Source organism: Polyodon spathula, chromosome 24 (assembly GCF_017654505.1).
Source record: "Polyodon spathula isolate WHYD16114869_AA chromosome 24, ASM1765450v1, whole genome shotgun sequence".
Taxonomy (NCBI): Eukaryota; Metazoa; Chordata; class Actinopteri; order Acipenseriformes; family Polyodontidae; genus Polyodon; species Polyodon spathula.
In genome coordinates, this window is record NC_054557.1 from 15,091,253 (window position 1) to 15,162,119 (window position 70,867).

Genomic DNA, 70,867 nt, shown 5'->3' on the forward strand with positions numbered 1-70,867 from the left:
TGTAAAGACATGGCACTCACTACCAGACTTTTGGATTATGGAACTCTTTATCTCTGGAAATACAGTAGCATTGTGTGTTTGTGTTTGTATGTTGATCATTGATGGGATTGTCTGGCCCTTATAGAAACCTATGTCTTAAAAGTGAAGGGCAAGGTTTCCGGAACACTAAGCTTTTGATTCTGTCCAGAACGATTGTAGACAGTATTTCAAAACTAACAGCGAACATGGAAGCATGCTAATATCCAATTAACTGGGTAATAACTAGGGGTATGCCAGTTAAATATTTAAAACAAGTATCCATAACTAGTATGGGATTTTTACATTAGGCCTAATACAAAAGCACTTGTTTGCTGCTTTTCTGGATCTATCCCTGCACACATCTGCTGGTAAAAATTATACTATAAAAATAATGTTACAGTACTGTTTGATCACTTTCTAAGTGCCAGAAATGCTATTTTTCAACACATTCATATTTGACTCTGCCCACACTACCTGCATGATCAGAGTAAGAGTAGATTAATACCAGCAATGACTCCTCTGCACATCTCTAGTAATAGCCAAGGGTTAATAGCCAACATATTCTTAACAATTCTCTTGAAACAACATCTGAAGAAATCCTTTCCCCCTGTACTGCAAAACTTCATTGAAGTGAAGCTCAAGTATCCAGGTACACCACTGTAGAGAGGGTACAATGACCTCCCCGGAACCTGATCGCACATTGCAGGAGAGGTCAGGTAGGACCCAAATCTCTGCTGCACAGGAAGTGAACTTGAACAGGAAACACAGGGTTTATCCTCAGACTTTAGAGCTTTTTATGACCCATCACTAACCTCCCCTTTTTTTTTTTTATTTCATGCATGGAATCTGAGCTCCGTCTCTGAAAATACATTGCGCAGTTTAAAATGTGTGTATTGAAATGATTGGGACAGTTTGAGAACAACAGCTACATAGATATATTGGTTATGGCATTCTTATTTAATTATGATGCAACTTATGTTTACCTTACAATTTGGTCTTTTAATAAATGGGTTTTTTTGCATTATTACAGATGCTGTTGATTAATAATGAGGTTATGTTTCTTTTAAGATACCCTAACAATTGCATCATTGCATGGATTGTTTTATTGGCCTAACCCAAGACAACTTTATCCAAAAATTGCAAAACCTTTGCTCCAACTACTGTTAATTGTCCAGGCAGTTTAGAAAGAGGAAGAACAGTCTCAGCAAGTAGCAATCACCTGCTGAATTGCAGCTTTCATATTCTGCTTTTTTTTTTCTTTTTGCAGAGCTGACAAACAGACCCAGATAGAGTGCTGCTTGTTTTAGATTGTTGTTTTTCTTTTTTTACAGTAGGTGCTAAGAGCTGCCTGCTTGGGAAAGTGTCTGAGAAAAACAGAAAGACTTGGTGATTGGTGCATCACAGTTTGTTGTGCAGAATTTAAAAAGATTATTGTGTTAAATAGATTGTACTTTATTTCTTTAGGGAGATTTGAGAAAATATTTGATCTGGCTCACCTGTCCAGGTGAACCAAACATGGCACCTGTGCAAAACGTTGAGGTGAATAGCTCAAAATGACTGTGAACTTGCTACTCTCACCCAACTCCTGTGAGTAGCAAGCCGGGACTGCAATGTGCCAGGCTGTAGCCACCATCCACTGAACTCACTAAACCCATTGACCGATCCACCTGACAGTAGTTCATCATGAACTGTGTATTCCACTACGGGGGCAGGATCAGTGATAAAGAGCCACTATTGACATTGTAAGTGATTCTCTTGGCCTGCCTGACTGCTGTAGGGAACTAAAGTCAATTAGTGCTCCACTGTAATTAGATCAAGAGCACAAAGATTTTAGTTTAATTTTATCCATTAATAAAATGGGTCCCAGGGTCAGCCTTATCTGGCAATAAATACAATGCCCAAATAAATAACTGCCAAATAACTCAGGGCATAGGAATTAGCAGAATCAGCCATTAATATTAACTGCAATGTGCTCAAAAAAACCCTGACCTTAGCACTTTCTGCTTTTGGCTGTAGATGCTGATGTAACAGACTATGCTACCATAGCACAAAAGTGCCTCAAACACCCCACAAACTCTAAAGAAATGGAAACATCGATTAACCTTTTATGTGATTTCAAGTTGCGTCTCTAGGCCTCAAAAAATACATTTGTTCTAGGACTCCTGCTTTAATTGCATCTGCTGTGACCCCTGTCTTTAGGCTTGGGAAACCCTGTTACTCTTTTCCCCCCGTTGCCAAAGTGGCTAAGGGCAGCAGGGGCTTTTCTCAGCCACATAGTGCATTGAACAAGGTTGGCGGCAAGGCTACGATGTGCAGGATCGTTTTGCGGTGCACCATAAATTCTTTAACGCAAACTCTATAAAACTTCTGGATGAATATTTATAGATGCCTGTGGTTCCCTTGGGTGCTGTTTGCTGTCAGTGGCTCATGCACCAGTAACTTATCTGGAAGGAATCCAGAAGTCTTATCTGTGGCTTATGGTGGAGAGCCATTTACAGGATACGTGGTGGTCTTTCCTTAAATACAAACTGCAAAGCAAAGGTGCTTCATTATTAATAGTTTCAGTGTCAAAAGCATCTTAAAAAGAAAAGGAAAAAACAGAGCACCATGCTGCTGTCACATCTTTCTTTCAGGCAGCAGAAAAAAAGATTCTCTGAACTCCACACAAACGCAGTTAAGTGGGTACAGTTGTTTTAAGATAAACACACAGCATGTTCGTCGCAAAACATGATGTTTGCATGCCAGGGAATTTTAAAGCAAAGTGAGGGAAGAAACCTGCCACAGTCTTTTTAGGGATGCTTTATTAAAAAGGCCCAGGGGATATTCCCGTCTCCAGCTGCTTCATCCTCTTCAGTACAGAATAAACTGACATTTCATTGTGACATCTCATATAAGTGTCCCACCAACGCCCCTGCCGCTTTCGGCATCTCAGTTCTGCAGACTTCCAGTTGCAGTGTGTATAGACACAATACAATTAAATATCTATTAGTGTGGATCTATTTGTGTGATTTTGATCTAACTGCCTAAGGGCCAATTTAGATCCATGGAAATCTGCCACAATTCAACAAGAGACCTGCTTTGCCAAGGATAAGGAAAGCATACGGTGCCTTCCCACAGCAGTATTGTTGTATAAAGTATTAAAGACAATGGACATGTATTTGTATTTGTGCATACAATTACAAGGATTAGATTGCAATGCATTGCTATTTTTGCAGCTCACGGGCTATTTTACGAAGCTTCCATGACCCTGGGATTGGTGGTCCTTTTTTTGTTTCTCCTTTTTTGATTTCCTAAGTAATGTGTTTCTACGCGCTTCTCTTTAGAGTTGCTGCTGCTGCTGCTGCCCTTTGCTTGTGAAACAGGGTGACATTTAGAGAAGTAAGATGGTTGTCTAATTCACTGCTATCTCAGTGGTTTTCAAAGGAAGCCTATTTGTTATAAAATCTGGACTTTGGGTTCATTCGTGCTAGCTATCTGTTTTATAATAAAGTGAAGCTATGATAAACCCCATTTCATATCAGCAAGTGGTAGATTCAAACAAATTAGTTGCTTTACAATGTGCATGTGTGTCTGTTCTATAACAGCAATTATACTTAGAAACACAAGACGCCCCGCCTCCCAGCAGACCCCAGTGCAAAACACACGTGTCAATAGCCGCTAAGTTGAATACAGAATATTAAAACATCTTCTGTGGAAGAAAAGTGGGAGCAGTGATGGTACTGCTAGTGCTAATAGGAGGTAAGAACATGGATTTTAAACCTCTGTGAACACTGCTTTAAAACGGCTGTTACAGTGACAGGCCAAATTGGTGTCTTTTGTTAAATGTGCAGAATAACAGCTATGCCTTCATGTTCTGAATATGGAACAACAGCTGACAGTCTGACAGATTCATGAATATGTAAAACTTAAGAGAAAATAAGAAGCAGTCTTGTGCCGGAGTTTGTTCAGCCATGTGCCGAGGAGCCGAGGAACTCGAACACGAAAGACTCTACACTAGGTGTCGGTGGTAGGATAGCAGTAGCTGACAATGCTGGGATCAAGGGCACAGACGCCTGCATTGTGGTGTTTTATCAGGCTGGTATTGCTCTAACACACTTCAGATTAAAGGATCAAGTCTAGAAATGTGGCTCAGATCACTCTTAAAAACAGATATCCCGATATCTTTCAAAGTGGATATTAAGCAACATATCTTGAGATCTGGGGGTTTCACTAAGTTACAGAATTTGAAGCTTGTTTACAGTGCGAGTTATTCAGTGAACAAATAAATCCACCTAGCAGGAGACCATAAACTTACTGAGGGTACTGGACCAGGCTGAGCCAGTGGTACCAGTATTTCTATTCAGAACCGGACCCTATAACACAGCACCCCTGAAACCAACGTCTGGTCGCATTTTGGGGTTTTATGGAAGATGTCTTAAAAGCTGTTCCTAGCATTTCTGCAACCAGTCAGTATCTCTCTTTTGTGAATGTCGTTTCCAGGCTTCTTTGAAGTCCTGCTACTATGGATGAATCTCTTATGCTGTAACCCTTAGAGGTTTGAATTTCTTTGAACATTGGTGCATGTATCAAAGTGTAAAATGCATAATTAATACACACCCGGTATGCACTCTCACTCCGTAAAGGTGGCACCACAGGTAACATTACTTAAATATAAAGTGAGAAAACTGGTTTTCTTTCAAATACTTATTTCAGGGAGAGCGTTATGCAAGCAGCAGGAGAATACATTTAGTCTGCATTCTTTTCATTTGCATTCAAACTCAGTTCAGACGCCAGATCCAGGAATGACTCTAAGAATATAGAGGGGCCAAGGCTGTTAACCTCTCTGGCATTTGTAATGTTGCACCACAGTTCCTATATTATTAGAGAGAAATCATTTCTACCAAAGTGGTTGAGGTGATGACAGGCTAGATTAATGGCCTTTGTAAAACAGCCAGAATAACAACTGTTCCTGCATGCCTTGTGAAAGCTAATAAGTTCAGAAAAAGCTGGCAATTCTGCTAATTCGTGAATACTTAGGCCTGTTAACATCTGCCAGCCTCTGATAATTAATGCTGGGTGTTTCCAGCGAAGGGGCACAGGGTCCCTTTCTGAAAGTCTGTTCCAATTGCTGAGAGGACAGTTTCGCTTCCCTGTGGCCGAAGCTTTTTTTCTGCCTTATTAGACCTGCTGGTGCCAGGCTGGGAAACAGTGTGGTAGACCACCCCCTCACAGACTGGCACTGGCAAGCCGTGTGGAGGTGATACAGTCCGGGCCTTACTCATACCTGCCGGAGCAGCAGTGCCGTTTTAAAACCAGCATTCCAGGGGCTAACTGTTAATATATTCACATTCTCTGGCATGTAAGGAAAAGGTGTCTGAAATGGTTTCCATTCCATTTTCATAAATTCTAAGACTAGGGGCAAAATGTTTATCCCATTTATTTTTTTGTACTGCTATTTTTAATTATTACGTCTCACAGGTCTCTCATAAGCACTCTCAAGTTGTTTGTGATATTAGCAAGGATCTTTGAAAATGTGATCCTGGAAGACAGACAGCTGTTTCTGTGGAGAATGCATTATGTATTTTTGAACATTGCCATTATTCTTGGTAAAATGAAACTCTGTTTGATTGTTTGGGGAAATTCATTTTTCATGAAGATTTAAGAGCAAGAAGTACAAAATGACACTGATGCATTTTCAACAGTTTGTGGAGAACTGTCAGAGATATTTAGCACAGTGACAAATCCATCAGTGCCTCTTCCTCTTTAATGGACTGTCCCATTGATGAAATCATAATGCATGGTTAGGGACTGCACCTTCCCTGTGATAAGGCAAGGACTGCGCAGTACCACACTGGCAGGAGTAGCAACAACCTCCAGTTCAGCTAATATGCCTCGCCGCTTCTCGCCCACGTGATTCTCATTCGTGTCAAAACGAAAAAAAAGGAGGTTAGAAAAGTGAATAGGGCCCACGTTCTCAGAGCCCACACTAACAAAAAAAACAGTCCTATTTGAGGCAACACTCTGTCAAAAAGGTTAGTAATTGTTTTTTCTGGGATTTTTTGCGGCCTGCAGTTGGTAGAAATTAATCAGACTTACAGAGAAGAAACCTCAAGAGTCAGCCACATTGCAGATCAGACCGAGCACTGTCATCATCCTCCTCAAACCACTTCCTCTCGGCTTACTGGCAGGAGGTCAAGAGCCCAAGAGTGCAAGGAGATGCCTTGAATCAGAGCCTCTGTGTATCTGGAAACTGTTTCACAACCCAAGGTGTGATTTTAGTTGTTCTGTTTTCTTCTGAATGCCTTCCTTTAGTGAATAACAACAAGATCAAGTTGAAGATTGACTTTGCTTTCCGTTGGGTCCCGTGTTGTGCTGTTGGAGTTTTGAGAGCCATTGTCAGCCGAGGTCTATCGAACCGTACAGTACATTTATTTCAGACGCTTCAAGCTGCAAAGATTAAAATATTGATTTAGATACCAATTCGGGACTGGAGATATTTCAGTCAGTATCATACTTAAGCAGAATTCATGACTCAGAATTCATGGGAAAAGAAATTGGTCACATCCTATTTCCAAGAACTACAAATGCCATGCATCGTTTGAGTGTAAAAAGTCATTCTAGAGCCCATTGCACAAGTCATGAACATCCTGCAAAACAGGTATACAAGAAGAACAACCTTTTAAAACTGAAAAATGAGAATACCCACTCTACAAATGTGTCAAAGAACAATACAAAGAATAATAATAATAAAAAAAATAACAATAATGAATAACGAACTTTGAAAATAAGAGTGCAATTACAATAACCATCCACCAGGTGGCTATCAGTTTACGTTTGACTGGTAGATGTTTACGTTACATTGTTTGCCAATGTTTACCTTTATTTTTTTCCATATTTAATAATGCAAAGCAAAAAGGAAACGTTTACACACAACGATAACATCTTGTAGCAGGATTGTACTCTCGTGCTGTAAAAAAAAAAAAAAAGTCAAACACTTTGAAGCTGCAAACTCCTCCCTTGCTTTTCAATCGCTCAGTTTCCAGCATATATACTGTAATTTACACTGGCAATGAACATCCATATTTACTGGAACCCAGATAGAGAGTGCTTGTTACTAACTTGAGTTTCCACTGTATTTCACAGAAATGGCAGGAAATCATAAGTTTGCTGGCCCACAGCACTTGCACTTGCTAAACTCGAGCCAAAGTCATTTCACGTGTTCTCAGCCACACTGCTGAACACCAGCGACTCTGCAATCGAAACATTAAGAGAGCTGCCTTTTCTGAAAACCTCCACAGCCACGTCACTCTCTGCGGTGGTGAGAGCTGTAACCCTTACAGTCACGACAACCCAAATACAAGCCTGCCCTCTGCAGCTTCATTACAGACAGCAAACATTCTCTGAAAAGCATTACGTTTAACAATAAACAACATCGAACGACATCTTTCTTGATGTACATATCTAGCTTCTTATCATGCCACATGAAGATGCTGATAAAGGCTTCTCATAGAAACATTTGCCTACTTACTGCTTTTCTTTTTGGTTCTTCAATACAATTAAACCTTTAGTTAATAAAATTGAGTTGTTCTGGATGCCATTTATTCATGTAGAATTGTTATATAATTTCCCTAATCAAGAAACGACAAAATAGCTACATACATAAGAATAACCTATTGAAATGTATGTCAAAGTGATATGGAGGTGATAATTAGACAGAGAAGAGTCTTTTTCAGGGTCTGTTGAAATGGCATTGAAAAGAAATGAAGAAACATGTTGAGAAGATCTTATGATTGGGTGTTTTAATAATAGCTCAAAGCTTTGAGTACCCTGTGATCACGTGATACTGCAGTTAACATTGCCAGGTTCGTTACAGACTGGAGTTTAATTGTTTAATTAACTGGCTACCTCTGTTAATGGCAGTGTAATATGACCCCACATTTCTGCCTGAGTTGTCTATTTTACTTTTAGGATTTGGATTCAGTTTGTGGTAGGTGTTAGTAATGTGAGTATTGAGGGGATAGAAATGAATTATTATATGAATGTTATTTTATGCTGGCAATGAGGGGATCTTAAACTTGGAATGTACTCTTAGTATCTTAGTTGAAACAAATCCTGGATTGGGTTTCAGTGTGTTTGATTTAGATGGCCTTTATCTGAATATGGAAACATTGAACTTCTGAGCCGTGAAGAGAACGATAGTGTTTAAGTTACCTGGTGGTAATCACAGCGGCCTCTGTAAGGAAATCTGATCCACATTGTCTCTGCCATGAAAATGTACCACTCATCCCTGCAATAACAAATAAAAACAACGCAAAATGAAATTCCAAACCAAAATTAATAACTAAATGATGAAAATAATTTCTCCAGACAGCAGGATGAGAACCTGGTGTAATGTTCTTTTGGCTGCACAGACATGATCACGTGGACCAGAAATGAGATGCAGAGACCTCTCCTCTTACCGTTATCGGCAAACAAGAAGCCTGTTTGTATGCCACACATACCCCCCCCCCCCCCCGTTCCGATGCTCGCTCTGAAACACGTTTGATTCTCAGTCATTGTGCGGGTACTTTCCTGTTAAAAATACCCCTGAGTGATGTGCACACCTCCATCCTGCCTTCGTTTTCACTTACACTTCAGTGCACTCCCACACGCCGCCCAGCAGGATCAGCAGTAACAGAGCCAATACTTTTCAAATCGCTCTGCACGAGATGAAAAGCAGGTCTTTAATAGCATTGATCTGCGAGGGAGCACACTCAGAGAGAGCACTCCTCATTCAGATGAGCTCTTACCACTGTCAAAAGCCAATGCAACTTCCAATGGGTCCCTACCTCAGTGAATAAAAACTTTCAGTGGAGATGCTGCAACTATTATAGAAAGAAACATACCCCATAAAAAATGCCATCGCACCGTCTGAAAACACTGTAGCTTCTCATAGTGTAGTGCAGAAGATACTAGAATAGATTAGAGGAAACTTGTAGTTCTTCAGCTCTTGATATACTGTAATCGAATCAGTGAGGGTCTGCTCCGATTGCAGAATCACTTTAATCTCTTGTGTTTATACTAAGACTGAGAAATGATCAAGACTGGGAAGGGTCTGTTATGACTCTGTTAGTGGGCAGGTGGTACTGCACAGACACCAAAAACAAATATTTTCAGCCTAAAGGAGCAATTCTTTTTTTAAATTTTCTGGTTATGAGTAACACCTACTCGCTAGTTCCTCATTAATGTAACTTGACAGGTCAGTGTTAGTTTCACTGTTAATCAGTGCCTGAGACACACTTCCTTTTCTCCCTGCTGTTACAGCTCTTTCAGGGTAGAGTTGTATCTAAAGACTGCCGCTCCACAGCCGGCGATGCTTCATGGCAGCAAGCCTGGGGGCGGCGATGAAAGCCTTGGCAGCTAAATGATGGCTGCGATGGGTACCTAATGACACCGCTCCACGTATTCCTCACATGTGTTTCAGCAGTTCAGAACCACTCTCTCTATTTCACTCTTTCTCTCTCTATCTGTCTTCCCATCTCCTGTGATCTGGCACCCTGCCAAAACACAGAAATAAACAGCCCAGCTTTCTCAGGGCCAGATTTCAATCACTTGGTATGCTGCTCTGAAGCAGTCACTGCACATCAGCAAGTAGCAACCAAGGATGGAACAACACATGGTTTGGATTTTGCATGTTCATTTTATTTTAATTTCTCTCTTTGGCTAGTGCAGTTGTGTGTCCTAACCTTACACTGAATAAGGTGGACTGTGATAACACTGGAGAGCAGCATATTAAAAATACCATATCTAAATATATAGGTCAGCAAAGAACAGCTTTGTGAAGAACATTTCCCATGAATAAGGTGTGTTATCAGATGTCATAGTAGAGCCTGGGGTCATCTCTATTAATTCCCTGCTGTACACGACCCCAAGCCTGTCCAACTGACCTTCTTTTGATAGGTCAATCCTACATCTGAAAGTGCAAAGCTGCTGACCCGGATGATGTATCGAATATCGACACAGCTGTTTGCTCCATTATCTCCGGTGGCTCTGGGGGGGTAAGCTTGGTCTTATGGTTAACACTGGAAAGAGAAACACAGTTCCTGCAGATATTTGTTGCCAGCATTGCAGACCTCTGATATCATGTCACATTAGCAGCTTGCCTTCTCTCCTTCTTGTAATCTATGGGGAGTTATTAAGAGGGTCTCTGCCAGTATTATATCCCATCCTCCCTGCGCTATGTACCAGATAGTGTAAACTCCTGCTCTTATCCCTTGCTGCTCAGAGAGGATAGAATAATATACTCTGGCCAGGACCTTATAACACCTCCAGGTCAGCAGGGCTCTCTGATAAATGTAGGTCTCTTTGGAGTCCCAATTCAGTACACAATGCTCAGGTTGACTGGCGAGTAAAGGAGAGCTCTTTTACAGCAGCTTTACTCGTCTTCCAGGTCCAGCGTTCTCTCTGCTTTATTTAAAGGTCTGGAAATCCACTCCACGTTTACCCTATTAACATCAACCTAAGTTCTGAAGCACCAGTCACTGAAACCTGCTACAGAATTTCTTTAGAAAGTCTAAAATGGGTTTGAATGATTATAAACCCTACATCAGGTATTATCCAAAGCTGGCCCTTCCACTCCTAGTCTTTGTTCCAACCCAGTTTTAAATTGTTTAATTGAATCAATTAAAACTCCATCCAGACCCTGAGAAAGTTAAAGAGCGTTTTACCTAGTGGGTGGAATGGCTCTCCAGGACTGTGATTGGATACCCCTGCCCTACAGTAATGAAATCCTACAGCTCATCTCCTCCTGTGAGAAGGGTGCTGTAAACTATTTTATAGATGGATCTGGTGTAAACATAATCTGAACTTCTCAAACCACCCCCCCACCCCCCCGAGCAGAAATGTGGTTGTGTGGAAGAACAAAGCATGAAGAAGCTTTGTGAGTGATTAATGCACAAATCTACTAGCAGTTAAACTATTTCACATTTGCACAACAGATGTTTTTATAAATATGAACATTTCTTTTATGCGAGAGTAGATGTTGAAAGATTCAACCCTCTCTCCCCCCACCCCTTTTCAGAAACAGCAGACAGAAGCCGCGCTTCGTGTTCTCAAAGTATTTTTTGATCTGTCTGCTAAATAAAAATCGGATAATATGGCTGCTATAGGAGCAGCCTGGGAAGCACCGGGCTGGATGAGAAAGTCGCCAATCAAGAAATTTGCATTTTAATTCAAGGACAAATTTAAACACAAAGGTGCAAATCAAAGAAAAGACAGAAGATCAAAGTAAAATGATGAGACAGGCGTGATGAAAGAGGAGAGAAAAAACACATTTTTAAAGAGAAATTAAAAGGTGTTTACACAGCACCTTGACTAATGAGGGAGAAAAGGAGGTTATTTAATTACATTTCAGCTGAGAGCCTTTTACACCTCAGCTCATACATCAAAGGATGAACGTTGGGTTTTATTAAAGGATAATGCAGAATATTTTGAGAGACAGTCTCACTAGGTATGATTGAACAGATCTAATTCATTCTTGTACTTGTTTTTCTGGCAGTAATTAGAATGCACCGAACACATTGTAATCAAGAGATGCAGAAGGGAGTTTTAATTTATTTATTTTTTGACTGGCACATTCTTTGAAGTGTTTTACAATTTAGAAATGGTAGGAGCCCGTTTTGACATTGTGTTTGCAATAGGTAAGGTGTTGATTGACAAATATCCTAATGATTTTTTTTTGTAATTGTTCTTTAGTAGAGGTAAAGGCACAGATTATGTGGCCGGTGCTCTTATTTCCATACCATATGTTGCAAGCTCGGCCCGCTTGCACAGCGTCCTGTTTCAGTGGCTCTCTTCCCGCGACCGGTTCAATTTCATGTCATCGTACTGTTATTGTTATTGATACAAAACCACATGTTCTTTGGGGAAGTTACAGACCGAAAGATAAATCAAACATCACGCTTGTATGGAGCTGGTGTAGAAAGCGTAATAGTTTTAGTACAAATGTAGCCATTATTAGCACAATGATATTTTATTGATCACACCACTGACATGAGAAACTTCCCAGTACCCGGTTATTTATAGTTTTATGGATCGCATGCACACATAGGGATGACATAAGCACAGTTGGTTAATATAATACTCCTGGATGCATGCAGTACTGACTTAACAAAAGGATCATGTAAAGCCCAGTAAAGACATCACACAATTAAGGGCAAAGCAACATTCCATACATAGTAGCAGTGCGATTAATAATGTATAACCAAATCATTTAGACAGGCTTTACTCACTTTCCTAATATGAGCATTAGCAGTGAGGAAAGTCATGTATTAACCTAATGTGCTCAGTTTGCTTGTTCAAAGAAAGACGGAGAGGTTGACAGTCAGGCTGTCGATTTCAATGGCAGGGCTGAGGCTTGTACCTTTGTGTTAGAACAACCCGGAGCTAGATTTTTACAGCATTGCCCAGTGACTGCTTCAAGAGTAAGGATAATATTTGGAGTGACCCTGCTCCTTTCCTATGCTGCTTTGTTCTTCCAGGCAGGAGGATTACGTTAGTGCCCTGCTAGACCTCTGTTTCCTCACTCGCAGGGAAAGCATTTCTCTCTGCTGAGCCTGGTCAGGATGGAATCCTCTCGCTTCTCCTTAAGAGTCAGAACTGCAAGTCTCCTCTGACCAAAGCACAGCACAGCCTGCTGTTTTAGAAGAAAGCTTTTTAAATCACATCTGAAAGAAACTGATTTATTTACTTTTCAAATCATTACAGCAGCCAGGCCCTTCCTTGCACATCACCATTTCAGACACAGATATATAGAAGAGACCTGCATGCACTTGGCACACAAAAGGGCCCCATTAAATAGATTGAAATGACGGCAGGATTTCTAAAGATTCACCACGGTTCAGATCAATAACACAGGCTATGATGGCTTGTCTATTGTATCGGCACAGTGTCACAGAACTCTGAGATGATACATGAATGAGTGGCGTAGACAATTATGAGCTCAATGTGTCAAAGGCTGTACCATAATGTTTCGAAGTTTAAATCCAACCCTGACTAAGTAAAATGAGTAATGGGTGTGCTCGTAGAAAATCCACGTAGTTGTCTTAATTATATTACTACCAAGCCCTAACATGGAAGCTGCTTCTTGTCACATCTCTTTGTTCAGCTTTCAGTTTTAATATTGTTGCGTAACATCAATAAATGAAGACCTCCACGCTAATTGGCTAATCTCTTTTCGCACTACTGCAGATCAGATAATTGATTACAAGCAACATCTTAAACTGATGAAGCTGTCAATTAGATAGAGAGGAGAAAGCCCCCCCACAAACCACATCCTTGCACAATCTGTATCCAATAGCAGCGACAACATTTAAACTTAAACAAACCCTAACCATGAAAAAAAACAAATGAAAGGAGTTTTCCAATTACACCATCTTACAAGAAATTGAAAACAGATGCTTTGAAAGTTTACAAAAATAAAAAAGGAGAGCGAGAGAGAGAGATAGATCTTGATTATTTAGAAGATTTTTCCCTGAAGATTACCAAATGTGGTGGGTTTTAAAACTGAGCCCAGATGTACTTCTCCATTTTACAGCCTGTTTATGTCTTGTAAATTCTTTCCCGAGACTAGAAAGAAAACACATTTATGTTTTTAATTGGACTATGGAGTACAGGCTGTTATTACAAATGAATTTTCCAATACTAATGATCAGCAGTTCCTGTAGATTGATTCAGTGCCACAGGCTCCATGACCATTATTTAATTGGGCTAACCTATTTCTTTTCGGGGGATAGATTCACTACAGCAATACTATACGGCATCTTCCTTATTTCTCTCCAACAGGAAAGTCAAACTGACCCAGTATATTAATTTCCAGGGATTGAAGTTTACTTCATAGTCACACAGGGTCTGACAAGCTGTATTTTCTAATCTAGTAAAAAGGTTCCCCAGACAGTCTTATTATGCACACAGCAATATGCAGTACAATGAGATGAACCACCCCTTATAAAAGTTTACCAGGGTTTTTTAGCAGTTTTCTCATGCTTTTCCTATGGGTATGCTGCTGGGATTTTCCATAGTATAACCTGGTTTTCCATTTTTAATAATATTCCTTACAACACTTGCCTGTGCTTTCCCATGCTTTTGCTAGGGTAGACTTTTACAAGGGATGGCACAGTGTTTAAGTCTCTGCACTTGGATTCAGACACCAATTCCCTTGGTTCCTACACCACAGAGGTCATGCTGAAATTTCAATTTGCAAACATTTTCATACGGGTAAGATTTCATACCCCGCTTGGTTTTGATCATCCCTTTTCAAGACTACCATCCAAACCTACAGCTCTGCTGAGAGAGATGCCATATTTTCTTACTGGTAGCCAAACCCTTACCTTCCTAACAAATTGAAACTTAAATAAAGCAATCTTAAAAAAGAACCATTGTGTCTTTACTTCTAAACAAATGCATCTGTTACGGTCTTCAATACCCCTCAAATGTTAGTGCCTAAGCTCTATACTACGGCTCATTTATTAACGAGCAGCTCCTAATTAATCTGTATTTCTCCTCATGATTGGAGGTGCAATTACAGTAAAACCCAGGAGGTTGTGAGGAAGTGGTGAAGCAACAAGTATGAGTGTTCAGCACCCGAAATGAGTGACATCTACATCTATCCGTCTGTCTGTCTGTCTGTATGGAGAAATGCGCACTGTCAACAGTTGTAAGAAAGTTCAAAACAAAGGATGTACTTATTTATACAGATTTGTTTTGCATCAATGAAAACCAATCACTTTGTGCCATGAAGACTAGAGTAGTAATTGAAAAGTGTTCCAGATCCTCAGGACATTGCGGCCAGTGCAGAGTCAACATTTCGGGTGTTCGTTTCATAACTAGATGAATGAATAAAGAGGTAGGAATAAGAAACCTGTGCGCTGATGAATGAACACTTGCATGTATAAATCGATTCAAAAACAACCTCAAGAAATCAAATAAATGGTCAAAAGAACACTGGACTTGGGTGTCAAGAGGACTGGCCCTAGCAGAGCCTGGGCAATATAACTGTCTCACCTGCGGTCCTGAAGAAGTGATAACCTACAGCCTTCATGTCAGCTCTTCAGTGTGAACCTAAGAACAAAGAACCACTGAGTGATTGGTTGTTTTTTTTTTTTTTACTACAATACAATTACCCCACCTAGTGGAACTGTGTGGTACAGGTTGAGGTTGGTGTGCAGCACAGTAACTAAGGCTGGGATTGGATTTCCCTCCTTCCCTTGCTCCTGGCCCTGGTTACCTCAGGGCAGTTAACAAATCCCATGGCTTTTATTGCCACTCTCCACAGCGAGCTGCTGCGGTGAACCCTGTAGCTAATTCGCCTCCCTCAGAGCGTGCTGCCTTTCTGCAAGCAGAACCAATTGGGCCAGTGTGGCCTGCAGGGCGGGTCTGTGTTTTTGAACAGCCTCCAGATCGCCTGGTGCAAATCATTACTGGAAAAAAAAACAAAAAAAAACATGTTGCAGCAGCCAAACACTCTGTAAATGGACACATTATAAAAGATGAAGGGGATGAAAGGCTGTGAAGAAAAACCAAGAAAAAAGGAGTTAGTTAAAAACACCCCCGTTTCACTTTTCATTCTGGTGGTAGCTTTTAAATGAGGCTTTAGAACAACCTGGTGCCGGGACACTGCAATTTATTACTTAAAAAAAGTATTTTAAAAAGTTTCTTTTTAAAGTCAAATGCCCGCTGTATTTGCAATATACAGCAATTGCACACTTAACACACTGAGCACTTTCAAACTCTCTTCCATCACCCCCCTTCGCACTAGCTACATTTCAACCCTGACCATTAGGGAGCAGGCAGAGGAGTTTGCTGAAACTCATTCATATATATTTAAGAATAGCAGCTGCTCATATTGAGCTACTGAATTACAACTCCATCACGCTTTAAGAGAAGCATGAAGCCTCAGAGTGAAAGCCACCACAGAGAGAGAGAGGGAGGGAGGGGAGGGGGACATTATGGTTAGGAAGTCTGCACACAGATTGTGGTCGTAACTCACCGTAGACACAGGGTCAGCTCAGGTCTCCAGGGATCAGCGTGTATCTGTTTGATAGGCTTCATGCGCTAAGCAGGTCTCCAGGGATCAGTGTGTATCTGTTTGATAGGTTTCATGTGCCAATCCAGCAGCGGGGTCATGACCCGTCACAGCACTGCCAGTGCTAATTTACACAGGGTGATGAAAAACTGTGTTGGGTTCAGCTGCAGTAAATTACTCCAGGGCAAAAATAGGCGACTAAAGACCTTCATAACGCTGGAGTCACAGTTAAGAGGCCATGCTATTAGTGTTCCGCCCCATAACGAGAATGGAATAGCAGTGGAATGGCATCATGGGTATTGGGAGCCACCACCATACAGACTTGTTAGATCTGATCCCATGGTATAAAGGGACGAGGGAGCACTGTGCCGCTCACAAAGAATGGTTTCTTTCTGTTGTATTTTACAATAAACAGCAATGTAAATATGAGCAGCATTATTAAATTTCTACTGTAATTCATCTGAATATTCAGGAATGTTGCACAGTATTAGCCACAGTGCCTGCCTCTTGAAGTAAGGGAGCCACAGTCTTCATATACCACCTGGGGAAATTTAAAAAGATGGCTAGCTCAGCTCTCCAGATCTCGCTGAAAAAACAGCATCTGGTTTTCACTAGGAGTATCTGACAGAAAATGGATTCAAAGGCTGTATTAGCGGCTAACCAAAAGCTAATGAGGGGGGGTAAAAAAAAAAAAAAACACTGCTAAGAAAAAAATCAATAAAAGAAAGAAAGCGTGGTGTATAATACTGGTTCAGCTCGGGCCCTGGTCGGATCCACAGCCAAAACCACAGACCAAAGAGCACGGGTGTGTTTCTTTTTAGTTTAGCGCTACAGCCAGCACTTTCTTGTAAGGTGGTTTCCATTCAGTGCCAAAGGGTTTAAACTGAACACAGACCCTGCAGTGCTCTATGCAAAGCAGCCCAGAGCTGGTTTTCCTTCTTGTTTTGAGCTCTGCTTTGTCCAGCCAGTAATCACACTGTAAATTCAGAGGAGATGAAAGTGAGGGCCTGCCTCCTTTCCCACGTGCCAGAGATCCCAGGTCAGATCTGAACCCAATAAAATCACGGCAAAGCCATCCAGTCCAAATTAACAACAGGACCAGCGTGTTGTTAATACAAATGAACTGAACCTTTATTGAGGCTGCAAAGTTTCTGCCCCACAAACATGAAAGAGTTACTGAAGCTCTGAACACCCCCCTCCCCCGGGTGTAAGAAGAGACCAGAAGTCATGTTCACTAATGGCCTGTTACTCATAAGAAAAAAAACAAAACACCGGGGTCTTAAAACAGAAGCAACAGCCATCTTTAAACTGACCAAACCAAGAGGAAAAATAATAATTAAAAAAAAAAAAAAAAAAAAAAAAAAAAAAAAAAAAAAAAACACTCAATAAGGAGAGCTATGAGTGAGCACACAATTTATATCGCTTGTCAAAGACACTGAAGCCACAGTGTGTGTAATAAAGTGCAGTCCTCTGTGATCAGAGCCAGGGAGGACTCAGACGCAATGTGGCCTGCTACCGAGGAAGGAAGAGGAGGAGAGTGTGGATTAGAGGCACTTCTTCGGGGAGGGGGGGTGTTGAATGACTTTACAAATCGGTACTGTTCTTAAAGAACATGATTAATGTTTTGTGAAAAACCAGAAAAGCATCTGTTCCCAGTTAGAGCGCTGGGAATTAGATTAAAGGAAGCACACAGACTGAATTGAATCGCATAGGCCATAATTGCTGGGAACAGTTTATACAGAACAAACCGCAAATAATACAGCAATAAAACAACAACTTGAACTTCATGGCTTTTGAACTGCTTTCCAATTAAATAGGAGGCAGGAGTATGTGTGTTTGTGTGTGTGTGTGTTGAGAAGGGAGGGAAGTAGAAGTAAAAAAAAAAAAAAAAAAAAAAAAAAGGAAAGTTGTAAATGTAGTATTAATATTTCCTTTATTTAATAAGCAAGTTTAAATGGTCACAATTAAATCACACTTTCTCAGCGAAGTCAGTGGGGAAGCATTACTTGGTGCCACACGGATAGAAGCAGTCTCTGTACTACAGCACATGTTTTTAAAGTCTTTTAAAGTTGAATAAAAATAGAAATCACACAGCGCTCTGCCCTAGACGGGATGGACTGGGCAGGCTTACACCCTGATGCTTTGATATGAGCATGTAACATGATATTGCAAGCAAGATACTATTCTGTTGCCAATCAGACCTACTTAGATCTCACTCCTTTCTTTACTTTTTAAATGCATGAAGTCTTAAGGAATGCTTTTCACTGACTGTTTTCTAAACTTGATAACCTTGGAGCGCAAGTAGAGATGCACAGCTAGTGACATTCTGTACCGCACACACCAAACCTTAATGCACAATCTGAAGGGAGTGGTAGCTTTCAACTAGTTCTCTTGTGTTTCCAACCCAAGTACCAACACCTCCCTCTTACTAGCATCCCTAAATACAACAGCGGCACAATGCAAAGAGGACTGTGAATGGTTACTTGGGAGACATTTAGACCCACACTGTTAAATCAATGAAAATGGGTCGCCATTTCAGACGCAGGAGGGAGGATGATTGGGGGTGAAGGTGCAAATATGCCAGAGGGAGGGAGGGAGGGAGGGTGTGAGCAATTATCCTTCTTTTCCCCTGTTTTGACTAAAGTAAAGCCATGTGGAATCGCTCAGCAACCTCCTTTATTTGACAAGCCAGTTCAGTTATACAGCAGGAGGATCACAGTCAGTTTAAAGACAGGAACTCAATACCCTCCTGCAGTAAGCAATGGGGTTGCCCCACTGACCCTAGGGCGCGCTCTAATGTCACCTTTTTCATTGTGATATTGTGCTGATAATAACTGACCCTTGGAAACCCCTAATAACCTTTTCTATGGATTCCAGATGTGTCTGGGGCAGGCAGCTCGAGTTACTGAGACACTAGCATGCCGGCAGTCAGGCACATGCTAACACACTTAAGGAACATTCACAGCCTGATTATTCCAAAGGGCAGAATGCACAATTGTCTGAGATTTCAATAACCTACATTATTAACCTTTTCTCTGCTATGGTAAATGAAAACACATCCTAATAATTTTATAGCAAAATTACATTGCAAGAAAGACAACTTTGTGAGTGTGTGTTTTTATATATATATATATATATATATATATATATATATATATATATATATATATATATATATATATATATATATAAGATTTCTATCTATCCCTCCCCATTTGTCTGTAAAAATAAAAATGTAATGCAGAGTCAGCCACTGGCAGGCGCTGTAGCCTAGGCTGACTTTAGGCATCACAAGTTAAAACACAAAAGACATCTACACTTGTTGCTGAAACGTGTAACTAAAGTTTCATGGTAACATGTTAATAATAAAGCATACCCATGCTGTGAGTTTTGTGCAGAAGCATACAGTATTGAATAGAATGTACAAACCTGCGCTCTATGAATAGCATGTATCAAAGTAAACACTGTGTTCTGAGAAGCATTTGATTTATGACCCTATATAGCTTCGAGAGGAATGCTTTCCACCACATTGCCCTGGCATAGATACTTGACCTCTGAAAGGTACTGGTGTTCCAGCCAAGCAATCTCCAACAACTGCAAACTTCCCCCAGTGTGAAAACACTGTGCAAATACCAGAAGCATTTCTTTCATGCCATTCAATTCTTTATAGAGAAGGCAAACATACACAATGTCCTGCCAAGCCCTGGGGCATGAACTAATATATAGGTCTTGGCTTGAACCATCTCTCCAGAAGAAAAAGATGTCGTTTGCCAAAAGAAAATCAACAGCAGCAGCCCAGCACACTGGAGCCCATCTCAGCTGTGCACTGCAGATCAGCAGCCCAGCAGACTGGAGCCCGTCTCAGCTGTGCACTTGCAGATCAGCAGCCCAGCACACCGGAGCCCATCTCAGCTGTGCACTGCAGATCAACAGCCCAGAACACCGGAGCCCATCTCAGCTGTGCACTGCAGATCAGCAGCCCAGCAGACTGGAGCCCATCTCAGCTGTGCACTGCAGATCAGCAGCCCAGCACACCGGAGCCCATCTCAGCTGTGCACTGCAGATCAGCAGCCCAGCACACCGGAGCCCATCTCAGCTGTGCACTGCAGATCAGCAGCCCAGCACACCGGAGCCCATCTCAGCTGTGCACTTGCAGATCAGCAGCCCAGCAGACTGAAGGCCCCAGCAGCTTAAAACCCTGATAAAAGGATCTGAATTAGTTACAAATGTATCACTGAAAACGATTAGGTTCTAGAGAGCCCTGCCTTCCTTACATCTCCAGACACACAGCCAGTCATAAGGAAGAGCTGTTTTCAGTTAAACCTCTCCCACCCCCCCCCCCATTTCTGCATACATGTGCAACTGATGTTGACCGTCATACAGTATGCTATTAAGAAATACATACTCTAACATCCCATCAACCACTCCCTAAAAGTGATTTTGTCCAAATTAATTTATACATTTATTACTGATAAATTATTGAAGGGGGTTGGGTGGGGTGCAGTCAATATTATTTATTTCCAGTTGCAAAATACATGCAAACAGAAGTCTTTCCTTCTTATTTGTATGTATGTGCGTGTTTATATAAATACACAAATGCTAATTGCAGTGGCGTTGCGGTTATTGCTTCTAGATAACTGATCCAATCACTTACCTTGCACAGCTGTCATGAGCAACTGTCTAGCAGTTACAGGATCTCTATTTTGGGCAGTATTGCAGAAATGCCCCATTTAATTTCAACAGACGCACCAATGCAAGATCTCCAGAAGGTGGCACCCAAGAGACACTCCAGCGATCGACAACCTTTTAAAATAATCAAATCCAGGGTTTCAGAGGACCCAAGATGAACCCAACTTCACACAACCGCTACTGGCAAAAGAACAGCTTAGCTTTCATCTTTTTACTGTTCTAACAGGAAAACGAGCTTTGATTCACACTTGGAAAGCATCCCTGTTTCAGCATGGACTTAATATCACAGCTTGTTGCTGGACACAGGGCAGGCTGCAATGCTGTCTCTGAAACATGAGCAAGCGATACCTGTCTCACAATGACACTGGTTTGGAGGGGTCAAGTGAAATGCAATTCAGATGGAAGACGTGTTAAATAAGGTTTTAACTAATTGTTAATATAGTATGTAATTACAGTGTAAACTCATTGCCAATACAGCGGTAGAACAAACACACATAAGAATCTTCTAAAATAGGTACTTTTATTAATGCTGGTACAGCTAATTATTAAGATGGAAACATTTCAAAACAAAGTATCTGTACTATAACCATCAGTACCAGTACCACAGGGACTGGTGACAAATACAGACTGGGGGTCTTTTTAAAAAAAACAATAAAATTATTATTATTATTATTATTATTACTATAAAAACTACTTGCCTTTTTATATAAATTGACTATTAAAACAAGTGTTTGGCTATTCTGTTTTTCTTTAAACATCCTGACAAAGGGTTATTAGATACATATTTCACACACAGTAGTTCATGGGGGTAATCTATACCTTATTAAGAACAGTACCAACCTGGAGAAATACACGGGGTGGGGGGTGGGGTCCCCAGGGTCAGTGCCCCCCCCTCCCCGACATTAGAAATGTTAACAAGAACAATCATTATCCTATTCCATTCCAGTCCTGCTGAATAATATTCTCATATAGTGTTTAAATCAAAGTATAACAAAGCCATTCTTGAAAAAATATATCTGTAAAAGGCACAAGGTTAGTCTAGTTAAAAACTAAATTCCTATTTTTACCTGCAAGGCAAAGCCGCGGTATTTTAGCTAGCTCCGTTAAATTACAAGGCAACTTGGCCAGCCAAGCCACAACCCTGGGCAGTGGTTTAATCCCAGTAAGGTTAGTGCTTACCCAGTACTGTGTAACAGTATCTGTAGGCATACTAACCTAACTGAGATGAGAACTGAGCCCTATCAGAAACAGCTAATGTTGTAGTCGTGCTGTATTTAAAGTGAAAGGAAAATGAAAATGACACTTTTTTGTGTATATATAATTGTGCTAACATTTGCTTTATAGATATTATCATAACAAGTATTTTTTGACAATATACTGGTGAAACAATAGGCTTGGCAACAATGTAATGTCTGGAAAATAAGATAGAAGATATATAAAAACAAAGAACCTTCCCGACAGACCGAAAATGTCCCAAATAAGACACAGGGCCGTAACCCAATGATATCACTGCTTGGTTTTGTGAGCGTTAAACAGCATTGCTTGCTATTGCTATGTACAGTGAGTACAGTGTTGCGTTACTCTTGGGAGTCAGTTAAAGTAAATATAGTGTTATAACTTACTCCCACATATAGCCAATTGTAAAACATGAAAAAGAACTCGCAATGTCCTTATTCTGCAGGAAATTTAACTGTCTCGGCAATCAGACAATTCAAAACGCTCCACATGTCTTCAATTTGAGAAAAAAAAAAAAAAAGGGTTACTGAATTTACCATCCAGAGAAGCTTATAAAAATATTTGAAATCAGCTTCATTAAAATAAGTAAAACTTGCTGCGATTTAGAGGGAAAAAGGTCAAACTAGGCATCATTTCTTTTTCATTTTTTTCTCAAACCATTAAACAATCCACCGTGGACCTCTCTGTCACAGGCGATGCTTGGTTGCATATTCTTCAGTTTGCTATGTAGTGCATCGTGAAGTGAGGGATTTAGGTCACAATGGCTGTACAGCACTCAGTGTGGTTCTGTTCCTAGCATACAAATTCTTGCCTCATCCGAATGATCTGGAGCAAGGCAGCCTGCACATCTTCATCCATGTGCCCCTACAAGCAGAACACAATACAATACAATACAATACAGCACAGCACAGCACAGCACAGCACAGCACTCGCACCTCCATCAACAAGCCACACAATGCACTGAACAGAGATCAGACAAGAGCAGGAGATACTGGGCTGCACAAACAGGCTGTCCAGTGCTTTGAAGAGCTGCAGTGAATCAGATCTGAAGTCAGGGCGCTACATTATCTGGCTGCGCTTATATAGGAGCAGACAACATAAAAGGTTTCGATTACAAAAACAGATACTAAAATCTAAATGTATAACGATGCAAACTGTGCAAGCTGAAAAGGGGATAAGTAAAATTGATAGCGGATATATATATATATATATATATATATATATATATATATATATATATATATATATATATATATATATGCACACACACACACACACATCGCTAAAAAGCTCATATAACCATCAATTAAAGCCAAATGCCCCAAACAAATGCCAACTTGTGATTAGCAATGCCACAACCATGTTACATGATTACTCATGTTACTCTAGATATATGGTAAGGACTGCGAGCATTTTCAAGCCAATCAGACGTGCAATTTGCCTGCCAATGCAGCACTGAACAGCAATCGTTTCCATTGAATGGCAACGATAGCCAGTCATTATCACCGATTCACCGAGTCTCTGTACCTGTGCAGCACTGAGGAGGTGCGTTCGATAAACTGAAACCACTTCTATGTGTCGCCTTTCAGCATCCTGTGAGGGGACAAATAAAGAGACACACACACATACATGCAATCAACTGTAAAACTCTCATCTGTCAGAAGAAACAAATACACTTGAAGGTTATTTTCCCAGTACCGGTTCTTGCATTAGCAGCTCTCCACAGTCACACTTAGTGAACACAGCTTTGTATTGCGTGACAGTCCCAGCAGTCTCTCTTTTCTACCTTCTCTTTTGTGTTAATGTCATCCAAAAGGTGAAAGAAGTACCTTGCCTGTACACAACAAGAATAACGCTTCCTGCACAATTTTGTTAATAAAATTGTCTCTCTCTTGCTCGCTCTCTCTGAGGATACATTTCTCAATTCGCTGCACACGCTGAAATATATTTTGTGTGAAATCACTAACGCTTGACTTTTTGGTTGCATTAGCAGATTGCAAATTGAGTTTGACACGAGTAAGACATAAACGCACAAGATATATTTTATTAACTCTTTCAAAACGCAGGCCTAGGAAGGATAACTTCCCTACAGAAAGTGAAGTCGTCTATATAGGTGTGCCTATACTAGGAACCTCCAACCCTGGTCCTGGAGAGCCACAATCCTGCAGGATTTCTGGGTCTCTTTAAATGATCAATAGCTAAATACCTGGACAAGGTGTAGTGTTGACCAATCAAGAGAATAACCAGTTCAAATCACCTCTTAAACTTGAGGTGGCATTGTCCTCTAGAGTTGTGACTGGACACCCCTGGTCTAAGGGTTATCTAAGGGTTATCTTGCATTAACAGTTTCCAAATAATCTTTCCTTTTCATCAATATTATATTTGTTTCATTAGAATTCTTTTTCAGCATGCGCTTTAGAACAGAGGGTGTCATTTTACATTGCTGTAGCTTTTACAGAGCAAGAGCATCAGAGCTCACCAGAAGAACACTGTTAAATATTCAGCACATGTTCTTTCTATCTGCAGCATGCGATGATATAGGAAGATTGATTAATGTATTGAAATTATTTTTCCATGTAACCTGACAGAAAACACAACAATTTGCCATGAGTCAGTGTGTCACTTGATATGTGTACTCCACAGTGAGGGGAGGCATCGTGCAGAGATCCCTGTCTGTTTGTACAGACCAGAAGGTCTAATGACAGAGCAGTTTACTGAAGCATCGCCCCTAACAAAATGAACAGAAATCATCAAGTGCTAGAACAGATGGTTAATTCAAATATATAGAAGTGAAAAAAGAATATAAATACTATATATAATATAATATAAATTATTCATATTAGTCATCACAATAATAAGAAGACAAATAGATACAGATTAATACATTATAATTTACTTTTCAGTATTCACACATTTTCCTGCAGGTCTGAAGACCCAAAGGGTAACGAGTTTCAAATGTTTGTTTATTTGTATTTATTTCCTATGCTGTTTATTGACGTTAACAATAATTTGAGTGCTTTCTCCAATACTGAATTTGAATAAATCTCTCTCTGTATCAGAATCCACCTGGCACTATCTGTGCCAGTGGAATCCTGGCTGCCTGCTCATTCCGAATGCTTCCCAGGAAATCACACTCTCCAACCTGCGCCTGATCGAGTCCCCATACTCACAGCCAGCTGCTGCTGCAGGCTCTTGATCTGGGTTTGGAGGGTCTCCACCTGCTGGTTCTGTCTCTTTGTCGGAGTGTTGCTGGCGTGTGCCAACTTAAGGGCTTGCTTCAACCTCTCCATGTCATTCAGGAGCTCCGTGATCTGAACAGAAAGAAACAAATCAAGTACACTTCGAGTAAACAGGTCACTATGTGCTGTTGTTGCAGGACTTCTGGATAATGAAACCTGGCTTTTGGTGGGGGGTGGGGGGTGCTGTAACATACCTCTACCCTTTAAGTGCGCTATACAAGACTTCTAAAATGAATTTTTTTCTTACCAATAGCACAAGTCTCCCCCTTTTTCTTGTATTGAATATCTTGCGGTCTGAGATACAGCAAAGGAGACAGGAGCTGCAGCAACTTTGACCTCTATGGTGTTAGTGTTTTATTTTTGGCTAGCACACCTGTTCACTTTTCAGTATAGCTTCCTCCAATCAGTTTAGCCTAATGCTGTCTCTTGAACCGCTTACTAAAACAGGCAGCGGCGCACATTCTAGAACTCTACAGGATGGCCACCCTCAGGCATCACAGCTCACTTTTCCCTCATTTCACATTTATATAACATTTCTCTTGTAGATGAATTAACGACTTGGTACTCCATGTACCAGATGGGATCTCTTTTCATATTCAAAGATTAACTTTGTCCTTGTAACACATATGTAGGGAAAGCCAAGGCTCAGATCAGTTCGACACATTGCAATAGCACACAGAATGTCTTCGTCCCACTGAAGGACGTCGATGGATTGTGTGCATGTGGGCATGCGTATCGCTCACACATGGAAACCCCAGAGGGCATGACTTAAAAGTAAAAAGGAAAACAGGAAAATACAGCATTGCATGAATTTGATTCATCCTTACCTTCTTATCCTTTGCTGCCATCTGTTCAACAGATTCTTGAATCCTTTTCTGCAGGTCGGCACTCGTGGTCAAGGATTCGTCATATCTTCCCTTCAGTTCTTTAATCTCTCTCTCAATAGACAGGTTGTTGGCCTGCTTCGTCTCACTCTCGGTTTTTGCAGTCAGTTCCTTGTCCTTGGCACGCAAGACTTCCTCACACAGCTCCTCATACTTTTCTGTCAAACTTGACAAGCGTTCATTGAGGCCAATGACCTCTGCTTCCAGAGCACTCTTTGCTGATCTGTACACCAATAACTCGCCGCCTTCCTTCTCTTTGATCTGCTCCAGGGCTCTGCTGACGCTCTGCAGGTCTCTCTGAAGGGTCAGAACCTGCTGCATCTTTTCTGTCATTCTTTCTTCCTCCTTTTTCAGAAGGCTCTTCAGATCTGCAACCTCTCCCTCCAAGTTCTCTTTCATTCGAACGTGTTCTTCCAACGCTACAGAGCCAGCATTGTGAACCTCTAGTTCTTTCTGTAACATCCTCACTTTCTCAGATTCATGTCTGTAAGCCACTTTTGTTTTCTCACACTCATTCTTAAGCTGCTCGATGGTGCCATTCAAAGACTGTTGCATGGTCTTAAACTGCTCCTGCAAAACATACTCTGTCTGCATGCGATGCTGCAGCGCCTGCAACCCTGAGCGGCACTTGGTGTTTTCTTCTTCCAACATTTTCTTCTGAATAGCAACGTCTTCATGTTTCCGTGCTAGCTCCCCAAGCTCACTGGTAAGCTCTTCTGTTCTTCTTTTGTACGCGTTTTCGATTTCTTGATGTTTCGCGCTCGGAACGTATCCAGTTTCCACGCTCTGCTGTACAGAAACAATCTGCACTTTAAGCTTCTCGTTGTCCTGCTTAGAACTGTCTCCCTCCAGCTTGGCTTCCCTCAGCCTCTCCTGCACCTCTGTCAACCGATTCCTCAGATCCTTCAGAGTTGCGTCAAAAGCACGTTGCCTTTCCTCAACGACAGTCACCGGAACAAACTTGGACTGAATTGCTTCCTGTATAGTGTCCAATTCTTTCTTCTGCTCCTCAATTTCTTTATGGAGTCTCACAGCTTCCTCCTGTGCTTTCTGACAACCAGATTCAGCTGCCATAACTTTGCGCTGAAGCTCTGACACAGTGCTATTCAGTGTGTTTCTCATTGCTTCATGATCATTAAGACTAACATATTCATGGCATAACTGCTTCTCAAGAACCTGCAACTTTTCTCTCAACGTTGTGTTTTCATCCTTCACCTTCTTGAATTCTTGCTGGGTCTCTCTGTACTGCTTCTCCAGTTTAGAGAGGTCACGATTAGTCCTCTCTAAAGCATTTCCAAGTGAATTTCTGCTCTCTTTGTACAGCTCTTTTGGCACAAACTGCGTCTCCATCTTTTGTTTCAGATCAGCATTCTGTGAGATTAACTTGTCCATCTCCTTTTCCCTTTCGTTGTATTTTTGATCAAGTTCTTCAAGCTCTTGTTTTAGACTCTCTTTCTGAGATGAAAGGCTGGTCACTTCCATCTCAAACTTTTCAGGTGGAACATATTGGGCTTGCAGATGGGTCACTTTTTCACATAAAGTGACTTTTTCCAATTGGAGCTTCTCCATTTCAGCTCGTGCCCGATCGTGCTTTTGTGTCACCTCTGAAAGCTTCCTGTTCAGCTCTTCGGTGGTTCTGCTCAATGATTTCTTCACCTCTTCATGTGACTTTAACGGCACATACTGGGCTTGAATCTTTACAGTCAAGTCCTGCAGCTGCTTTTTAAGTAACTGATTCTCCTGCTGTTTCTTTTCTACTTCCTTTATCAACGTCTGACTTTTGGCAGTGACATCTGCAAGTTTTTTCTTCAGACCTCCAGCCTGATCTTCGAAGGAAGTCTTCAGTCTATCATACTCCTCAAGTGTCACATGCCTATCAAGTTCTTTTTGGATCTCCGCAATGTCCTCCAGTGCTCTTTCGTAGTCTTCCCTCAGCTCTGCGATCTGTCCCTCCTTCTCATCCACGGCGTCCGTAAGCAGATTCTTCATGTTGTCAAATTTCTCTCCGGGTACGGTGGAGGCCAGTTTGGCTTCCAGCTCCTTCATCTGTCCTTCGATGTCCATGAGTGCCATTGTCGCTTGCTCCTTCTCCCTCTTCAACTTGCTAAGTTCCTTCTGCACCTTCTCCATGTCTTCCGCTAACCTTCCTTCACTTTTCTTGTACTCCTCCAGTGCTTTCTCGTTCAGCTTCAGGTGGTTCCTCAGCTTCCCCACCTCAGCCGAGGCCCCCTCGTACTTCCCCTTGACGTCTTGCAGCTGTTCCTTCAGATCGTCCACCACCTGGTTGTTCAGGTGTTCCTTCACGGCTACCACATAAGCCTGCAGTTGTTTTACTTTCATCTCTGAATCCACCATTCTCTTTTGTACGTCATTCAGTGCATCTTCCATCTCCCTCACTTGCTTGTCGGAGTCTTGTTTTGTTGTCTCACATTTTTCAGACAAACTTTTGCATTCCTGAATCTTGCCCAAGAGTTCTTTCTGAAGCCTGCCCTGGTCTTCTTTCGCTGCCTCATACCGTTTTCTTAACACTTCCATATCCTTCTTGAGGTTTTCGTTTTCATCCTGAAAGGCTGGGCCAGCTCCTGATAACTCCAGTGGTCTGGCAACAGACTGTAACTGTGGGAGTACAGACAATAAATAAATAAATATGCATACATAAATACTAGACCCTGACAGCTATCTGGAAATCCTTTGTATCAGAAATGGAAATGACAAGTTAAAAAAAAAATGATATACTGTTAAATGTTTCCTATAGTACAGGATAAGATGCAAGCTGGTTTCCACCCACTCAAGGCCAGAGCCTCCAGTAAGCCCACTCATGGGTACCCACTCTGATCTCATCTGCTAATATCACACAGCCCCTTGCAGAAACACAATACTGAACGTGTATCCGACAGGGGAGATGTTCAAGAGCAGTCTGTTATAAAATAGAAAGGTTATTGTCTTTTGGAACACAATTTTTTTATTATTATTATTATTAAGCCCATTCCCAGTATCTAGTTTCTCTTCATGAACAGTTACAGTCCTCCCCAGATTACCAGGAATATGACCTAAGTAAAAGGATTAACCATCAGCTTCTGAAAACCTCTGCAATGTTTTCCACATCAGTTCTGCACAATTGTACAGCTCCTAAATCTTAACAATTTTGAAGACAGGTTGAGTTAAGCTTTCTTCAGTATGTTCATCCAAGTCTAATAATGGATTACACCTAAAACATAGCATTAAAAAGGAAAAGAAAAAACATTACCTGTGTTACGTCAAAGCTGCGGGACTGTTTTGTAAGCAGGTGATCTTTTCCTAGACAGAGAAATTAAAAACACTGTAGGACAGGAAAACTGCTCCACACTACAATCCTATTTTAGAGGGTTATAATTTCTCTATGCTGCCCCAATGACTAGAAATAGAAGTTTAAAACATAGCATTTGCCACAGCTGAAACTGTGCTATTCTTTACACAGCAAGATACAGGTCTGAGAACAAGAGAACTTTATAAGAAGCAGACAATATCAGCATGCAACAGCTAATTTAATAAACAACTCTTCAAATGAATTGTCACAATATAGGTATATTTAACCATGTACCTACTTTTAAGCCCACTCTGGCCAACGTGATCACCCTGTAAAAACAAAGTAAGATTTTTTTTTATTAAGCAAAAAGATCTTTTAAAAAAAGAGAAACAAGATATGCTTGAGTGTTCTACTTGATCATTGTTCGTATTGTTTAAGCAGATACCTCATAATTCTTTAGCTTGATCTTTAGCGCTTCCACAGCCTTCACACTTTCATCCTGCTCCTTGTCTTTTGCTGTTAAAAGGAGTTTTAATTGTTCTCTCTGAAACAAAGAGACAGCTCTTTATGACTATTAAAGAAATAAGGTACATTAGCAGTAGGGAAGCCTCAGCCAGTTCTATATACACCACAGTACAGGTTTGCATAAATTTATAACACTAGATACACACAGCTACAAGAGAGCATTGAATGGGCCTCGATATGAAGCAAGTGTGACACATTTGAAACACCTTCAGAGACTAGCAAACAACAATGGTTAATATAGACCGAAATGTGAAGTCAGGAATCCTTTACAAAAGCCTGTTGTATGTGAAATCCGTCCTGAGCAGTTCACAGCATACAACCTCACCCACAGCATACAAGTACTGTGCAGAGAAAACATTGATGCACCCGATGCAGCTAACAGTGACCACGATTTGTCGCTTTTCGAAATGATTGATTGATCAATTAGTAGAATTGTCTGGTTGTGCAAAAGCAATGATGTTAAACATGTACCTCTTTCTGGAGTTCCTCCACTGTTCTCTTCTCCTGGGAAAAAAACATAAAACCAAAAAAAAAAAGTGAGGTTTGTTGTCTAGTTAAGTGTGAACACCGAGATATCTTTCTGCGTTTTTTTCTTTTTGTACAAAGACTGCACAGTTGTTGATTTTGTATGATTTATTTGTGTAAATGTTGCCAGGATCATTGCTGAAACACTGAATCGGATTACAATCAGAGTTTAGTCAGTTGGAGAGTCAACAGGGCATGTAAAATGTAGCCCTGCTCTTACTGTCCTCATATTACCTGGCTGAGCTGCTGCTGTAATCCATTAACTTTGTCAAGTAGCACCCTCTGTTCCTGATGAAACTTTCTCAATTTACTCTTCAAGTCTTCATTTTCAACCTCAAGTTCCTAAAAACAGACATGCATGTTAACATGAATAGCTATTATCCTCATCGGTATTGATTATTCTTATTAGCACTGCCACTACAAACAAACACTTTTTCACACACATTTAAAAAGAACACAAGAAAGGTTCAAGGAGTTTTATTTATTTCCTAGTCACTTATTTTTAAACTAGTGGAGTTAGAAGGAATGCCATCAGTCTTTGTTGTATTTCAGCGAATACAAATGTAATTTTTTGCATTTAAAAAACAAATAAAGCATAAATCTTCTTATAGGTCAAACATCATGATTCTGATTATGTACAAGCATGCAAGGCCTTCTATTACTCTGGACTTTGCTACTAAAGCTTAACAGAAATAACATGTACACATCTCACTGTGATCCTCAGCGGAAATCCCACACAGCGGATAAAGACTGCTGGACTTAAAGTAGGGCACTTTTCTATCTTTATAAAAGACACTATAAACATTCACCTGGAACATCTGTCCACTTAGATTTGCTTCAGCCTCTGCATTCACCTGATCCATCCTATGTGGATTCTCCACACTCTGCACCTGAAGGAATCACTGTGGTCATTATCTTGTTAAAGAACAGTATGTGGGTAAGTGCCTACTGTGCATGCACTGCAAGCAACCAAGTGCTTGCAATTACAAGGCTTTTCCATAGATGGCAGTCAAGTCACTTGGAAACTGCTTCTATTTTAATACCGTGCACAGGAGCTGACCCAGGCATGGGCAGCATGATAAAGCTCACTGCAATTTAATGCAGCTTGCACCTTTCTTGCATTGTTTAGTAACACAGTCTCAAAAGCTTTTCCAGGTTTGAGAACAGGTTTCATGTTCCCTGACCCAATACAATCAAATATCTACATTTCTTCAATGCAATAAAACATTTAAATGTCTTATTTCTTTAGTAACATTAGCTAGTTATAAACTGAGATGTCTAACAAGTTAATTTAGCGTTCAATAATGTATGATTACCCCAAAAGGAAAAGAAAAAAAAGCTCTTGTCGGAATTTAGGCTGCAAAAAACAAACAAACAAAAAAGTGAACATGCCCGGAGTCCAATAACCTTAGTGAATCAACCCCCCTATAATATGACAGCTATGTATGAACAGAGTTGAATATTTGTTTCCAATGCCAGACTTAATCTGTTTTTAGCCCTTGGCTGCAACAATTTATCATGAATAAATTAATTTTGGGCACAGAGAACAATGGTCACACCCATTACATATTTACTTCAGCCATCAGATGATCCCTTTTAAGGGGAAAATTAGCTTCAGGTTATTTAAAAAAAAAAAAAAAAAAAGAAAGAAAAAAACACCACAGGAAAATAGAAGTTTAAAAATCACTGCCATTTTAAAACATGGTGGTCTCTCCCTCCCTCCCTCCCCCTCCCCCTCCCTCCCTCCCTCCCTCCCTCCCATCCCTCAGGGAGTAGTCTTAGTGCCACGCAGAATCACAACCCGTTCTGACAAGGCAATGTTTCAACCAGGTTTTATCTCTTGCTGGCTGATGAAAATGCACAAACTCTCTTTCCTGCAATCTCCATTACCAGATCAGCGGATTCATTTGCATTTTAATTACCACTGGTTGGGATTCAATTTCTATGCAATTTACAGATCAGTTTGCAAATTCAGTGTATTTCATTCAAGTCATTTGTTTCCAGGATGCATCTTGTAGTAATTGTATATACTACAATGTTACCTGGTGAAACTGTTGTCCTTTCTTGGTAGCTTCCTTTGCTATAAGAAAAAAACACAAGTCAATTTAGCATGTACTGCAGACTCCCAAATACAACACTTTTTCATTAAAGACCAGCCTTTATCGACTGCACATCAAAAAAGAAAGAGCTAGGGATATTTAAGTGAAGGTCTTTCTGATAGACACCCCCATACCACCCCTGTCTTTCTTTTGGAGATTAATGCAGAAATCTTGCAAACAGAGAATTCCTGCTTAAGTATGCATTCCAGGACCTGAATGCTAAATCTGAAAGGAGTCTGAATACCAACCAATGAAGAGGAGAGATAAAAAGGAGATATTAAACGCGATATCATAGTGCACAATGATGAACTATTATCATCCATCTGTTTCCTATCTGCATGGACAGATGTAGAGAGGGTGCTTAATACAAAATCAGACACTGCAAGGCACCCAACTGCAAATGAATGTTGGTAAAGCACAGATACTTACTTCTAAGGCATAGCTATTCGTGAAATACACATTTTTAGAACAAATATTACCAGCCATAACCTTTTCTACTGCGTTCTTACTGAGAGTGCACAAATACCAACATGTAATGGCAGATACACAGTAAGGTCTTATTAATACCACTGTACAGCAAAAGTCATTCCATTCAAATGCAATGGAATTGAACACTTGTAATTCACGCTTGTAACTCACAGCTGTGAATTATGACTGATTGACAAAATGCCCCTACCTGTTATTGGACTAACTATAACAATTATTATAATATGTATTATAAACTTGAGTTCTTCCTGTGCTTGTGATAGTGTTGAGCAGGCAGTTCATATGCTTTTATGTGCATGACACTGGTAGCAACTACAGGTCTATCAGCATCCTTTAAGTCTGCCTACTCTGCAGTACCAACGTGAACATGAACCAACGTGTCAGCCTTGGATCAAACTGAGGCCAGCTGGCAGGGCCGAACTAGTTACAGGAAGGGTCACTTCTGTGACATTGCCAGATTAAGAAGTCAGTGCAGTAGACACCTGACTAAACATGTCCTCCTGTGTAAACAGAGAAAGTCTACCCACTCTAGCGCCAACTATCCCGTCACCAGTGTGTGCCAGCTACCCCAGGCCCGTCATGAAAGCTTCGTCAAGGAGCAATCTGCGCCACGCTGCCGACTGGAGAGAGACAGAGACCTCTGGGGGTGGGAGTGGGGGGGCTGCTGAAATTTTATCTTTAATGAAAAACTTGCTGGGACTTTAAAAAGAAATAATCCATCGCTGGTGGGCACAATAGGACAGATACCTTTGTTGGCGTTATCATAGGCAGCCTTGACCATTGACAGGAGTTCCGAGTTTTTACAGAGCCGAGCGTAGTGGTATGCGTCATGACCCAGGGAGTCCATCATTGTGACATCAGCACCCCTCTTTAACAGCAGCTCCACTGCGTCCCTGCAGGAGTACTCGCAGCCCAAAATCAGAGCCGTCCTAGCGACACGGGCGGAGAAAAAGCGATTTATTTAACAAGCAAAAGCTTGTGAGACAACTCTCCCTTCTCTCCTCCAAATATTTATTTTTTATTTTTATTTTTTTTGTTCAGGTATAAAGATTTTGGTTTACCTGACTCAACAATGACAACACAAATTACAGTTAATTTTAAATTTCCTTATTACATTACAAGGACTCATCTCCACCTCCCTAGAGTTTTTCTTTATTCTGCATCATTTTCTATCATCATCATCATCCTATCGGCACCCAAAAACAGCAGGCAAAATGGGTTTACTGCAACACCAATCAATGGAGAAAGACTTGATCTCACACGTACAAACACACATTCTCACTGGTTTTGCAGCTAACACCTGATACAACCAAAACAGCTTTTTAAATAGCAGCTATACCAGTACTAAGAGCTCTGTGTCCTGTTCAAAAATCTACCATACAACTGCAATGAGAAAGCTACCACACACACACACAACAGCTGCATAGGTTTAAATCTATTTTTTTATTTATTTATTTATTTTTTGGTTGGGGTGGGGTCTGAGATTAGACTGCTTACTGTCACTCTGCTAAGACACTTTAATTGTGAATGGATCCCCAGCTCTGCAACAGTGATTCATTTATTCACTGTACGTGCGTATCAGCATCAAGAAGCACAAGGGAATGGGAGGATCGTATTTCTCATCTGTTGACAAACTGGAGAGCACGGCTCTGCCACGCTGCCCCCGTTGCTCAGCAAATCAAGATTATTCCCAGAAAGCGATGTGCCGAGACAAAGCGATTACTGGGATTATAAAGTGATGCCATTATTACTGTTTTTAGAAATGCATTGAGCCCCCACCGTTTGGGCATACGTCTTGATTTGCTTGATCTGCCAAAAGGATAGCCAGGAAAGAGGGGCAACTTGGAAAACAAACAGACAGACAGTGATTAAGACCGTCTCTCATACTTGCTCTGCTTGTCTCTGGCACTGATGTCTGCCCCGTGGTCAAGCAGAAGTTGGCAAATCTTTGGATGGCACATCTGTGTGGCCAGCACCAGTGGCGTTCTTCCATCCTGCCCATGAGAAAGAAAGGGATTGTTTCTGCATTACATATTACATTAGAAATCTCAGCTGCACTCTGAAGCAAAGAGAGGTAACACTTCAACAGAGAGACAACACTTACATTCATGAAGAAATCCAACATGTTCATTCAAAAAATTAATTAGTTACATTTTAGACATGAATATAATGGTGTAAAAATCACTCTGCGGTAAAGAACAGTACTCACAAAATCCTTTGCATCGACAGAGGCTCCACTGTCACACAGCAGCTTCACGCTCGAAGTACAGCCTGCTATCACTGAAACACACACACAAGTGAAAATACATTGTGTGTGAAAGCGTGCAGGAGAAAATCACTGATATTTCTATAACTGAAGAACCAAAGCATATGAACAACTCACCAGCATCATGAAGCGCTGTTCTTCCTTGCAGGTCCACGTTTCCAACAGGGCAGTTGTGCTGAAACGTGAGCACATAAACATCAGGGACTTCGGTTCATCATGTTGCAGGGATGATGCAACACAGCTGGATATCAGGGGCTTTCGATGGACTGTCATAATACATGCTGCCCACACTAGGCTCCAACTTTGCATTAAAATTCAATAAAACAGTAGATAAGCCAACGTCACTGTTCTGCATGCCTGTGCACTGTACTATAGTCTTTGCGAGATATCAACTTTGAACAGTTTCAAAAGTTACCAAAAGTTTTCTATATCCCACCCAACCTCGACCACTTAATACAGTATTGGCTGGTTTCACAGGACCTGATTAGCACTGATCTTTGTGTGAAGCCAGATGCATCGGTACATTTTCTGAACCCTAGTTTTGCCTGCAGCAAGACAGAAGCGGCCAGTGAAATCCAGACTACCTGTTCACGTGTAGGAGTTCACAAGACAAGGCTGGACCAGGCCAGCCTGTTAGTGCACTGCAACTCCTCACAGCTTCCAAAACATCCAGCAACAAGTACTAATGTTAGACATGGGGACTGACATTCAAAACCCTGGGGCACAGGAATTAGACTAGACCAGGAGACAGCATTCTATCTAGAGCACAGGCAGTTATACACCACCATCCTGTGTACAGACTTAGAGAGGACAAGTTTAAACATTCATATATTTAAAACAAAAAACAACACGTGCCCACATTCAATTCATGACAGACATCCAATATACACACTGGCAGAGAAAGAATAGTCTTGACATAGCTATAAACTTTTTGGCCAACATTTAAAACCCATTTGTGACTGCTGAATTACCATGGAGGTTCCCATACAGTTTCCTGTAAAGAGTGATCTGGCATATTACCTGGAGTAGTTTCTGCACGCACAGTGACTGCCCATTCCTTGCAGCCAAATGCAAGGCATTTTTCCCTAAAGGATACAACAAGAATGCAGTTTAGAAAGTACATGACTATGAAGATGGCATTAAACAGAAAAAAAACACACTGGTGGTTTGAACATGCTTAAATGTGCATGTTTATTAATCCCCCTCCACTGAACTCAGTCACACTGTCTGCCTTACCGACGTACATACGTGAATAGAGAATGAGTCCCATTAATAACAATGACATTATTTTAGGCTGATTGAGCAACGTCAGCAGACACCTGGGCTCTGTGGAGCTATATTGTTTGAATACCAATGCTTTGCTCAATTTCATTTTTCAACAAAACATAGATTTTTTTTTTTTTTTTTTTTTTTTAACAGCTGTAAAATATACATATTTAGCCAAAGGACAAAAATATTTATTTATTTAGCACAAGAGTGCTTGGGCTAGTACAAAATAATAAAAGTAAACATTTGACTAAAATATCATCTCTTTTTAAAGGATTCCTTCAGTCAACAAACCAGTGGCGTCGGCAGCAGTCACATCAACGTGATGGGCCAGCATGATGTTGAGACAATCCAGATGCCCTCTGGAAGCAGCCAGGTGGAACCTACAAAAAACACACACAGCTGTTCGACTCAGTTTTACTTGATTTCGATTTCTGTAGTTCTGGATCCCTGAGGATACCTGGTTAGCAAGTGTGGAAGCTGAGATGTCTTTGAATGGACCTGCAAACAACAGCGTCATACAAACTTTCACAGTTTGAAGTCAAAGGCACATGTTTGGACCGTAAAACATCCTATTCGATAGTTTTTTAAATCTTGCCTTGGGACTGGGAAACACTCAAGGTCAGCGTTGGAGGCCATTAATGACAGCTGTTAAAATACGAATGGACGAGAGGAAATGTTGCAGCAATTTCACCACAATGTGATTTCAGAGAAAGACAGCATCAGAGCCAGAAGAGCGGCAGTCACTATCAATTATACTGATTCTCAGCCTCTGAACCTCTCAACATAAGAAAGCAATAACAACGAGCAGGGACATAACTGTCACACTCATCTAGTCAAGCACAGGAACACATTGTCTATGCATCATGCCTCGTGGTTAATATTGGATGAGCCTTTTCAGGTTTCCATAATGTATTTCCCTCTCAGTCCTTGCATTAATGTAAATAGATGTGGAGGTTTTCATTTAGAAATTCACAGACAGTAATGTTTTGAGGTTTTACTTTCATGCTGAGCCTTAATGCATGATCTCAGCACTCGGAAAACAGTGTTTACTATTATTATCAGCGAAAACTCAAGCATCCATTTAACAAATACGCAAGGATTCGGAAGCAGTTATTTATTTGTTTTTTTGTTTCTGCGTGTATAGCTAGAATTACTGGCGCAGGCATGGCGTTTAGGTGGACTAGGTGAAACAAAAGCAAGCTAATCCTTGTTTAGTAGATAAATGTGTAGCAGGAACTGCTTCAAACAGCTGCATGTGATTTACTGCAGAGAGTGGAAAGTGATACTGAACGTGGCTCAGCCAGGCAATGCAAGGACACCTACTGTACAACCATCCGCTACTGCATGACCCATCGTGGAAGTCAAAGGATCTTTCTGTCCTTACTCGGAGGCCTCTGCCTGCCATGTTGTAATGCTTTGTACATTCTTCCATAGCATCACAAAGCGTGAGGTCCAAGACACCACTTAACCCAAAAAAGTGACTAATTCATTGCAGAGATGAGCCACACTGCTCTAGGCAAAACAATCACAAACAATAATCTATAGTACAAAAGATTAAATTTTACAAAATGTGCTCCTGTTGCCTCTGTTTATAAGTCTCCGAGTTTATTTAATACACGGTGACAGCAAGCACCATCCTTCATGTTCATTCATGTCACGTTTAAATCTTTTCTGATGACAGACCCATGTTAAGAAACCCTATGCGCCTTGCCATCACCGCATGACACTGATGGTAAAAGAGAACGCTCCTAACAAAGAGTGCTACAAATACAATGTATTCTTAGATGGAACAAGAACAAAAAGGTGGTGATAAGTCCAGGGTGCATACTGTGCTGAGAGAAGGTTTATTAAAATGGTGACCTTTCCTTTCTTATCAGGTCTTGCAAAGAATAACATTTTGATAAGCAGTGCATCTCTGCTGACCTTAAAATCAGTTTTAGTAAAACATTACCTGCCACAAAAGACTTTACTGCAATGCACTTCCAATACTGGCAGCGCCGCTGCATTTATATTAATTACTTTACTGTTTGGAAGCTTTTTTTTTTCATTTTTGCATTCTTCCCAACGAGGTTTACGACCTTGCACTCCAATCAGCTAGAAGTTAAAACTCGTTATTTTCTGTGTCACTAAAGAGTCAGGACCATCAGGACAACAGTGAGCAGTGACAAAGCATTCTGCAGCAAGAGGCTGCTGGGGAAACGCCCAGCGGAGTGCTGGAAGTGACTACTGTGGGCACTGAAAATATGAGGAGGAGGAGGCCTGCTAGCAAAACTACCCATGCGGGTGGAATGAGACTGACGGGTGGAACTCATGACAATGATGAGTCGTCAGAATGAAAGTCAAGTGTGACTTGTATGTTTTTTTTTTTTTTTTTTTTTTTTGTTTTTACTAATTAAGTCGTTGGATGTTTTTCCTGTACCATCGCTCTGTTCCCATACACAATATAAAGGCTTCAATGGCAATCCTCGGCTGACCGCCACATCTCTCAAGAGCTTGCTCGAGGCCACTAAACACAGAGGGTTCTGTTTTGCGATGTTCTGTGTATACCGTCCACTTCGGAGCTGTACCTCGGGTGATACTGAGAAATTCCAGCACCTTATTACCAGACAATGTTCTTCACACTGTGTGCCAAGGAGCAAGAAGTTTTCCACTGGCAAGAAAAGGTGCAAAATGTCTCGACTTATTATGTGCAGAATAAAAAAGGATACTTGTAAAAGGACTCAACACAGTAAAAAAGTTAAAATCAGATACGAGGAAATGGTAAACTTTATCATCATCAACACCCAGGGAAGCATTCCTAGTTACAGATTATATTGCGCACAGCTGTGGTATACCTATTAGATATGACAGAAGCAAAAGTGGTAGATTAATAATGCATCTCCATTGTTTTGTCGGAAAAACTCTTTCTAGATCACGTGATGCATCAATACAAACAGTGAAGCTTGTTTTCTATTATGAAGTGGCAGGAAGTTGTACACGTACTTCAGTGCTCCCAATAACAGCTCTCAAAACAAGTCAGTCTAAAGATAACCCTGCTGATTGCCACAAGGCACTTCACCCTGGAATTACACTGGCTTGAATAGAATTTGCTGAAATGTATCATTCAATCCAGCTCAAAAGCACTTCCTGACCACAAAGGCTACGCTGCCTCGACCTCTGACCACATGATTTTTAGTCTTCTCATTGGTGAACTTGGCGTAATTAAGAGTGACCCCATGTGCTGTACAAGCCCAGCAAGAGGAATGGAGGATATATTGCATGTTTCAGCAAAAACAAGAGAAACAAAAAACAGGCAGGTAAAGAAAAGGAGAGGGAGGACAAACAAAAGACAACAAAACCATCATTCCTTTTTTAGCAATATAACTATGCTTCATGTACATGCAAACACACCGGATCACAACTACGCTGGCTGATGGATCCCTTCAGAGAGTTTCTGTCTGAAATAATGCAGCACTTCTGGTCGTTCCACAGGAAGACAACGCCTGCAGGGGGGGCGCTATTTATTTTTTTTAGATAACCAGCAAGGAAAAAAGGTTCACTTTTCAAGGTAGAATTGGTCTCAAGCCAGTTGCTTTTAATGCATACCTGCATTATTTGTGGAGAAGTCACTAAACAAATACCCCAGCCTTAGAATGCCTTATTCTCAATATTCTTTGCCCACTTTGTTAAATTCTTGCGTGTTTTTTTTTTTTTTTTTTTTTCTTTTCCCCAGATAGATCTCTAATGATTGCCGAATCGCAAGCAAGGTGAGGAGGATTGTTACTTACGCGGATTGTCCCTCCACATTAAGCTTGGTGGGTACGACTCCCTTCTTCAAAAGAGTTGCAGAAAGCTTGTCCACTTCCCCCCTCTCCACTGCCTTCATCAGCCGGTCATCGTACTTGTTCCAGTCCGTATTCTTAGAGAGAGAAAATAAAACAGGGAGACAATTAACTTGGGAAATGTGCATCTGCTTCAAAAATGGTCCAATGGGAACACATCTGTTACAAGCATTTCAGGCAGGTAGCACACATCCCCAAAAGGTGTCTTTAGAACTAAAAAAAACACATAAAACCTGCCTATGCTTTTCAAAAGGCTGTTCTGCATCACTTTCTCCCTCCTAAATTAAATTATTCAATTTGAATGCCAAGTTGCATGCATCAGAAAAAGATATTTAAACACATGAGAACATACAGTATATTTTTTTAGGGTTTTAAAAAAAAAAAAAAAGACAAGAAACAAATAATGATCCTTTTATACTACTTAAAAACTAATTTCAAAGCATGATTACTCTTCAAACATTTAACTGAAAAAAAGCCTAAGCACAGATTACACATTTCAGTTACACTGCCAGCACACTGTACTCCACCATCAGCACAGACCTGAAATCTTTTCAGCCAATGACGTGTACATGTACTGCTAATTAAAAATAAATCAATAAATACCTACAATGTATGAGGAGGTACACATAAGCCACCGACTCATCTTGTTCAGTAATGCAAGTCCTAGCAAAGCCAGCTTCTCTTCTATCTTAAAACTTGTTTCTCAGCAACAGAGGAGGCACACTGTCAGAATCAGAAACGAGCTGCAGCTTGTGCAATCTTTTCAAAACTTTTTACCAGCTTTGCAGACCCAACCCTTAAAGAGCCAAGCTGAGACTTTGCGCAAACTTCCCCAGCCTGCTGCATCCTCTTGAGACTTCATAACTCAAAAAAAAAAAAACAGAATAGAAAAGTTTCTTCCCAAATTAAAACTGCCTGCTTCCCTGGGACAGCCTGAGCCAGATACAGTAGCTCATAGCTCCACCTCTTCACACCGAGTCCTGTCTGAGGCTGTCCCTGTCACACACGCACTGTTTATTCCTCTCTCCTAAAAGCAGAGACTTGAGGAGTTTACTCTGCTCTCTGCGATGCAAGAAAAGCTAAATGGCAGGCTGGCTTACCCTGTGAGTAAATATGGGTCTCACTTGGATCTAAAATATCCCAGTAAACACTATGCAGACAGCCTCTCAGACTGGTTACCTCTTTATTTTTTGACCCTTCAACCTTTTGCCAGTGACAGATAGGAAGACAGGTCTAATAATACATTCTGAGCATGCCAGGACCGTGAGTAATGGTATATCGGTGGCTTTTGACAGCAAACAAGGCACACCAAGGAGGAACCTTGCTAGCATTGGTATGTTTTGAGCATCTAGAAATATTCACCTAGAGGGATTAGAGTGACAGTTTTAAGCAGGCTCTGGCTGACCCCCAGCAGCGCTCTTGCAGGAGCGCTCTAACTGCTTGCTATTAATGTTGTTGGAAGCAGAGCCGGTAATCCCGACGCACGATACCGGGATTCAATTTCAAATTTTTACAATCAGCTGTCTGTGGACAGAACCGTACAGGACGGTGCCTTCGTGGTAAACAACGTGTTCTTTCTATTTTCAATGGAAGATGTCACATTTTATTTTGGACTTGGGGAGTGGGGGTGGGGGGCTAGGCATTTAATTTGCACTCTCTCTGGATCTACGTCAGCTAGGTTTCATGTTATAACTGCAGCCAGTCTGGCTAGTGGTCTGTTAATTGAGAAGTGCTACTGGCACCGTAAAACATGCGAAATGGCCCACAGAAAGATTTACAAACGTGCAAGGTTAGGTGTCCCCTTTCAAATTGTTTGACGACTATTTGACCGCAGTAGTTTGTAACACCAAGCTGCAGGTACAGTACATCACACTCCCCAAAGATATTTAATTAGACTGTAAATAAACAATCTCTGGATTATAGGAGATCATGTGCACTTGTGGAGTACTGTAGGTGGTGGACAGAATTAAGACACAGTTATCAAGCCATTTGCTGTTAATTTGCTCAGCTCTTTACTCAAAGATAAAACCCCAAAGTGAAGTCATTTGGCACATGAATGATTAAGAGGAACAGGATACAGTAGTGCAGTTCTGAGTAATAGCCATTAGTAACAGGTCAATGTCCTCTCTGTCTCACCCATATCAGGCACAGACACTTCTGAGGAATAGAACTGTATATTTTCCCTCCTTCATGGAGCATACCAATTCTACCAAATATGGAGAAGTTGCAAAACATTATTGTGTGGTGATACATTATATATCAGAATAGCAATTTACTAAAACAGCTGGGTTTGGGGCATCATTCCTGTTAAAAGTCATTGCAACATTCATTCCTTCAGAGTCCCACAATGTTCTCAAACAAATAAACAGTGAAATCTAGCTTACCAGGAATCAGCGCAGTACAGGACTGCCAGATACACCATTCAGCATCGAGGACATTAGCCTGACATGACAGGGTTGACAGTATGCTCACCCATGTGGTCAGAAGACTATTTTGACATATGAAGTCACTGCCGATATTTGAGCTGTGCTGTAACCAAGTCCTCTACAGGGAGGGAGGAAGTGACAGTGAGTCACTTATTTATTATTCAGTGCCAGAAACAGGGTCGCACAGTCAACTGCAACAGTGATCATTATGTCAAGTAATAGATTACCAATTACTGTCAATAACTTCTGTACCCAATCACTGTCAATAACTACTGTACCTATCACTGTCAATAACTACCCTATCACTGTCAATAACTACCGTACCAATCACTGTCAATAACTACCCAATCACTGTCAATAACTACTGTACCAATCACTGTCAATAACTACCCAATCACTGTCAATAACTACCGTACCAATCACTGTCAATAACTACAGCACCAATTACTATCAATAACTACTGTACCAATCACTGTTAACTACCCAATCACTGTCAATAGCTACCCAATCACTGTCAATAACTACTGTACCCAATCACTGTCAATAGCTACCCAATCACTGTCAATAACTACTGTACCCAATCACTGTCAATAACTACCCAATCACTGTCAATAACTACAGTACCAATAACTGTCAATAACTACCCAATCACTGTCAATAACTACCTAATCACTGTCAATAACTACAGTACCAATCACTGTCAATAATGACCCAATCATAATACCAGGCATATCTTAAAAAAATTATTATAATCTTAAAAATTAGCAAGTTAGATATGAAAGCACATGCATACATGGCAGTATAAGAAAACAATCCTTCAAGGGAGGCATCGACCTAAAGAACAAAAGAGAGAAAGCCATGGGATTGTATATAGAAATCTCTACGGAGGGTGTAGAGAGTGCTGGAGAGTGCTTCAAACCGTGAATACGACTCCAAGAATGCTCCGGAGTTCTTTAAGATTTTTTTTTTATTTTATTGAAAAATGAGGTTTACAGGAACAGACAATAAAACAACAACATATTTTCCAAACTGCTGATGCTGTTGAATTAGAAGACAAAGGCACTTAACATTTCTGCCTTTCGTTCTCTGACAACAAGGTTAATGCAGTCGGAACAGAATTAGCATGACGCTTAACAGCTGCCAAACCCATTTGTTCTCATCTCTGAACAAGATCTTATTTCATTGCAAAAGACCAGCAAGGGACAAATTAAATTACAGAACCGCAAAAGGAGCCACCATGGATTTGCATTGGAGATATTGTTTAACTGAATATGTCATACACGATGGCTTATTGAGGAAACTGTATTACAAATCATGGATACAAGAAAACATGCCGTCTCCATACTGGGGTGCTGAACTGAGGCTTTTAAACAGTCTGATATTTTTGGAGGCGACATGATCAAATCAAGCCAATGTAAAAATGAGGTTTCACTGAAAAACAGAACACACTGTACAGTACACCCACAAATAACTGCAACCCCAGAGGCCTTGGTAGCATTTGTACTGGTTATTTCTATTTAATAAAATAAACATGGAAATAACCAAATGAAACAAACTGTAATATATGTTGTGCCAGCAGTGGTCCAGCAGACACCTTCATTTCTAACTCCTCAATTTTGAAAGCACCACCAGAGTCTGCACAGGGGTAGATTCATATTACACGTCTTCTTACAAAGGTTGTGGACCACATGTGTCAAGATCCTTCTAGCTCGGATGTGGTTCCAGGTTATCCACTCGCAGAATGTGAACCTATAACCTCCTGAGCCAGGCATTTGCCTGCTTCAGACAGCGCAGGCTAAAGGTTGAAGCTGCATTCCCCTCTCCACAATCTGATTCGCTGGCACCTTCCTTGCAGACAGCAGTGAGGTACCTTCAGGTCCCAATGCAGATTGCTGATTTGCAAGTTGCAGATGAGCCATTGCTGAAGCCGGTCACGATCGGTCAGTCTCTGAACAAATTCCATATCATGAGATCTACTGGTGGTGGTTCTCAATCCTGACCCTCGGGGACCCCAGTGTGGGCTGGTTTTCATTCCAACTGAGCTTTCAATTACTTAACTAAACCCTCAACTGAACTAATAATTAGCTCAATTAAGTCTTTTTAATTGTTTTCTGCTCTTAAACAGTTGGAGATTTCAGCTCAACTATAAAAATGTTAACACAAAATAGATCGTGGTCCTATACAGATACTCAGAATGAGCTGGAGGGGTTGGTGTCACACGTGTAAAGTCTACTGCTCCCAACATGTCATAGAAATTTGCTTTCAAGGCTTGCAAGTGAAATTAAAGTACTAGGGTGTTCACCTCAAACGCACTGAGCACAACTGGCAACACATGATAAAAAGAGGACTGGGAAATGCCAGAAACAGTTGCGACTGTTTAAAACGCGCTTTCAAAAGAACAAAACAAATCGATGCAAATTGTAATTAAGTGTTGCAACTGCCAGCAGCTTTAGTAAATCTCATTACGGTCTCCACTCCATTTCTGCAAATGTATGCAGGAACCCTGATTACATTAGGAACTGCAAATGCACCCGCAAAAAGTCGCCAACAGCATTGCGCTTGTTTACATTTCACGCAAGATTTCCAACTGGTTTGCGACAGGCGCAGCACTTTGGTACATTTTGCTACCCCTAAAGCTGTAGCCTTTCATATAAAAAGAGAGACACTAGGAACTCGATTTCCTTCAGTCAGGCACCTCTTTACCTTATTAAGATTAATTACTCTGCTATAGTAATTTTGGAAAGGGGAAGTAATAAATTCAACCATGTGGAGGAAAAGGGCGCACTTGGAAAACCATTGCCGTGTCAGAGAGTAGACGGCCATGATCTGAAATGACTGGTTTAGGTTACTGCCGGGATTCTTATTTCCATGCTCTTGAAATTGTGCAGCTGGATATTTACTGTATTTTAGCTTGAAAACAACATTTCTCTGAACATCTGGCAGTCATGCTGACAGAGTACATGAAGGTTCAGATAATAGGAAATAAATCACTAGAAAACTTCTGAAATACAGCCAACACCATTGGCATTCGAAAACTAAAACATCCCTCATAAACCAGAGGAATGCAAACCTATCAAAACAACCATGATTAAAGATTCCTGAGATACTTCAGAGATCTTTGTGACCAAGTCATTACAGCCACATCACAGTAAGTAAACACATATTTTAATGCAAAAACAACATCCATCTCCAAGTACAGAAATAACACGCTGCACTATTTATCATCCAAGCTATTGGATGGCACGCAGAAGCAAAGAAAGAAATGCTATGACTTTGCCAGGTTTATACAGATATTGAAGCGCTTGCCATTTTTCTTCAGACCTGTGTATTTTTTTTCTATGCTACCAGGATGTTGTGTAAATGATCAAAATACAGCACCGCGATTAACCTGTCCTCCTGCAACACTGTCCCCAGTGGATGTACGAAACACTGCATTTGTTATATTTCCTCCTGCAACACTGTCCCCAGTGGATGTACGAAACACTGCATTTGTTATATTTCTCATGTATTTGTTACATTGACTAGGAACAGATTGGTGCAAGGGGAAAGATTAAAAGGTTACACTCTGGTATGCCAGCTGTACTCAGAGAGGTGGCATGTTCGAGGTCCTTTTTGGAGGCCAAAGGGCGCTTTAAAAAGTCACCAAGAGGATTCGATAACTGAAACATACACCAAGCTATGACTAAGTTCTGACTCGGCATTGAATGCGATTTGGAATTCTCAGCACAGGTTAGAACCTTTCTACCAGTAGAAGCTACTGCTGTCCTTTACAAACTCATGAGCACTAAGCTCAACAAGAAGTGTCCTGAGCAAGGCAACAACAGGAAGCAGAATTTTTAGAACCTCTGCCAGGCACACAAGCTTGTCCCTTTAAACTCACTAAGTCGTCACATGACATATGGTGCTGACTTCAGTGAATCACATAGCCTAGTAAAGCTGCAGGACTAAAAGTGAGGCACTTTTAAAAACTACAAAAGTCTCATCAACCAGACATGCAAGTTCAGTTAGTCCGGTCGTTTGATGTCAATGTAGTGCACAGAGGAAAACTTTAATACCAACTGCGATATTTCAAACGCGGAAATGGAAAGACAACTCTTTCCATTCATCAGAGCTCTCAGTTTCCAGGGCTCTGTATGCCCTCCCATGGCTGTTCATACAGGAACACACTGTACACTCAGACTGCTCGAGAATGGGAGCCAACATCAGCACTAATGACAGCTTAACACCACTGTACAACATAGCGAATGGACTGTGCAGTCACTGAGTTGTTAGTACAAGAGAATAAGATTGTACAGACACAGAAGTTTATAATTCAGCGAGTAAGCTTACTGTATTAAAAAGGTGGCAGGATTGTACATTGATGGCTTGTTTTATTTTATTTGGTCTGCCAGACGACAAAAAAAATTATTTCAATCCCTTTTCCCCCTGAAGCATTTCTCTCTTTTCAGTAAAACTGTCAAACCTTTTTAGATGTAACATTTGGATCAATGAAAAAGGATTAGTGCCTCTTCCTATACTGTAGAAAGGGAGGAACACAACGCAATTCCACATCAGTACCTGCTTTATATATTACAACATTTAAAACAGATAAGTCTGCCCCTTTTTAAAACGCTTCGAAACGCATTTTGGCAAATATAAGCTATGTGTGGGGGAAACACATGCAGACACATGATGAAAAAAATAACAATGTTCTATACATACTACTAGACTACGGTAATGTTTGATCTTATACCCCCTGCCTCCAAATATTGTTCCTCGTCTTTCGATATCGTAGAGGGCTTGGTAGGAATCATTCTACAGATTCCTGTGAAAAAACAGATGATAAAAAACAGCAGAATGTTGCCCCCCAGGCCCATACAGCAAAGCACAAAACAAAATCGTATTAGTTTACACATCAATGCTTTGCTATTATAAATGAGCCATGGAAATCTTTTTTTTTCTAAAACAACGCCACCAGATTATCAGGTTCACACGCAAATCCCAAAAGAACGGCCAATGTGTTAAACCGCTATCTTTGCAAACCCGGAGACGTAGGGTGTGACGATAATGGTAAAAAAAAGACAAGAATATCAGTTACCGCAGGGTTGCCATACCGAAAATACAGCTAGCCATTTCTCCCATTAGCTAAGCTCCTGTACAATAGGCCTTTTAAATGTGCCGATAAGGGCGTTCTCTTGCAGTATCAAGGGAAAGTGATCACTTGTATGGAAAGAGTTTCCTTTCCCCGATTACTGTCCATAAAACCCCCCTAAAATCAAAAGACACAGCCCAGGTATACTGCAATACAATAACCCCACTCCACTTACAGGAGATCATCAACATATCGGTTTGCATGTTCCTAGTAAGGGTAGACATAAAGGTTATGTCTCAGGTGGGAAATAAAAATGCAACTCCTGGATTGCTGTGGCATTCAACTAAAGGACTGTGGGGAGGGTTTTAGCCTGCGTGGGAATGTAGGTGCTATCAGCCGTACAGAACACCTTGGTTTATGGTGTGCAATACAAGCGATGGCACGGCACAGCTCCAGCATCACCCTGCTGTATCACCTCAGAATCAAAGCTGCCAGATCAATGTGCTGATTAACAGACAGAACTCTGGAGACTAGAAGCATCTGAAGGAGACTGTTTTACCATCAGGCATTTCAATAGCGCTACAGTCAGTAAGCAAATTGAGTCAATAGCAAATGAATAAAAGACAGACACAGTAGTCCAAAAGCTGGAAACTAAAGGCTGGTTTTCCTTACTTTAGTAAGACAGAGAAGGCCAGTTGATAGGTAATGATGTTATTTAGTCCCCCCCCCATCTCCTAAAGCCTCTAAAACGTGCAATACATTGTACAAATAAGGGTATGATGAATGCAATGAAGTGCTTCTATGATGCTCCCTGACTGACTTCATTTTACACTGATGAAGATACCTGAGTAGTTTAGACTGTTTGTCTGCAATACAGGTTCATCCTGCATTTTAAACAGCCCCATTCACTGTTTAACCTTTAGAAAAGGAAAAATAATGGCTTTAAAAAGTGTACTCATAGAAACCGCACTGAATGAAATAGCAATTGATTTATTATATATGGAAGGGAATCATCCACAAGACTGTCTGATGACAGTCTGATGTCAAAGACTGAAACAATTACCTCCAAGGTGAGATACATGTGAGAAACTACAATAGATACACAAAGCCCTGCTTAACTGCACCTCGTCCACTGTTAAGACTGTCCTACCTTGGATAATATCCCACTCTGAATACTGTATCAAAGGGTGTCTGCACAAGGACCCTAAAGGATACAGGCTTAAGCAAGACGTCAGGAGGGTTAAAGGGTTGTTTGACACCAGGCAGACCATACAGTGCAATAAGCAACACAGAGACACCACACAGTACAATAAGCTACACCAAGACTTGCTCTCCACTCTCCATTGTGCAATTACACCACTAGATTAGAGTAAGGGTTGGGGCAGGGGTAATAGATTAATGAATAGATTTTGTGTTATCATACGGATCATACAGTATTAACACCACTGCCGTGTATATTGTATAGGGACCATTATCTCGATTTACACAGCAGTGGGTTACAAACATTTCACCGAATTTATATATCATGTCTACTGTTACATTATAAATATCTCTGCACGTAAAATATTAACATGCTGAGGTCTTTGCGAGTCACTTCTTGAATCTAAGCTTTTCTACCTTTCTGAATTCCACAAGCCGTCCTGTGCCGTTGCCTGGGAACTGTGCTTTGAGGTCAGGTCTGCTGGAGAAGGGACTGCCTGTCGTCTGCCCTTCATTGCACAGAGCACCACTATCCTAATCTCTTTCCATGACAGCAGCAGCAGCTCTGGAAATCTGCTGATGAGATGTTTATAACCGCTGCATGCCATCACAGAAGCAAAGCTTCACAAGATTAAACACTGAAACAATGGATTTTCAAACTGCACAACTTGAAAAGCATGTGCAGTATATGATTTAATGAAAACTAAAACATCTTCACACTATCACTTCCAGATGCATGTCTGACATCACTGGGCGCAGTTTAAAAAGAAGCAGCGGGACGGTTCAAAGGGGAGATTTAACTCGGTTTAAGGTTTCTTTTATCTTTAAAACTAACCAAATGAACCACGCATCCCGCTGCCAAAGCAGGCAATGATTTCTTTCTCTCTTTCACTCGTGATTGTGCTTCTCTGGTGATTGTGCCTTTCATCATTTTCATTACAGAAGAGACTGAATCTGCACTGATGATTATTCAGCAGGGTGCTGACTGATGCCCACTGGATCTGTCCCCATAATGGCATGAATATGAAGAGACTCCCAACACAATAAAGGACTGTAAAAACATCTCCAGCTATTGCGCATCGCCTAGCCGAAGCACCTGCTTCACTAATCAAACGCGCAGGTGTTCTAGTGATAGCATGACCACTACGGCCCATTTCGTAGCGAGTGCTACCAATGACCTCTGCCGGAAGTATGCAGATTGGGATCATTCATAGTTCCATGCAAACAGTAGTTTCTTTGAACCCGGACGCGTGGCTAGGCATCGCCCCAGGAGGATAATCAAGCTTCACAGTACAAGCTGCATTATCTGTGTATATGGAGGCTATACTGCCCTCAGTGCCACACAGCTCAAAAAAAAAAAAAAAAAAAAAAATAAAGCAACTGTACAAACAGTACCACTCCGTGAAGAGGACGAGATTTCAGAATCTGAACAGGAAGCGCTAAGCTAGTGTTCAAATAAAGGCCTTGGCAAATCACTTGACAGTATACTAGGCCTTTTCCAAGAAACTGCAGTAACACCATGCTGGGGCTAGCCACAGAAAGTAGTCTGTATCAGTTAAATGGAAAGTGAAAGACCATGTTTATTTATGCTTTTGTTCTCTCCCCCAAAGGCTTCCAGTCCATGCGACTCCTGGCTCACTACTTTGTGGATGATTTTACACACACAATCTATAGATATGACCTTGAAAACATTTAAAATAGAATTGACAAATTCCAGAAGCATTCAAGTGTGTGTGTGTTTGTGTGTGTGTGTGTGTGTGTGTGTGTATATATATATATATATATATACACACACACACACACATATATACATATATTTAAAAAATAACAACAATGATAACAAAACAGACTACAAATAGCAGAATTTCCTGGTCTTCAGTTCCTGTGATTTTGCCCTTGAGACAAGGCAAAGATGCATTTTTATTATAGCCCTTTCAGGACTGGAATCATATATAAAAAAGTAATCATAAAATGTATTTATTTACTCATATAACATTTAGAAAAAAATCTACTGGCATGTTTTACTAGCCAGGGAATAAAGTGCAAAGCATTGTGGCATACTGTACAAGCTCACACTACTATTCACAACGCAGAAATCCAGCTGGAGATGTCATTGGATACATGCACACCGACAGTAATCACGGCTCTAGCACCCCCACGCTCCTCTGTTTTAGCAGCAGGGACTTCAGTACTGAATGTGAGAAGAGGAAGCTCCTAACTGCGATAGGAACTAAACAACAGCGCTGGCAGCAGAGAGATGCACAGCTACTAGGAGGAATTCTCATCAACACTCCCAGGTGTCACAACATTCCCCTTCCTTCCTCTCCTGCTCCACAGACATGCCTTCCATGTGGTTTTTTCCAAAAGCAAAGCTAACTGAAACCAGAGCAGAGCAGCGTAGTGAAGTCACACTCGCAAGCACAGCATTTCAGAGACGCTGATCGTTTCTCCTAGATCATATGAAAAGATCCAGACACTTCGATAAAAGCTGCACAAACAACATCTTTAAGGGAATTCCTGTATTTAAGTAGATGTGTGTGTGTTTAGGGGGGGTAAGTCTAACTGATCCAATCTTCGAATACAAAAGCAGTGAGGTATTGGTTATTATTTTCAAAAGACTTACTGACCTGCCCTAACCAACGCAGACAGAAAGCTTTCATCTGGAAACCATTGAATTCCCGAGAGGTCTTCAGGATTAGGTCATTCCCTTTCAGGCTTGGCTCCCAAAGAGCAAGATTCCTAACTCCTGTTTAATATGTGTGCTCCGTAAGATCCTCTATTGCTGCTTCTGCTTAGGTCACTGTGTGCCATGCTAACCTTGACAGTACAACGGGAAATTCTGGCTGGTATTAAATATGGTATTGATTTTCACAGTTTTTTTAATTGCCATTTTTCCCTTAGCACGTTCACAAGGAAAAATGCTACAAGTTTTTGAAGTTATACTTTTAATTTAAAAAACATTCAAATACATGTTTACTTAATGAAATGTGTCTGCTAAAACAGTATCTCATTGACAGTAACTCGTTATCGCATCTACAATGACACTGCAGCGACTTGGAGAACAACAAAGAAGACCTTCTGAAAATCAGGTATAATATTTATCGTTCTAATATGGCCCTTCATTTTAAGGTTCCGGTAATTGGAAAGGATTACTAACTTCAGTAAGCTTGAACGATAGGCGTTTGCTAACTCTCAGTTTTAAAACATAGCTATGGTTCACTAATATAACACAGTGGAATGATCACGGTACCATTCAGTAATTGTAGGACAGTATTTGCTTCGAAATAATAACTGGTTAATAGACTAGCAAGGTCTTGCTAAATCAGCTCATTTTTATACGGTGCAGAGCGAACTTGTTTTAACATATTGTTTATGGATACCTGCACATTGGCTGTCTTCGTATTTACAACTTATCAACAATAACAATCAAAAGCAAATTTGCACCATTTTGTCCAACAAGTCTGGCATTAACAATTTTGGTTACTACTTAATTAACCCCTTGTAAAAAAAAAAAAAAAACAACAAAACTTTTGATCTCATCATTTGGCTTCATCCCTGCCATTCCCATATCCACTATGACATCTGCTATTCTTTCCCTTGTCCAGCACTCCTTTAACCTGTGCTACAGAGTCTGGGATCGCTCACTGTATGCAGCCCTCTGATTGGTGGAAGTATTATTGGCGACCCAATCAAAACCACCAAAAAAGCCAATATAAATTCCCCATCATACAGTATCTATCCCAGCAAAAAATGAATTAGAAGAAAGGTGAGGAAGCATGAGATCAGTGCCACCCAGGGCTAAGTGCACAATATGGGCTTCCAACGCCAATATTCTTCCCCACCCCTCCTGGAAGCTAGAACAGTTAGAAAGCAAGGCAGAACATGACAAACTGTATGGGATCAGCAACATGGAATCATGTAGAACTGTTCACATGATGTTCTTTACAATGCAGCTGGGGCCACCTGGCAGAATCTATCAACAATTTTATCATGAGAAGTACAAAAGCATCATGAAGTGAAACGGATGCAGCTTGCACTGTATTGCTACTGAATAGAGATCATTGTAACCTGAAACATGACTGCAGCTTTAAGTGGATGTTCAATTAAAATAATAAGAAAATAAAGTAGCTTTTGTTCCTCAGCCTCACCAGAAACACGTATTTGTGTATTTCAGTGCACGTATATCCTTCTGTGTCAAAGAAATAAAAGCGAAAAATATCACAGTTAAACTGACTGAACATAAAAGTTCCCACACCCCATGAGAACAAAACAATTCAGATCACAGAGCTCTTTATAAACGAATGGCTCTCAACAAAGCATTCCTGCGTCACATGAGGCTAATGGGAACATCAGCTGCTTTGCTCTCCTCACTATGAAGCCAACCTGGCTGCAACTTCAACAAGGAGTGTTCACCAAGCAGCAAGCGGTTTTCAAACTCCACCCAATCCCTTTATCGAGGGTTAAAACGAAGGAGGGAAAACCCATTCTTTCCAGATCCTTGATTAGCACAGCCCTTCAATAAACATGTTCTCACGGTCGTCTCGCACACCAAATCATTCGATGTCAATGATGGTAATGGTACCCAGGGAAAATCACACTCACAAACAGGCTACTGCAATTCAGAATAATCAGCTGAAATGCACTCTGAGCTGTAGAGAAAGCACTGCCAGTCTGCCCCCTGTGATAGTAAGACAGAGTCAGGCACTTTATATCCCAGGACTCAGGGCATCTCAATGCTGACCAATAACTTCCTAACCAAGTTTGGGAATAAGAGCTTATTTAAATAATGTCAATTTAGATACCACATATAAAGTAGCTGTTTCAGGTTTATAAGGTTTGACGGCTATAATGCAGACGCACACACAGTAACACGTCAGACAAGCCTTAAGCTCATCACAGATGGGTTGCTAAAAGCGCTTGGGTTGATCTGTATTCCCCAAAGCACAAGTTTAACCACAATGAATCCACTAAACACACAAGACAATCTATCATGTGTGCTGTCTCAGGGCAGATTTGTTTTCTTCTGAATTCATGTCACTTTCAGGTGTCCCCAAAGCTCTCCAAACAACCTGACCTGCGCCTACGAGTGGGTGAGGAAAGAAATCCTGTCAAACCCGTATCAAAAGAGCTGCTGGCTGCAGTGCTCACACTGAGCATGCATGTCATACTGCATTTCCAGATAATACAGTTGTAACAGCATGTATCGAGAATGGATCCATTTCGTTTCAGGAAAAGAGAGAGATGTTCAAGCACTGTTCATGCTAATTTTATACTGTTACAATATTGTACTCCTGTCTGAAAATCTGCATCTGCATCTTATGCAAAACAGCCATACTGTTCATCTACTGTGGACTGGACTGTGAATCTTAATGGGTTTAGCAGCTTATTCTTGTGTATTACAATCTCTAGGTGAAGCTCTGTGTTAAGCTTTTAAGAATTTAAGTTTCAAAAATCTGGGCACAGATTTCATTACTCAGCCAAGTGGAATTTGCTCCATTATCACCTTAAATATTTTTATGGCAGAATGCTAAAAAGGGGCAGGCCAGGCCCTTACAATGGGTTCTGGATTGCCTTCAGCCATTCATAATTCTGCACAGTCATTATTAACACAAGTTAACAAGGCGGCAGCTGGCTACAGAACTGCACAATAAATTGTGTGCCAGAGTTTCTATAATCATGAACCCACTATCTGTGACAATTATCCCTGCACACGAAAACATGCACCTCTCTCCCAAGCCTCCGAACTGGCTCTCAAACAGCAAACCTTAGCCTCAGCTTGAAACTTATTTTTTTGGTATGCAACGTTAATTACTGCATGCATGACGGTCAGGGTTTTACTGGCTGGATTCTTAATGAAAGCACAGAAGTGAATGGAATGTTCCATCTGAATACAAAGCAGAGATGGAGTACAGCTAGTCAGCCTCTGGTGGGAGAGACAGGGGCCCACTGCATCTCAACTACTGACTGTCACACTGTCAGGGCGGCATGTGCACAGTGCAAAGCAGCAATCATCCACTGTGTAATTCTGTGGAATTAAAATAAGTTATGTTGTTACCGTTCAATTAAAATAAAAACCACCTTCTCTTCGGGTGGAGTAATGCTCTGGAGAGACTGTTGAAAGTATTGGTTTTGACAGAAGCCCAAAACACCAACTAGACAGTTCTTGCTGCAGTGGGTCGACAGTTCATTTGTGAGGCAGCGCTGTGATGATTGTGTGCATGTTTACACACAGCACATCTACATAACGAACACCTTGCAGACGAGTCTGCTGAGCTGTGAGGCACGACAGGGGTTGAACTGGGCCTGCAATGCAGGATTCTGTTTTTTTTTTTCTCTCTTTCTAGTTAGGATCTTCAAAAGGTCAAATTTCCTTTATTAGATATGAAATCTGCTGCCAGAAAATACTTCACACCTATTAAATTGTCAGCGTGTTTTATGTCAAGAATAAAAACATCTCCGAGTGAGTATTTATAATACAGTTTATTAAGGTGAAAAGTTTACACAAAGAATACATGCAGGATAAAGTCCATCATGTTTGATGCATTAGTGTGAGAAACTGTCAGTGTGCTGAGAATATTACCTTTGCTGAAGCTCACTTGTGTGGACTACAAGAACACAGAGTTACAAGAAAGCAGAGCCCCTACTAGCCAGCTAGAGCATTGTCTTTGAAGCACCTGCATATTCCAAACCACAGTAGACAACAGATCCAAAGGGTTTTCTCGATCAAACTAGTACCAATAAGACCGAAGCAAACAGATTTTACAGCCTAGGTTAGCTCTTTAAACTGTTAAAGTGCCACTTCTTTCAAACTGCACATCTAACATTTTCAGTCCAGAATTACTTTTATCGCTCCGAAGGTGGTGAAGTGAAGTTATTATAATTTCAAAAAGGAGCTCCTTTAACTGGACACACACAAAATAAAGTTTTACATACCGCTATACATTTTGGTAGATGGGACTTTGAAAGAACGCTAAACTGTGCTAAGATAAGGAGGGAGCTTGAGATCCCACCAGGACTGAAAGGGTTAAAATGCAGTTCTTAATTAGCCAGCAGTGAATTGCAGTCAACGTTACATCACACTGCAGTCGAAAGAATTAATAGGCCTGCTTCAAGACTGTTTAGAGCTATAAAAAACACCTATCAAACACTGGTGATCTTGACCTGGCAGTTCAGTTACAGTTCTATCCACAAATGTCAGAAAACATTATGGTAAGTCTGGGAGTCCAACACATGCGAGTCTGGAGAATAACTCATTACAACATGCTAGTCATAAAATATGATGACGTGCTTCTTGATTATCTATAAGCGTTGTTGTGTACTGTTTGATACTGCAGTACAGCACGCAGCGTTCAGTTTGATAAAGGGCTGGATTGGTGGGGTGTACTGTGTGGTCTGCCTGGTATATGATGCAGTGCTTGGTTAGCCCTGTGTATAATTGAGTCCATACCCTTTTTAAAACACTTGGTACATGTTCAAATTAAAAAAAAAATTAAAAAAAAACCTTTGTGTTTTACAATCAATCAATAACTAAACAAATACATAAATAAATTACAATTAAGCAACAGACAGACCACCGTGTTTAAATTCCTTAAATCAAGTTTAAAGTCCCTCACGGTTTAAATCCAAAGACAAAATAAAATAAGAGTATCACTGATCATTCAGCAACCAGTTGCTTTCCAAACGCACAACTGTTTTCACAACATAGAAGGGTGCTTTAAATATAAACTAACAGCAGGAAACATGTGGCTTAGCAATGAAAATGTCAAATATAAAATCACAGCAAGCCTGGTTTACTGTACAGAAAGTTTCGGACTGCACTACTAATAACACTGTATTACACGCTCACTCCACAAGCGCTTCAGGATCTCGCATATTGCTGCAGCACGTCTACATGCTCCGTCGCTTAGCGTAAGAGGAGAGAGAGAGAGACGGAGGGAGGGAGACATGGTTTTGAACTTACAGTGATTGTTACTTCGTGTTTCTTCAATCGGGATTTTAGGCTCTTCATCTTCTCAGGAAAACACCTTCGCCCCCCGTATCCCGTTGCTGGACCAGTTAGTAGAGCGTTTCCTTGGAGAGGAGGGGGTGGCCAGTTCCGATAGTTTCTTTGAACTTTTCGATCGCCAGGTACAGTACTCCCTTTAATTGCCCCAGCGCTCAGAAACACACACACACCGCCTTACTTTGTAAGTTTCACCTGACGCCCAGACCAACTCCCCGACAAACGTTTTCAACAACCAATAGTGCGGTGAACTGTTTTTCCAAAGTTATTAGTTGAACCAATCAGCGAGGAATTTAGGCGGGACTTCCTTCGAGGGCTGAGTTGAAAACACCTTGATTTCTGGAGCGTAGTTCTGGAGAAACTGCCCTGGCCCGTGACGTCATCGTTACCTGTGGACTGCACTGACTCCTCCTAGGCGTGTCGGGCATCCTTGTTTGTGTATTTTAACCGCCAGTGTATTCAATTATGTATTGCATTACAAAAAATACCTTATACACATTGGTTTAAAAGTATGGAATGTATTGTATTCCTTTACATTCTGTAAAATAAAGCAAATTGTTTTTCATTTTATATTTAGTAAATATACAATGTATTTTAGATTAGTTAACCATTTGTTTGCTGAATGTGGTTTTTCTTTGATTTTCATTTTATTTTATTTTTATTGCCTGCTGTTTTTGGTAGTGTCTGGCTATACTGATATCAGAATCACAACACACAATACTTCCTGCAGTGTTGTTTTATATTGGAGCCACGCAGGTGAATGCATCGCCCATCCTCTTCAGGTAACAAGAACGGTGCTGATTCCCTGAGGGAATTCAGGTGGTAAAGCGTCGCACATCTCTACAGACACACGGCAGCTCCACGCATCACTGCATCAGTAAATTGACTTTAATCTTGAATCTCAGCACCGCCTAACTTGGCTGAAGCAGTTACCAGTGGAAAGAGACGTGTCGCCTCTTATCTGTCACATCTGATTACTCCATTTAAACGTCACCTGTAACTCTTGTTTTGTAACATAACCAAATGTATTCCTTCTTTCACAACTATTAAACATATTGAACTGTTGAAAATATTTCACAAGATAACTTGAATTAAAACCCGGGCGTCTTTATGCTGTTTTGTGTGCTCTGTTTTCAGTTTGCACAAGTGCTACAGATAAGAAACATTTTTCATCCTTATGTTGTACAGGCTTCCTTCTGAAATGCATCACGATGATTGACTTCAGCGTTTGTTGTGCAAACACGCTTTTGGGATTCACATTAACATCCTGTTTTGTAAACCTCATTACTTAAGTTTTCCACATGATTAACTAGCACAACCCCATTGTTTATAAGAGGGTTAAGGCTGACCAACTTCAGGGCTTTCAGCACACTTTCCTGTAGCAACACAAAAGTTTAACTTTTAAAACTATTTTTTGAGAAGTGTTGGTAAAGCACTTATTTTTGTTTGTCACGCCGGGTTTTTAAATACACAGGAGAAAACCACAGATAGGAATCATACAAAACTTCTGACCACAATGCTTGTCAGAAGCCACTTTAAAAGTCATCCACTATCTGTTTGTATAATATATGCTGATCGACACTGTAAGAAGCATAATTTATTCATTATACAGTTCTGTTGTGAAATTGATACGGATTACCAAACAAAACCATTAAACACTTTTTTTTTTTTTTTTTTTTGTACATATTTTAAGTGTAATTAGTAGCTAAGAATATAAGGCTATTATATTATTATTATTAGCTGTGTAAGCACCTGTAATAAAGCATAGTGAAAACTTGATGAAGCACAGGTAAGCATTGTAAAGCCCAGAGAGGCCTGAAAAACATGGGAAACAGGTCATTTCATTGTGCAATCATGGAGGAAAATGACCATACAAAATTACTGTGGTAAACAAGCACATATAGAGCTTATAGGTAGGTCACAATCACTAGCAAAACTGGATACTATTTAGGTCAATAATTCACCAAAATAATTACACTTTTCAAAAAATAAATAAAGTGTTGAAAAGTGTAATTATTTTAAAGGCTCTCCGTGGCTATTTCACAATGCAGTAAATGTGGTTAATTCCTGGTTAGGTCATGTTGACAGTAAATGAGACGTATTTATACAGATGGGTGTTTGTATAAGTAAAAGTATCCTTTACTATTCCATTGGTTTCAATACTGTTTTTTCCCCAATATTATACTGTATTATTAAATCCATTATACATTTGTTTTGCATGTTACCATGTCATAGTATGATACAATACTCTAGTTTGATTTGATGAATATCCTGCTCTGGTTTGAAGAGAGCAATATAGCCCTTTATATAAGCTGTTTTCCTGCTGGGACTTGCTTGTCTGTGGATTGTGAAATACTGTATAAATGCTGACAGACATTATACTTCTTTTCAAGCTATGATTGACGGGGAAAATGGGAATATATTTTACAATCTGTAGATTTATTTTATGTCATGTATTAAATGGGGTTTAAGGGCTTTCTCTGTTTTTGTTTCGTACTTTTCCTTCAATGACTCCCAAACTCAGCTGATGCTGTTTTTTCTTCACCTATAAAGATAGTAGTGCATATTTACATCTATCTCCTGCATGGATATATCAAGCCTCTGTTTGTTTTGGGAACTAACACACAGCGCAGAGGGCAGGGAATTTGTAAAACACATCAACAGACAAAACCTGTTTGAGTCTAGAGGCTTGTAAAAACAAGATCGCTCAGGCCTGGACTTGTGTTTTTCAAGAGCCAGGAGTTTGTTACTCTCTCAGATCATTGTGCATAAACTGTGATGTTGAATTTTAAAACAAGCTAAATGTTACAAAATTCTTTAGTAATATATAATATATATATATATATATATATATATATATATATATATATATATATATATATATATATATATATATATATATATATATATATATATATAAATGTTGTTTCATACTTTTCACAATTCTTCCAACAGTACAATATTGTATATGCAGAATGTGATCAAAATGATCAAACTTTTAGGAAAGCAATGCACAGCGTAGGGATAATGATAGCTGTTTGTTTCTGTTAATTTTAAATTGCAAAATAGCATAACTAAACTGGTGTGATTAACACCTTGTGGTTTCAAAAAAAGAGAGAAAGCTAAATAAATTAACATATTAAAGGAAAGCACTAAGTGGTTTCTGCTAAATGAAAAAGTTCTTTACAGCAAGCCTTTTCAAATTCAGTGTTAGTCCTATTGCTTCCCACCTACTGTGCAACAGACAGACTCCCACCATCCTGAGCTCCTGTTCTTTGCAGTTTAAGGGTGTGCCGGGTGTACAGCCCTGTAAACATGTTTGTCTGGCTTTGTTGCTCACAATGCTGAACTAATTGATTCTGTTGTCATGTGACCCTGTTAGAATGTACTCCTTGAGTCTCCTCGGCTTTAAAGCTCTTCACTGCTAGCTGTTTCTTCTGAGAATTCATCTCCACTGGACACAAGAACAGCTTTTAGCGGATGAAGAATGGCTCTTGTTATTTAAAGTGAACAAGGCGTTGATTGAACGGCAAATGGGAAAAGATAAAAGCTTGCTAATTGAAGTGTGCATATGGGTCGTGCTTATACAATCTAGTTCTCTCTGCCTGGCACATAATCAAAAACCTCTTCACATAAAACAGACAGCAGACAATTTCACACAGAACAAAACCTGGCCTAGTTTTTCTTTTCTTTTGAGTTTCTAAAGCTAGCTGTTAGCTGACCCTAACGTGTTATTATATTTAAAGCTTTAATGAGATTTTAGCTTTAATGATACATTATGATGATGCTGCAATTCTGTCTCATCCAATGCACAATACACCTGGCACAAAGTGTTGCTGGAACTGACAAGAGTTTTGTTTGAAGGGCTTGGAGCTCTAACCCTCAGACTGCCAGAGAAAGGAGGACAACCCCTGCTGACACAATCAGAAACACGCGCTACCGTTCTTTCAGATCTCAAACACTGGGCTATAGAATAGAGGAGCTAGGCAGGTGCTACAAGATGAAATCCCTCTCCCCTTAAACAGGGTGTCGCTCATTCTGCAATGGGCTTTGCACTGGTAATATTAAACTCCAATTTCTGTGTTCAACATTTATGGGTTGACTAATTGAACCACATTCCCCATGTATGTTACTGAACTGTAGTGACAGTTTACCCATCTGTACATAATTAGAAGTAATGTGTGCACCTGATAATATGAATGTGGTCTCTTGTATAATATCCTATAGTCAAAGCAGTCTTGTGGTGATACATCATCTTGGCTCCTTCTTGTCTATTGGGATGGGTGATGCTTTAAAGGGTTTAGACATGTCTCCTGCACTTATGGTCGTATATCCACGCTTGGTGAGCCAGTGGTTAGAGAAAGGGGCTAGCTGCTTTGGATAAAAACATCACAGGGTGAGAGCTGACAGCAATCTTCCTCCTCCACAGTCCCTATGGTGAAGCCAGCACAGATTTGAGCAGATGATTAATGTACTGCTGGTAGCTGCTGCTTGTGCTGTTTGTTAAAGAAAGGCATTGTTGTGGTGTGTGTGGAATCCCAGTTCACAGCCAATATTATTCATTTCTAACCCTTGTTATAACTTGCCCGCGCTGGGGTTGGCAGGAAAGCAGCATCACTTCTGAGGGAGAAACAGCAGTATACTTCAAGATGTGTCATTTATATCCTGTACCGACCTGAATGAAAACCTCTTGGTGTGAGAGTTTGCATTTCCACTCAGTAATCAGTGATATAGAAACAACAGTCTCTCATGTGTGAAAATCTTAGACCACTTTGTGCTTTAATCAAGCATCTTTAATAAATGCTAAAAGGCCTGTTAAAGTCATCAATCAAATTAGACAATCATTAATTTGCCTATCTTCCAAGATTCTTCCTATTTTGACAGTCTTCCAAGATTTTCAGTTACAGTGGATTGATTTCATATGCACAGCAAATGAAAACGGCAGAAGCAATGGGGTGTTGTAATGAATTTGCACAGCACTGTAAGAAAGAACGAGCAGTTCATGTAATATCCCGGTGTGGCAGATTATTAAAATGCAAAAACTGAGCTCTCATGGATCATATGTAAATGGGGTCACATATTTAAGGTCTGATGTATACAGGACACTGCGGATATGAGAGAGGATATTATTATCAGTATCCAGAGATCAGGGCCACTTGTTTCTAAGTTCAATGAGTAAGTCTTGATGTCAGGAAATAATGGAACTGAAGTCAAGCCCAGAAATAACACTGTATCTCTGTGTTAAAAAGACGTGATAACATGTCATAGCACTGTGTGTACAAGCTACATGCGGTAAGTGGGAACAGTCAAATAGTTAATGACATTGTAAACCAGTGTTAGTGCTGAAATCGACAGCAACAGATTTTCAGTTTGGTACTGTGAACGTTTAAGCATTCATTCAATGATGCCAAACACAGTTTCATAGTCCATGCCAGAGATGCAAAGCTGAAAGAAAGAAAGAAAGAAAGAAAGAAAGAAAGAAAGAAAAAGAAAGAAAGAAAGAAGCCACCTTTGTTTGTTGACAAGTCAATTATGGCATTGTATATCACTAAATTGTCTTTTTATTACACATAACACAGTTGTGAAAAGGGATTACACCTCTTAAATTTCATTCCTGAAATCCCTAAAGAAACTTTAGAAGCATGTGCACCTGAAATATTTCATTTCATGGTGAGAAAAAAAAAAAATATATATATATATATATATATATATATATATATATATATAGATATGTTATATAATATATATAATATATAATATCTATATATAATGTAGTTAAAGTTGGAAAAGAGCTTTTGAAAATTTCTTCAATACAAAAATAACAATCAATTTTTTTTTTTTTTTTTTTTTTAAACTTCCACAAATTGCTTGCAAATACTGACACTGCTGTGGTGTTCATAAACCGTACAAGGATTAGAATGCCTGTCCCAGAAATATCGATGTGTCCAATTCCAAACCAGCAGAAGAGCAGATTTAATTTACTGGAACGAGATCAATACAGTGTTCATTTCCTCACTGACACCCCAGCTCTGAGTGAATGTGTCATTGCAAACTGTTCTTTAAGCTAGACTCTAGTTTAATGCCATCGCAAGCACAGTATAGCAGAGGGATCAGGTGCTGTTCAGAGAAACCAGAATCTTCATTTTCCCAAAATGCTGTCAATGGGATTTTAGTATTTATAATGTGTTGGATTTTCTGAATTGTAAAAGTATTAATTGTTTGAAATTATAAAGTGAAATACAGAATGCTTTAACAACATTCACATACTAAATATTATTAGTACTAAACATATTCTCTGCCACAGAAAAAAAGCTTAATCTAGGCTCTTTTGTGTGTTAGACACTTCAATATTGTCCAAATATAATGGCTCAAACCCATCTTCCCAAAATGAGTGTGGTTTCCCCCTTCTGGTTGAATCCCACATTGCAACCAAATGTTTATGTTTATTTTGTTTTTTTGTCTTCCTAAAACAGCTGTACAATGAGAATTACAATTCCTACACTACACAAAGAAGTAGCAAACAAAAGGAATTGCATCTTTACTTACATAAACATGCAACTGTTTTCTTCTCTGCAAGGCGGGGTAAGGGTGACGGTGGTCCTCGGGTTATATTTGGAGATGGTGTTATTGTTATTATCCCACACTAGGATGTCATGACAAAGCAATAACTCACATTTCTTCTGCACCAATTCGGATGTAAACTGATCGACCTGTTTCTGCCATTTAAAATGAAAGATACACTATCAGGCTGCTAAGGGACTGGGATTGGTGACCATGGCAACATATTTTTATACCAAGTTGCCATGGTTTCTTAAATGACATAGCTACAATGTGCATAATCCTCCCCTTTCGGGTAAACAGAGCACCTCGATCTGTGGCGTAAAGGAAATGTAACCGTTACATTTATACAGCCGTCAACATATTCAAGACGTTTCTCTAAAGCATCCACCCATCATTGGGTGCAAGTTATTTTTGTGTTTTTTTTATATGATGGTTGATGGTTATAAACTGTTCACTTTATAATATTAACAGTAAAGCAGCAAGGCTGGTGCCTGTGAAGTAAGAGCGCTTGCATTAGCATTCTCGGTTTGTTTATTTCTGGTTTTGAAACAGTAAACAAACTGAAATACCAGAATGTGTTACTAAATCAAGAATACTGCTGAGCCAATAGGCAGCTTTTCATCAGCACATATCAAGCTTGGCCTGTACTTTACTGAACATGTGTTTCATGTTGTAGTCAATCTCATTACAGAGGTCTGTTCTGTTGCAAAGCTTGAGATGAATGGGTTCCTCAGATGGTAGAGAGCGACTCTCAGAAAGCAGGCCACAGTTTCCAGTCTGTCGTTATATCAGACGGAATGGTTCATTTCCTGAAAAGTGTACACATCGATCAGGTAATCCACACACCTTCAAGCTTGATGAGCAGGGGTTTGTCCAAAAAGCATTCTTAAATATATAAATAATCTAAATGGATTTGAATGAGTTAAGGAGAATCTCTTGTTGCATTCCTTTAGAACTGTTTCCAGATCACACTCGTTCCCATTCCACTGTTTCCTGATCACACTCATTCCCATTCCATTGTTTCCAGATCACACTCATTCCCATTCCATTGTTTCCAGATCACACACATTCCCATTCCACTGTTTCCAGATCACACTCATTCCTCAATCCACTGTTTCCAGATCACACTCATTCCCATTCCATTGTTTCCAGATCACACTCATTCCCATTCCATTGTTTCCAGATCACACTCATTCCCATTCCACTGTTTCCAGATCACACTTGTTCCCATTTCATTGTTTCCAGATCACACTCGTTCCCATTTCAATGCCCTGTTTGTTTTTCCCTGATCCTCCTCCTATGGTTAATTGGTGGTCTTGCTTGCCTATTATAATCTCTTTGTATCTGATGAGGCGGGCAGCTATCACTGAAACAAGTTGTTAATGTCATGCATATTCACTTTTAACTATTATAGTGCTGCAGAGAGATTCAAAAACATCACCTACAGAGAATGAAGATTAGAAGCAGGTTCAGCCAACAGATATTAACGGTCTCACATGATGGAATCAGGAAGCACATAAACAAACAACAAAGGGTTCTCCAAGCCAGCTCAAAGACAGGGCAGGGACTGCAATAGAGAAAATGATTCAATCTCTGTTTTGGAGCAACAAAACTCCTCTCGGGATCACTGCCACTTAAATCAAGACATCTGAAGTCAGACAAGTTTAACCTTTTAAATAGGCTGAGCAATTTACCATTTTAAAAACAGTAATAAACTGTGCCACAGATACAGATAAAGCAGAAGCTTTTGCAATGCAAATCTGATCACTAAACATTTCTCCTGCTGCTGATTGCTCCTTTGAGAAGCCAGTGGGAACCTGACAGAGATGAGCCAGTGGAGATCATGTCTCTCTTAATCCCACCGCGCTTCACATGTAAATGAAGCCTCAGACTTTAAATGCAAAAGGTTAATGGGAATACAGATTTAGAACAGTGGAAATGCTATCCTCTAGCTTGATTTAACACTATATATACACACACTCACTTATTTGTATTTAAATCCAGTAATGTGTTTGTTGTGTCATGTACTACATAGTTAATGATGTAACAATGTATTATTCCTTTAAATGCCTAGTGGCTCACCTGTTAAAAGTTCTACCCCTTGAAATACTGAATGAGCCGTACTAGCCAGGTTCAAATCCCGTGCACAACGGGTCAGGGAAGAAAATAGACTGTGGCTAGTTCACCTCATCATCAATGGTGGTAGCAGTGAGGTGGCTTTCACAGCGGGCTGACGAAGTGGGGGTAAACATGATTACAAACTGATTTTATAAAAGTCCAATGCAATACAAGTGTACAAGCCTGCAGGTACCTAGCATAAGTAACAGAATGAAGCCAAGAACCCAAAACAGTTTTATGCACAACAAACTGTATTTTATACATTTTCACTCAGTTACTACTGAGTTGAAGCTTTGCGAGTAGGGCCTATAATATTCATAAATTCATATTCATCTGTAATCCGTGGTAATTCCCTTTGTCTCAGCTATAATTGTTTAGATAGCACTGCTAATAAGGGTTTTAGAAAGTAATAATGGATTTCTATCTGTTCTTGTGAAAGCCGTGCCTTCCTCTGTCAGTCCTTTTTGTAGCACTAATCCGTCTTCTCGCTGTTTAAATACATTCCACTCGCAGAATCAGGCAACTCTATCGCAGTGCTTATGAATGCGCAGTGAAGAATTGCCTTGCGGTGGGACCGGTTTGGTTGCTCCACCTGGAAAAGGGACGCCATCATGCTGATTTCGAAAGGTTGTCTTTTCAAAACCCTCCCGTGTTAAGGCTTGTTAAAAAGAACAGAGAAGTCAAGCCAGTTTCTAATATTACAAACATGTTTGTGGGGAAGGAAGCTGTCATAGCTTGCTGTGCTAGCTAGGAACCTTTACATGGGAACATGTAGCATCCTTTAGCAATGGACCTGAGATAACAGTCACTGGTTTGGATGAATTCAACATTCACGAGGCAGCATCCAGGCAAATCGATTGCTGGCAACTAAACTGCTTTATTCACATGGAAGATTATATGTTTAATGCAATATGCAACGTCAGTTGCACGTGTCGTGGAAAGCAGTTATGTGTGGATTGGTGTGTCTTGAAGAACACAAACCCTTTTGAGGGCATCACAATAGGGACTGATGAAAACCAGCTGAATTAAATAACCAGTGTTAATCCATTCTCTTCTGATTGTTCGCTGGTGCTGTTCATATTGAACAGGGGGCCCTGCTATGTTTTCCCATGCAGTGGGCATGGTGCACATTCATTTCAAGCTACAGCTTTCCATTAGAATGCACTGCATGCAGTGTCAGAAACTCAACAGCCAGTATGGATTGTGACAGTCCTATTTTCCAGAGTCTATTGATTTACTTAATTGTTTATTGACCCCATCCCTCTCTGACTGGGAATGCTTTTGTATGAACTAAAAAAACAGAGTAAACCCTTTGTGGCATATCCATTGCCATCCCCTGGCAGAGTTTGTATCAGGCTGTGCCATCCTCCAAAGGGTTATCGTACAATCTACTGCAAATTCAATTAACATGAACGCGGCATTTGTTAGAGCAGCTATGTACTGTTTGTTCACATGGAAACCAGCACAATATCCCACAGTCAGCAGTATTATAGATTGCAGTAATGACCTAATTCAAAAATAAACTAATGAGCTTGGTGAATTATGACATTTGTACTGATCTGTATTCTACTGTAAAAGCTCATAACAAAAGTCCCTCCTTTCCTGACATGAAGGTAGTGTTCTGCTTTTAACCTTCTGTTTTTCGCTATCTTAGATTTGATTTTGCATGGATCAGAGCACTCTAAGAGGTGGGATTTAAAATGAGGGTTGCATCAGCACAACTGGAGCCTGGCTGTCTCATATATATATTTATTTATATAGTTTGTATCAGATGGAAAAGACATCACAGTAGACAGTGAGATTATCTATGATGTTTCTAATATAACTATATCTTATAAACATAGCCTAGACTGCTGTGCAAGATATATGCTGAATGCAAAGTGACACATAGCAGCGTGGGAGACAGCAGAAAGGCAGGTCAAGCATCAGACTGCAGTGAGCTCAAGCCATCAGTAACACAAACACGAATTCCAGTGTGTGTGATCGGACCTAAATCGCATTCATCTGTTTATGAATATTTATCTCTCAATTGTAGACCTCACTGTAATATTCACCAGCAGGTCGACGGGCGTGTTTCTTCTCTGACGGAAGCTTCTGACGACCCGACCAACTCACTGGGGGCTGCTATTAAATTTAAACTTTTTAAAAGCACGCTGCTGTAATGTGCTGGGACACATTATTCATTTAAAATTATGGTTTCCGCCAGGGTGTGGGGAGTCGTTGTCTTGAAGAAAATTGAAGTTGTTAGGTATTTATTTTATGGAAATGAAATTACTCAACACAACCCAATGTGTTTCCCTTGTTTACAATTATTGAATATCAATGAACAATCAGATAGTGTTATTTAATACAGAACCAATCAAACTAAAACTCATTTAAATTTTATAAGTGATTATTTGTCTTCCCTTTTATCTTTTTGATATGATTTATTTGTTTTTTTTACCCAGTATCCTGTCTATAAGTGATTGCCTGTCAAGCTCTGGCTGATGGTTGAACACATTCAGAGTCGGTTAGTTTGTTATGAACTGTGCAGAATAGGGTTTACACCAGTGAAACACCACACCACAGCCTTCTCAGGGAACGAGGGCTGTACACAGCCAGCTTCTCTTGCCTTTTATGATGCAGCTTTTTTATTTATTTAAATAGTAGCATCCAGAAGGTTTATACCTGAATAATGGAAGATTGGAAAATAGCAGTTTTTCCCTGAAGCAGCCTGTCTGTACTTTTTAATGTGATGCAGCAGTAATTCAGTCGTGACAGGTATGAATCTAGACCTGCGGCTCCAAATGTGACTAATCTTTGTAGATTGTTTGCTAAATTCATCTAAACTTGTGTCAGGCAAGACCACTCTGTAAAGAATCTGTCATGTAACGTTCACTGCCTTCAGCATGGGTTATTCAGTGTGAAATGAATTCTTCCTACCCAAGGAGCAGGCTGCTTTTTTCATGTACATTTTATTCCCCCCCCAAGTCCCTGCCATCTTCAAAAAGCTACTAAAATGGAAACATTGATGCACCGCTAGAGTATACAGAAGGCAACTTCCATTTGATTCCATCAGAACCAAAGCTTGGAATCTTAACTCCAACATTCTGGAATATTTATGCATGCCACTGCCTTTAAAAGATGTGATTCAGTCCAGTGTGCTGGAGTCATTAGTTTTTTACCCAAGGAGCAGAGCAAGGTGATGCATGACTCTTTTAGCTGTAGAGGAAGCAGGGTTAGGCAAAATCAACTTTCCTAATCATCACAAGCATGAGTAGCATTTTGACGATCAAGTTAACCGTGACGTTCGCTTTTGGCTGATCTCGGGACCTTCAGCTATGAAGGTCGATATTTATTTTCAATACTGTGCAGAATTAAAAGTGTTTCTGCTTCTAACAGCAGGCATGCATCAAAGTTTAATAATAATTCACATCTCAGGTGGTATTATTTGCACAATCAATCAATTGAAATAGATACATCCTAAATAGTTAGGATTTGCCCTTAGGCTAGACAAGAGGATAACCCTCACTGAATTTTGATAGTTAATTAAAAAATAAGGCCATTAATCTGCTTTTAGCGAGCACATATTCGTTAAGAGCCAGTTATCCTCCAATGCATGAAAATACAGAAGAAAACGTTTACACTTATTTTAGAATGCTATCTCTTGGATTTAGGGTGGTGTTAAGATTCGGTTTTATTTATTCTTACACACGTGACAACAGGACGATTGAGACCATGGAAAACAATGTGTTTGTGATCACACCCTTTTTTAAAGATGTGGTAAATACACTTTAGCTGCTGAATAGTGCTGCTTCATTTCCACACACTACGACAGAAATAAATAATGAGCATCAATACCTCACTGTGGGACTTGTTCCATTCATCACAGATCAATATTGTGTACTCTAGCATGTGAAATCCACACAGCCTTCAGTATCCACGGGAAAACACTAGTAGTTTTACTTTATTTATAAAAAGACAAACAGCATTCTAAATTAAAGGTATAACATTGTTTGGAGGCTGGAACAAGGTCTTTCTGTAATTAGGACACTGCTACTAAAAGAACAGCTAAAAGTGCAAGTGCTATTAATTTACTAACTGTGCGAGTCTTTGTTAATAGAGAGCACTTTGTTAATTTTTGTGCATGGCATCAACAAAAAAAAAAAAAAAAAAAAACACCTGGAGTTTTAGTATTTAAATGATTTTATTTACAATGTTTTATACAAAAAAAAAGGAAAATATTTTGATGAACACTTTATTGGAAAGGGGTGGGGCTGCTTTAATATGGGGAGGCAATACTGTCCTTTGTGTACAATTTAATTCCCCCAGATATTCTGAAGCAAAATATACAAGGAGCAAATATGCAGTTTGATTTGAACTGAATTGTTTAAAAAAAAAAAAAAAAAGTAAATTCTTAAACATTTTGTACTTCTTGCATTACATTCATAGAATACAGGTACTATAACCACTCTGAACATAAAACACAAAACATGACCATAACCTCAATTGTTTTATTTATTTTCTAATTTTATATTATATATATATATATATATATATATATATATATATATATATATATATATATATATATATATATATATACACACACACACACACACATACACACACACACACATATATATATATATATATATATATATATATATATATATATATATAAAACAATGCAAACAATGACGCTTTCTTCCAAATGAAGAAAAACACCAACATTGTAACCTTTTGTTGTATTGTATACAGTATCAAATGCAACAAACTTCAAATAATTATATCTGGTCTTACAAAAAACATGACATTTTACAAGGTTATATCAAAGCTTTAAAAGCAAAGTCTTTTCCGAACACTAGAAAGGATACAAAATTTCCAACGTAATGACAAAAAACAAAAACCACTGCAATAAAAATGTGTGCTGATTTCAGACCAGCAGTTCACATGAAAATTGCAAATGCATGAATTTCGGTATATTATCCGGTAAAATTGTCCCGCTAACACCGATGCATAATGCCCATTTGCATTTAAGACTTCCTGAATCCCAATGCTTGTCTCAACACTTTGATCACACTGTGGGTGCACAGTAAGAAACTCAGCATGTTGAAAAACCACTCGG

The 70,867-nt window shown here is 40.1% G+C and overlaps 2 protein-coding genes across 5 annotated transcripts in view; both read right to left on the bottom strand.

The window, feature by feature from the left end:
- Positions 1-21,247: 21,247 nt before the first annotated feature.
- On the bottom strand, positions 21,248-57,327 carry LOC121298798 (uveal autoantigen with coiled-coil domains and ankyrin repeats-like). Of its 3 annotated transcripts, none has more exons than XM_041226017.1 (19): positions 57,040-57,327; positions 40,329-40,459; positions 36,853-36,941; positions 36,313-36,377; positions 35,410-35,467; positions 35,236-35,306; positions 34,914-35,020; positions 33,774-33,955; positions 32,484-32,521; positions 31,251-31,331; positions 30,676-30,783; positions 30,388-30,420; positions 29,837-29,935; positions 29,690-29,720; positions 29,353-29,402; positions 26,049-28,721; positions 25,153-25,293; positions 23,510-23,575; positions 21,248-22,846 (listed from the first exon to the last, which is right to left on the bottom strand). In XM_041226017.1, the coding sequence occupies exons 1-19, from the start codon at positions 57,085-57,087 to the stop codon at positions 22,775-22,777; spliced, it is 4,143 nt and encodes a 1,380-aa protein (XP_041081951.1). In that variant the 5' UTR covers positions 57,088-57,327; the 3' UTR covers positions 21,248-22,774. The 3 variants fall into 3 exon arrangements, with proteins under 3 accessions (XP_041081951.1, XP_041081952.1, XP_041081953.1); XM_041226018.1 differs by lacking the exon at positions 57,040-57,327 and adding an exon at positions 40,990-41,528; XM_041226019.1 differs by lacking the exon at positions 57,040-57,327 and adding an exon at positions 40,986-41,527.
- A 13,208-nt stretch (positions 57,328-70,535) lies between these two features.
- Positions 70,536-70,867, bottom strand: part of LOC121299301 (mortality factor 4-like protein 1) — a 14,675-nt gene continuing 14,343 nt past the window's right edge. For both annotated transcript variants that reach the window (XM_041226980.1, XM_041226979.1), the window contains exon 12: positions 70,536-70,867. This exon is cut by the window's right edge and continues 295 nt beyond it. The gene's annotated coding sequence lies outside the window, so the exon portion shown is untranslated.

Coding starts and splice junctions, on each gene's coding strand:
- LOC121298798 (XM_041226017.1), bottom strand. CDS start 57,087: ATGAAGAGCCTAAAATCCCGATTGAAGAAACACGAAGTAACAATCACT. Junction 33,956..34,913: donor GCCAGAGACAAGCAGAGCAA/GTATGAGAGACG, acceptor CCGTGTCGCTAG/GACGGCTCTGATTTTGGGCT. Junction 30,421..30,675: donor TACAGCAGCAGCTCAGCCAG/GTAATATGAGGA, acceptor TTTTTTTCCCAG/GAGAAGAGAACAGTGGAGGA.